Genomic DNA, 72089 nt, shown 5'->3' on the forward strand with positions numbered 1-72089 from the left:
GTTGGAATTCACTGTGGGGGGCGGAGGACGGGGCCCCTTCGCAACCTGTATAATACCAGTTATCATTTAAGTACCTAATGTGCAGTGTAAATAAAGTAAAGGATTAACAGGGTTTAAAACTTTGTTATTCCTTTAAGTTAATTTAATTGATGCTTTGCTTTTTTTTACGCTGAGTATGACTCATTTGTAGCGGTTCGCGAGGACCAAAATTTTTCTGCACTCTTGCGCTTACGCTTTAAAAGTCGTACGACAAAGTTAGTACATGATCTTTTTTGGAATTTGTTGAAAGTAAAGTTTAGGCCACCATCGACTTAAATTGAAAACTACTGAACCGAGCTTGATTATTGATTGAAATCATAAATAATCATCTTGATACGAATTTTAGTTTCCGACTAATTTGCTGATTAAACATATATACACTTACGAATTTGGTTCGTGCTAATCGCCAGGAGAACATTTCAAAGAATGCAAATCCAAAGTCATTTATACAGATCTATAATTTATCAATGGCAGTGATAGGCGTCTCGCGGTCCCTCTTTCATCGGCAGCTCATGTCTGAGCGTCGTGGTCAGCAACGAAGCATCTGGAGTGGACTATCTGTTTTCACCGGTTTCTGTCCAGCGCTTCTCTTATGACACTGTACAGTTATGAGGACGATGAGTTTTCACTTGTTTGGTCCATCTGGTTGGTGAACGGCACGTGATCTTTTGCTTTATGTGTTCCCAACCACGATCAGTTTCTCCAAGTTCTCATCACCTCTGCGCATTGTATGACCGAAATAAGATACGTCTCGCGGTACCTGTAGCCATAAAATCAGAGTGCGATGATTCAAAATGATTCAAACAATTACAATTAATTTATTCGATGAAATGTGTTCTAACTATTGGAGTACCTCTGTACCGTAGATAGTATGTTGGCACATATAAAAATGCTTGTAGATATTTGTAAAATGATTAGCGTAGTATCTAAAAATAAAATAGGATACTTTAAATTACAATTAGCCAATCTCTCAAGCTCTGTGTAGAATTTTTAATTAAAATACAAATTTTAGCCCACTTTCTATGGTCCATTTGGGGTAGCTCTAGGTAGCTATTCTGTATAAATTACAGCAGTATTCTGTTAAATAGCACAATAGGTAACGCGGGTAGCGCCGGGCAGCAGGCCCCGACTCGCCCATAAATATTATGATAATATTTCCGGAGTAGTTGTCGCCCAGGCCCGGCGGGAGACGCCAACCCTTTAAGAAAATAATGTTTTTTAATTCTTTTTAAGAAAGGGGAGATTTCGACACTCCCCTGCCGCTAAGCCACTTGGTCACATATCTGCTTGATTGCGTTTCTGATAGGATAGGATGTAGCCTGTATATATATAAAAAAAAATCTATTCTGTAGTCAAAAAGCGATACTCATTTTTTTTATTTAGTTCCATAGATTCTGTATATTTTATTAGTTAAAAAATTCTTTTTCATTTATATTCTCGTTACCTTTGGCTGCCGTTGGACATCTTATTCATAAAAACTGTATGTCTAATTGCACTAATGTGTTTTTGACTAAAGTACTCATCTCTTTCTATGCATTTATGTTTACGCTGCAATTAAAATGCAAATGAAAAGAGACAGATGCGTTATTAAAGTACAACGTTTCAGTTGATTGATTTATTTTTTATCAATACGGTGGAAATTGTTGGATTGGCTAATTGATTTTTTTTGTCTGCATTTATAACTTATTCTTATCAGTTCTCATAAATCAAATAATAATATAATATGATGTGTATTTTAAAGCATATATAGAAAATAATGTAGATCATAATTAAAAATATTTGAATAATCTTATCCAATAACAAAAATTCTTTAAATGAATTTAATAATACAATTATTTAGTAAAGTTTATGTTATTAAATACCAGTTATATTGATTGTGCTTATCCACTAACACTGTACCATGTAAAAAAATATTCAAGAATAGCATATTCATTTTAATTAACTATTTTTTATTATATATTTTATATTAAAGTTGTTTAACTTGTTACAAACAGCAGTAATAAATAGTTTTTAAAAGATATAATCGCGAATTTTTCACATTACTTCCATAAGCTTCTCGCTCATCACAATTGCTTTAAACCACTCGAAATATTTAGTTTTGTACTAATGTAATAATTTTTGGTTTATATTGGTAAATAAAGTTTTATTACAAATTAAGTATGTTTCTACCACTAAAATATAAAAAATAAAAATGAAGATAAATACTGTAAACGCTGAACTAATAATTTAGCAAACAGAAGATGATGTCAGGATTAACTTACGTAATAAACCTTCTGTGTGGGCACTCGTAGGCTATAGGTTGTGAATGTAGCTGTGATTAGCTATAGTAAAATTATTATGTACCTCGGTACAACTATTCTTTAAGATTAGGCTTTGTATATATGCGTGCCAGTACATTGTAACTTCAAATAGCGACTTTTGATTTCTTGCATTCTATTTGCATAGCTCTTTTGGGAATTATACCGGCGTATTTATACTTATAAATTATACTTAGCAATACTATTTATTTAATTATTTTTGTAGCTCCTCAAGGTTTTTCTGGAACAACTACCGAATTTTGAACACATGTAAAAGGACAAGGTCAAAATAATAAAAACTAACGGATTTTTTTTAATTAGGTCAAATTAAAAGCTAGTACATTATTGATAACCTTTTTTCGATGAATGATGAAACGCACACGCATATACATTATAAGCAAATTAAATTTATATAACTTTTATATTGTTGATTGAACAGGGGAAAAGCTGCTTTGAATATACGCTTTGAGATCTAATAAAAATTTCTATCATGACGAATTCACCCTTATTACGTTACTGTCAGACGTTCCACAGTTGTTCTTTAATTGACCGCCTCGCAACGTTTGATTGTATCCTTGCGAAACGTAACGACTGACCGTGTCGCGTAATTGGGGGATGATTGACAAGTCACAATGCAGTAAAATTCAAAGTTTCCCTTTTTTTAAAAATCCGCGTTAAATCTGCGTTCTTGCAATAACTGTGTGCCAAGAAGTAAAATAATAATAACATACCATATTAATAAAAGAAATGGGTTAAAGTCAAATTTTTAAAATATTATCTGTTGTAATGTTATTTTGAGAATAATAATAGTTAATGTTGTAAATGTAAAAAAAATTTAAAATGGGCAAGCTTTAATTTTGTTTAGGTATCATATAATAATTTGATTTAGATGCTGTAAGTTACAATAGATTTGTAAAAAGAATATAAAACTTAATAGTAGTTAACTGTAACATGATTACCAGATGTGTTCACTACATAAAAAACAAAATAAAAATTACAAAAATATAATTAAAACTAAAAAGAATATAAAATTACAAAAACCACCACCATAAATGTAATAAAAAAATGAGCAAATTTAATAAGAAATTGATATAAAAAAATCTGATTATTCCTTTTAAGTACATATGTTTAAATATTCAGTTATCGGAGCCCCATAAAAATATCAATGCAAAATTAAACTTGAATTGGGAAATTTTATTTTAAGCTTCAATACATATATTGTCTGAAATGATTTAGTTTTATTAATATTAAACAAACAATAGATAAATTTGTGAGTTTACAGAAAAATATAGTCCGTAGAGTTATGAGCTATCCTGTATATATATATTGCAAAAAAACAACAGTACCTCCTAAGAGTGACCAATACTCCCGGGGGGCTTTTTCTATGGTTGAAGCTCATGTTAGGAAGCGGGACGGGAGCTTCCTAAACCTTCTCATGAGCTGTTTCCATTGAGTTCATGAGAAGGTGGTATGTATATATAAGGTCACTTGTAAATATCAATAGAATTTGCTTAGTCTTAAATAATAAGCATTCGAACTAAAATTGTGATTTTAAAATTTAATTAATTAGATATTTAGTGAAGAATTAATATACTAGTTTAAATAAGATTGGTGATTAATTTAGAAGATAAACTCACGAAAAATACAAAATACTAAACCAAAAAAAATAAAATACAAAAACATAAAAAAAAACTTCATAAACTATAGACCAAATATCTTACCTAATTCCAGCTTTGAATACATGGTTTAACAGCTGTAAATATTGCATGAGCTTAACACAGTTGCGACGTGAAAGACAAAAAAACAATAAATGAAACTTAAATTTTATGCGAATTTGCCAGGCATTGGAGGACTCATGATAGTTATTTTGGTTGGAAATCACAGTAAACGAACGATGAAAAGTTTTGCTCATTACTACCGTCCCTCATATATCAATTAATGAAATTTTAACTATAGTAGAAGTTCACGTGTAAATAATCATCATCCATTCAATCATAATATAATAATATGTACATAATAGGATTTAGCATAGCTTAAAAATTCATCTAAAGCTAGAAAAAACTGTGATACGCAATTTTAATTCGTTATAGTACTCGTAAATTGTATTTTTTTTGCCCCTATTGAGTTTGACCTGATTTAAATATAGTTCAATTAATTTATAATATTTTGACGCCCAGTGTACATACGTTTTTATTTTTTTTTGTCTACAAAAGTGTAATATACTTACAGTGCTTTAACAATTGTACATAAAAAGCATTCAAATTTTTCAAAAGCATTTTTAAGGTAGAAGATTAAGTTAGTATTGAGGAGGACTCTTCGTAGTGTTTATGGATGGGGTTCACTGTGGGGGGCGAGGCTGGGGCTCTCTTCCAAGTTTAATGAGAATTAAATCAACAGTTATTTTATTAAAATATATATCATATACTAAATTATTCAACGTTTTCAACATGATATATATCATATATATTTAAAAATAATTTTCGTTTCTTGATACACTTACATTTATAGTAATATATATCTTCATTTTTTTCATCGTGTTTCTAATTCTCATTAAAATTGCTAATAGATAGAAATAGGGAATGAGTAGATAGAATGTACATACACATAACATAGTTGTGGAACCAGCTGCCCACTGAAGTATTTCCGAACCAATTCGACTTAGGGTCCTTCAATAAAAGAGCGTACCAATTCTTAAAAGGCCGGCAACGCACTCACGAGCCCTTCGGCATTGAGAGTGTCTATGGGCGGCGGTATCACTTAACATCAGGTGAGCCTCCTACGTTTGCCCCCCGTTCTATAAAAAAAAAACAGTTTGTAATTATAAAAAGGTTTTATTTAATATGCACAAGTCTATAATATGTGTATGGATTGAATAAGTAGCTAAAAAAAAACTTAGGAATTAAATGATCACTGTGTATATACATAGATTAGAGTAGAGGAGGATTCATGATATGTTGGTTGGAATTCACTGTGGGGGGTGGAGGACGGGGCCCTTGACAACCTGTATAGTACGAGTTATCATTTAAGTAATGTACAGTGAAAATAAAGTAAAGGATTAAAAGGGTTTAAGTATTTTAACTTAAGTACTCGTTCCTTTCTATCTAGCTACAACGTTTCTATTTATATAGATTGGCTATTTGTTTTTTTCTTTTTGCCTTTATAACTTATTCTTGTCAGTTCTCATGCATCAAATAATAACATGATACTATTTTAAAGCAATTATAGAAAATAATGTAAATTTCTTAGATCATAATTAAAAATATTTGAATAATTTTATACAAAAACAAATAATCTTTAAATAAATTTAATAATACAATTATTTAGAAAAGTTTATGTCATTAAATACCAGTTGTATTGATTGTGCTTATCCACTGTACCATGTAAAAAAATAGTTATGCTGTTCTTGACTATTTTTAATTAATTAACAGGCAGATATTCTAATTTAAGGTCAATAAAAATCAAGGTTGGCAGAAAAAAAAATTGTCTATATATTCTTAAGTATTCGTCATAATCGGTATTCTTCAGAATGATGAAATTAGGTAAATTGTTAAACTATTTAAAAAAATATATTTCTTTGTTTAAACAGGCTCTGATTGGTATTTATAATAAAAGTTGTTGTAATTAATGTGTAGTGTTCTACTCTTATGATATGTTAACGAAATTAATAACTACATTCTCCTTTATTATTGTGTATAATTAATAAACCTATTGTGTTAGTTCTTAGTTATTAAAAAGCAAAAAGGACTTAAAAGTCCGTTAAAATTTTGCGTTACCTACATTTAGAATGTAATTTGAAGTTAGTGTCGTCAATGACATTAAAAGAAGTTGAATCGCTAAACTCCGCGCCACCACTCATTGCCGACGGGAAACTAAATTTATCGTTACAGTGAAATATTATTTTATTCGTTTTAAGGTTAAACATTAGAAGCAAATCTTGGAGACTAGTTCGCGAATTTCATATTAATTTATGTTACGTTGGGGTAAATTAGCATTGCACCTAGCACTAGCAACATATTACTACACCGCGCTACTCGGTAGCGCCGCGTCTACTGGCATTCAGTGGTGGCGCGGACTCTATTTAAAATATCGCAAAGACCGAAGACTATTTCCAATTTTAAATGTTACTTAGATTATTGTCAGAAAATGCACGGACATTGTAGTCTGTGACAGAATTAATTAATGTTGTTGTGCTATCACTTAAATGTATGTTATATATTGCGATTTTCATAATCATGTATGTGTTTCTAGAATAAAAACCTGTAATCCTTTAAAGAAAACACTTTTTTACCGGATTGAATTATGTATTATTATAAATTTACAATTATTTTACATAATTTTAATTTTTTTCGACGTTTCGCGTGCTTTACAGCGTGCTTGGTCATACGATAACTTCAATCCGTTAGTTAATAGTTCAATCCGAAAGTTATGTCAATAAAAGACAATACAATCTGTAATCCTGTCATTTTAACAGCACAGATAAAATACTTTTTACTCTTGTTTTTATTGTTGTAAATAAATAAATGTTGTGTTGTAATAAATAGATGTCACCAAAAATTTGTTTTATTTAATATATTTTATTGCACCCATTATTTTTAACAATTTGCTGTCCCCACAAATTTAGTTTTGCCTTAATATGATATGATCAGCCTTTTTTAAAAAAATCTCCTATTAAAAATCTTCTGCAGAGTCCAAGAATTTTTAAAATGTTAGTTCAGCCTGTTGAGTTTTGTGCTTAGCAATAGATGCCATGCCAATAAAATCTAAGTATTGGAGAAAGAAAGGTATGCTGGATGTTTTAATTAAATATTTTTGCTCTTTGAATCTATACCAACATAAACCTAAATAAAATAAAATAAAATATGTTTATTATGGAACATAAGATACATGTATCACTTATTCCACGTCATTAAATTTAAATTTGTAGGCAACCCTACTCATCGGCAAAGAAGACAGAGGGTGTAGGCCGAGAGAAAAAGTCGGCGTACAAAACTCTCGGTACTCTTTTAAAATAGCAATATTCTATTATAAAGAGATATGAATTTTCGTATGTTGGTGTAAAGAATAAAACAGTACCGATTAAAGAAAAAAGCTAAACCCTACCTTTTCTATTGTTGCATTATTTTACAGACGCTAGAACATTCACAATAATATAACAAAATCTCAGTACTTAAAAATATACAGTAAAAGAAAAGCAATGTTAGCAAAAATATAAATGCTTTTTTGCCCCGTCTCACCTCCCTCGGACAACGGACCTCGGCCGCAGAGCAGGAGGAAAATAATAAACGGCTCAAATATAAGAGTCCTCTAACTTCGATTTTGTTCCCTTTGGAGTAGAGATTCTTGGGCCGTGAGGTTCAAGTGCACAGGCCAATTAAAGATTTAAGTTGGCCCTGGTAGGTAAGTAGTACCGGTGACCCCAGAGCTGGTGCTTTCCTCGCTCAATGAATAAGTATCGCAATACAATGAGAAAATGCTGCCAGCGTTAAAGGTATACTGCCACGAAATTAATTACTTTTATTGTGATTATGTAGGTTAAGAAAAGTTTAGGTTTAAATAAACATTTACTATTACATTTATATAAAAACATTACATACATAAATCTGTGTGAAATGATGTGTATGCAAGTGTGTGTGTGTGGATGATCGTATGATCGGCTTCCGTCTGGACCTCAAACCACCAAAACAACGAGTAGTAATTTATCAGTACCTACTACCTCAGTATAACTCAGTATCTATAAAGGCTGATGGCAAGCAGTTTGTCATTTCCAGTACTTTGTATCTCGATAATTGAACCACCTTGGATACCAATAAGCCCAATTTAAAATTTTGTTAAAAAGAGGACTGGATGAAGTGGATAATGAGTCAAAAAGAGCTACACGGCTGACTAATTAAACACCAATCGTCAAGACTACGCCTTGGTTAGTACGCCGATACGCTATCATTTTGGTACCTAATTATAAGGTTGTACAAATGAAATCAGTGGCGCTACAACCTTTTTAGGTCTGGGCTTGAGGCATTTCTGTACATGTTTCATGATCATTTGTCAATCTAATAGGCAAGTTGGGAATCAGCCTCTTGTGCCTGACACACGCCGTTGACTTTAACACTGCTCTAAGAAAGGAAAAGACGAATAGATAGACACATATCTTATCTATTAATTTACCAAGATTAAAGAAAGGGTTATTCACGATTGATTATTTTTAAAATTGGAAGTCTTTTTAATTACTATTTCTCTAAGCCATAATAACATCTCAAAGTTACTCATTAAGAATTAACGCTTACTTAAACCAAGATCCAATTAGAAGTTAAAAAACTTCTATCACTGTTGTATACGTCTTGAAAGTCCGTCCGTTAATCAAAAAATAAAATAAATAAATCAGTGGCGCTACAACCATTTTAGGTTAGATTTTTGTGTTATTTTGTTAATCTAATAGGCAAGTAGGTGATCAGCCTCCTGTGCCTGACACACGCCGTCTCTTTTTGGTTCTAAGGCAAGCCCGTTTCCTCACGATGTTTTCCTTTACCGTTTGAGCAAATGTTAAATGGGCATATAGAGAGGAAGTCCATCGATGCCGGGATTCCAGCCTTAGGGATGAGGGAGTATCACGCTGAAGACGAAGGCCAACAGGTAAGTCGCACAGTTCTATAAATTAATATTAAGTACAAACTAATACCAACTTATTTAAATTATTTTGAAAAAACACATAACGTATATCTATGAATCAGTAGTTCTCTATTTGGAATTTAACAACGAAATACAAACATAATGCTTACATAAGCTAGTCTAACTTAATAATTATTTTTGTTTTTCAATTGCATTAATATAAATCCTAAGATTTACCAACGGAATGGTGATAAGAGTTCGAATCGCAAACCTTTTGGGACATTTACCATTAGGAATTGGTAGATCTTAGGTTTTACTGAAATATTTTAGGATTTACTGCAGTTCGAGCTTTTACAGTAACATATACATTTATATAAAACGTGGTTTATAGTTAAAAAAAAACTGGTAACTATGGTAACAAATACCGTCATAAATTTGACGTTTTAATAAGTATAAATAGATAACGCTTATGTTATAGAAATTGAAATGTAAACTTTATTAAAAATACACAAAAACTGCCACCCTCAATATATACGAGTACAACCTGCATGATACGAGAATCAGTCTTGAAACCGAACTTCAATAAAGCGATATAAATAATAATAAATAGGCAAAGAAGTCCTTTAACAAAAGAATTATTTTTAAGAAAACAATTATTTTTTAACAAATTAATTATTTTTTAAGACAACAATTATCCATATACATTTTAATCATATAATTTTTAGTAAGTCTATTTTGTGATAAAATAACACGTTTAGGGAACAATAACTGCCTTAAAATATTAATAAACGTTTATATAGATTTAGTGATATAGATACGTTTTACGTGGACCTGAATTCCCGTATTGAACTTTCTTTTTTAGATAATGATAAAAATAGGGACAGAAATTCTAGAACTCTAAATATGCCCAGTTGCTTTGAGCACAGGATGTTTATTATTACAGGATATTCACTTTTGCTGTGCAGCCTCCGGCGGAAGCTTTAAAAAACATTTTACCAGCCGTCAAAACATTTCAAGTAGCCGTACTATACCGACAAGCCACCCGAGGGGTGGAAGGGTGGCGAACTGCACCTGTTGATATAAACTTTGCCAGGAAATTCAGGGCAAGACGTACTTATATTTAAGCTTGGATTTTAGTATTTCTTCTTCACTTGGTTCGTTGAATTTTCTTAGTTAAGTTTAGTAGATTGTAGAAATGTTTATATCTTTTTACGAACTTTTAAACAACTACTATTTCGATTTTATTTGACAACCCGATATAATGATCATGTTAGCATAGTCTTGGAGATATCTTTATAGTTACGTACTGCAAGGAATCATTACAGCATTAGTTATTACTCGTTTATTGATTATTTATACTTTAAGCATCTTGTGCTATTGCTTATGAAATCAAAACTAAATATGGGATGAAAGGGAAGAGAATATCATAGGGAATCCACGAGATAAGTCCGTAAGTCTCTCATACGTGCGTTTTTGTACATTCATTCATTGTTCTCATTTATCCATTTGTACTTGGTCTGTAGAAAAAGTAAATATTTTACAACCATTTTATATAATTTATGCTATATTTCGTTTGCACTTTGTTTTGAAATTGGAGGTAATTTGAAGTTTGGAATTTGCAATTTGAGGTCTTTTGTTTTGTGATCCTATAGTAATGTTTGTCACTATGGACTCATTGATTGTGAACATTGGTATGCTGTGTACGCTGTCCGCATCTGTTATCGAACACATACAATGGTAGCAAAATTTATAATTTCTATGCTGTGTTTTGGAGTGTGGCCTTGTTAGCACGGCTATTTGTAGATAAATTAATGTACAATGGCCTTAATTATTACGCTTTCCTGGACTTGATTTAAATTTATGCATAAAAAAAATATTTTGCGATAAAGTTACAAAGAAGACGTTGCCTGCAGGATGCGGCGGCTTCCTGTAAGGAAAAGAAATAATTAGAAAAAAGATAGCTAATTGAATAAAAAATAAAGACTGCGTTCGAGCCCATTTTTTTCATTGCTCTATCCTTCTACGTACAAGCATCCTTCCGGATATTATTTGAAAACGTATTTTACACTTTTGTTTTGGTTGAACGCGCTGATTTCATGAATAGATTTTATTAATTATTTCGACTATGTGTTTGCGTGTTGTTCCCACGAGAATGTAAGTGGGTGCTCCTATTTTACCATGCCTCCTGCTGATATAGGACAAATCTTTGTTTTTAATTTATGTTATTATTATTAATTACTTAAAATGTCACATGGGACATAGTGTAATGGTTGCAGCTCCTTACAAACATTTTGTAAAACAAAAAAAATGGCGATTAAAAAGAGTGACGGAGAGTTTATTGCCAGTTCTTCTCTCCCGTTCTTCGCCCTTAATTTGACAACTGGCAGTAAATGTGAAATTAGAAGCATTAATATGTATTTCTTTACTGACAAGTCATTAGTGTACATTATGTTACCTATGTGATTAAATGAATTTTTACTTTTTACTTTTACTAGAGAAACCTGCCATAACATACAGAGGGCTACTAAAAAAACCTAAAAAAAAAAACATAAACCTATACATAATAATAATAATAATAATTTATTTTTTGCAAGAATATGGTACAAAATGTTAAGGTGATACAATCATAAATCGTTCGCTGCCACACACGATGGCGCGCAAATTTGTCTTAAAGTATTTCACATTATTATTCAAAGTCAATTCTTATATTATCTAGTCTATTATATTATATACATTACATCATTAGCTTTATATCAATTACGGTGTTTCATGCAAATAATCATTTATTGAATAGTACATTTTTTCTAAAAGTAATTCACTAAGTCGCTTTTTAAAGAATCTAGACGGAAGATCTTTTAATTCTTTTGGTAATTCATATCTATTTATACACATATATATATTACGTGAAATAAATTTATTTAAATTGGTTGTCTTTGTTATTTTCGTAAGTCCCATTCCTATCTATTAACAGATCAAACTGCCTTGGAGCTTTGTGGTGTATATTTTCGTCATTTTGGCAAAATCTATTTTTCTAAGAATAATTTTCTCAGTTTAGAAGTTTGATCCACGGTTTTCGTGAAACAGTAACATCCCTCCCATACGGACTTTGATTTTATTATATATAGAGAGCATTTTTATTGCTACGCACTTAAACACACACTTACACACTTACGCACGGTCTGGGCCTCAAGTTTCTGTATTCGTTTTGTGACTGACACAAGTTAAGTGCCTGATACATGCCGTCTACTTTTTTCTACACATTACTGTCGACACGGTCTAATCATGTCGATTTAATCACGATTTTTCTTACCGTACTAGCGACTGTTGAATGCTCATAGACCTAAGTACCATTGGTGTTCAGCCGGGGTTTGAACCTACGACTTCAGGGATGAGAGAGGCTGAAACCACTAACACAACATCGCTATTAACACATACAGACATTATCTATATAATAAATTCAAACACAGGGTATATTCAGAATACTAAAATATAAAGAACGTATCTAAAAAATGTATAAAGATAAACAAGAAAGGTAAATTACTGTCTGGCTTGTTATACAACTCATTGAGGATGTGTGCGTTTATATCTCAAGATCGCATTACGCTATCAAATTTACAGGAAACTTGTTCGAACAATTTCACGTAGTTTCCAGCATTTGCAATGCCAGCGAGTTAAGGACGTCTTATTTTAATGAGCTCTGTTTATTTTGTACTCCTACGGATAACTGTATAAAACAAAAAACAATTATAGTAAAGATGTAATACATAATACAAAAAGGTTAAAACATTTACAAAACTAAGGAAATCTATAATATAAAAATGAATCGCAAAATATGTTTGTAAGCGCATAACTCAACAACGCCTGGACCAATTTGGCCAATTCTTTTTTTATAATATTCCTTGAAGTACGAGGATGGTTCTTACGGAAAGAAAATTAAAAAAAAATGAGTGAAAAAGTCTAAAAACAAGTTTTTAAAGATTCGTAATAATACTTAAAAGTCAATTTGAACTTTAATACCATATCATAAAGTTTAAGTGTTAGTGGAGGGGTTCCAGGAAGGTACATTTTTATTTTTTGACATAATGTATTTGTTGTCTTATCAACTTTCTTTTTTTTATCTTACTAGCTAGACCGGTGTCCCGAATAGCAGAATAAGTATTTAAAAAAAATAGAGAATCGACTGTTAGGTGGTACGATGTTCGCCAGGCCAGCTAGTAATCAATAAATATTATCAAATACATTCCACTAAGTATCGCTATAGCAAATCTAAATGCGGTTGTTGTGATTGCAATGTAACCACAAAATTTTGATTCAATAACTGACTGAACGTTTAAACTATTTCAAGTGAGGGAGATTATTACAGTACTAATAAAAAGCGGGGTTGGCGGTTGAGGTAAAAGTTTCGGATAAGGCTCTGCTGTTACCGCATCCCGCCCAAGGCGATTGTTGGTGGCACCTTGGGGTTTTAGTGTCCCATCGCGAGTCCCACATAACCCTCCCGCACTAAGCAGTCACTCCGCGGTAGGTTATGCGCAATGCATTTCCCCAAGTAAAAAAAAAAGTTTAGGATATACAGTCAAAACCGTTTACGACGACATTGTTTAGAACAACATACCAAAATCAAAGGTCCCGGCTGAATTCTATTGTATTAGGTACTTAATAACAACGTCATCGGCTGTTACGACTATCGGTTTTAACGACCAAATATGAGTAGTCCCTTCGATGTCGTTATAACAGATTTTGACTGGATTTATTTATGCCAGGCCATAAAGAACATTGTCTAAAAAAATCGAGGTGAGCCTTTCAAAGATCTTCCTACTAGAGATTTTAAAAATCGTCTTAGACATAGACATATCATTTATTACAAACAAAAACACAAACACACAAAATAACGATAATCAAATAAAAGATATAATGAGAGATAATTTTTTTTTCCTTTTCCCATTCGGTTCGTCTCAAGTATGTAATGCGTGTGTGCTGTAATTGACTTAATGGAATAATACTTTTGGAAAAAAATATCAATCTATAAATGATTTGTGTGAAACATTATAATTAATAATAACTTGATAACGTAATCACTACAATTAATATAAGAATTGACTAATTGATATGCCTCATAATGTATGTAACTTCTATGTAAAATTCCTATTAAGACAAATTTGCACGCCATTATGTGGCACGATATACGAACTTTCGATTGTAACACCATAACATGTTTGTGCCATATTCTAGCAAATAAATTATTATTATTTGGAATATAAAAATCACTGTTTCGGATGAGTATAACCATACTATATAGTATACCATACTTTAGTTACTACAAATACTGTGCCACAAGAATGTATGGATACTATAACAGACAAAAGGATCAACAGATATACATTTAAATTTAGCATAAAGGTAAGTACTTAGAAGCAAAGTCGATTTTATGGCTTTGATGCCAGCTTTCCAATTAATTTTTTCTTCGCTAAACGAAGCATATTAATTATCGTTATATACATATAGCAATATATTGTTGCATATCCGGAAATCGATCGCACACCCTTAGGGTAGAGGTTTTTGGTAGATAGACATTCATGATGTGTATAATACAAGTGATGTGATATGTTTTAAGTTTAATTTTTTCTTAAATATGTGTATACTATTTACCTTTTTAAACCTATACCATACAATCCGCATGGCATCTTAAAGAAAAGTACTTCAAGATTGTAGACGAAATTTGATTTGATCCCTTAAATTCATATTTTCTTTTATTAGTTCTCTTGTTCTATCTATATGTGGATATAATATACACACACTGCACACCCTTAGGGTTGAGAACTAGAGGCTTAAGAGAGGCTTAAGATTGTTATATTAATAGCAAGACAGTCCGCAATCCAAAATCAAACATAAATTAATATCGATTTAGCGAGCTGTAAATTAAACGACATTTTTAATCAATCGAATTTGTTTAATTAAAATTTCATGCAATCTGATTCCACAAATAGGCCCACACATCCTTTGTTAGAAAACCCCTCACATTGAGATAAAAACGAATTGCAAAATGATCACTATAATTATGCATTCATTTCGGATGTTTGGGCTTCGTAGCCATTGTAGCGTAGGCATGAGGCGTAGCGTTTCGTAGCTGACGGCACTAGTCATTGAATGCCGATCGATTTTCGAGATATCTAGAAATATAAAACATGTTATGAGAAGGGAGTACCGTATTCGTTAAGTAGCAAATCTATACTAATATTATAAAGAGGAAAGATTTGATTTTTTGTTTGTTTGAAATGAATAGGCTCCGAAACTACTGGACCGATATCAAAAATTCTCACCGTTGGCAAGCTACACCATTCCCGAGTGACATAGGCTATGTTTCATTTTCAAGGATGCTTACTAAAACATGAATAATCTAACCCAAGGTGTAAAAAAATAAACAAAAAACTTCCTTCAATCGCGTGCGCTGCGAAAACTATTAATGATAGAACAAAATGATGTAGTAAAATTTCAGGACACATCACTATCTATAAAAAATGTCGGGACAGCATGTCTCTATCTTTTATAGTTACGTCACAATAAGCGTCCTTTTATTAATTTTTTTTTTATTAAAATACGACCGCTAGAAAAGGCTCTTTATTCGTACCTAGGTATTGATCCTTATCAAAATAAATTCCAACGTTTCATATAAGCTACAATTTAATGGCATAACCACCAAAAAAGCATGGTGGATTGGTGTTCTCCTGCCGTTTCTCTTGAATAGTTTACTAATATGTAATATAACAAAAATCTTAGCCACAGCAACGCTTGGCCGAGTCTACTAGTATGTTATATAATACAGAGACTTAAAGATAATGAAAATGTTACTTACACACCACTATACTCAACTTTACATTCACACTCAAGTAATGGACATATACACACAAGTATACTAAACGGCTTAAATATAAGAGTCTTTCCTTCAACTTCGATTTTGTTCCTTTTGGAATTCTTGGGCCGTGGGCTTCAAGTGCACAGGCGCTAATTAAAGGTTTAAGTTGGCACCTGGTAGATAGTAGCAATGACCCCAGAGCTGGTTATGTATGTATGTTATTTATGTTAAGAAAATTGTAAATTCTGTATATTTGATTATTATGTTTAGGTTTTATTTAAATAAATTATATATTAGTATATTATTTATTTAAATTTACAAAATAACCAGACACAAATAAGCCTATAGTTTTACTTCAATACGTAGCAGCATAACTAATCACATCAATCAAAAATCAGAACGAAAGAGGGTTGCAAAAGCATAACGTATTTAGAACGTATCTACAATAGAGTTCATGTGCGAGAAATAATTGAATAGGGCACGTCCCTACGCCTGCGATAGTTTTTGTTAGTTAGACTTTGATGATGTAATTGTAATGTGTACATTTAAATATGTAATGTGTATTTTAATGCATATAGCAAGTTATTGTTGCATATTCGGAAATCGATCGCACACCCTTAGGCCCTTTCTCCACTGCTCCGGTCCGGCGTCGGAAACCGTAATCAGTCATAAAAAAAATATCGGAAGGCCGGATTGTGCTTCTCCACTTTATCCGACAATAATTTCAAATATAAATTAAAAATACGTTGATGTAGTAAAAAATAGCTGTTGTATTTATGTGAGTACATATTTATATAATATGTTAATCAATGACCGAATAATATTAATGAGATGAAACGATTCTTATTTTTTATTTAACCCTTGAACATCTTGTATCCCCCTAAATTTGAGGGGAAAACACCCAAGTTGGCATCACTGTCGATCACTTCGGACCGATAAAACACCGCGTTCCGATCTAGCAAATTATCGGATCGTCAAAAACCGGATGCCGGAGTAGTGGAGAAGTACGTAAGTACTGTTGTGAGTTTCTAAATCGGATCGGTAATTAACGTTTGCCGGACCGGAGCAGTGGAGAAAGGGCCTTAGGGTAGAGGTTTTTGGTAGATAGACTTTGATGATGTATTAATACGAGTGACATGATATGTTTTAAGTTTCATTTTTTTTCTTATATGTATACTAGTTAACTTTTTTAAACCTATATTACTATACCATACAACCCGAGAGTTGCATTTACCTTTAAGAAAACTTCAAGATTGTAGACGAAATTTGATTTGATCCCTTAAAAATTCATATTTTCTTTTATTAGTTCTCTTGTTCTATATGTGGATATAATGTATATAGTACTTATTGAAATCATGCTTCAATTGAAAGAATTTATATGTAACTTATAAAAAAAAACAGTGGCGCTACAACCTCTTGAGGTCTTGGCCTCAGATTTCTGAATCTGTTTCATGATCATTTTTAAATCTAATAGGCAAGTAGGTGATCAGCCTCCAGTGCCTGAAACACGCCGTCGACTTTTTGGGTCTAAGACATGTCGGTCTCCTCACGATGTTTTCCTTAACCGTTCGATCAAATGTTAAATGCGCACATAGAAAGAAAGTCCATTGGTGCACAGCCGGAGATTGAACTTACGACCTCAGATATGAGAGTCGCACGCTGAAGCCACTAGGCCAACACAGCTCATACGTAAATGATCCGTGAACTTTAATCAAAATACCAATACTTTACCTCATATAAGTTATTTTACAAATGCATTGAAGCGGAAACGTACAATGAAAATATGGAAAATATTTTCCCTTTAATATCGGACAAAATTCATATTCAATAATGGAGTGTACAATTTTATTAATAGACTGAGCTCACCCGCTCACAAGGTCCGGGCAAATACATCCCAGCTGTTACCATGGCAACTCCAGGCTACGAGCGTACCTGCCTCCCTCATTCTAGGAACCCTGGATGTAGTTCAGTACACAACCGTAATCCTTCATCACAACATTGCCTACATGCCAGTCTCGCCTTTATTTCATACGATTTAAGCCTGGTTTCCTATGCGGGTATTCGAGTTACAAATTTCACGTATATCAGTACTGTCCAATATTGTATTTGATGAATACCTTTGTATAGCTTAATATTTGCACTGGAGTTTCGGGGTATGTCAATGACGTTATTAAAGTTTACCGGAACTGATAAATTTATTTTAGAGTGTTGGGGAAATTAAACATTTCATTAATGTCAGCTATCAATTTGATATTTCAAACAAAGGATTGTCTAAACATGAGTCTTTGTGTTTATAATAGTAATCTGAAACTACTCAAGATACACTTTTAGATAGACATTTAATTCCATCTATTATATTGAAGATCTCAAGTCTCTTTTTGTCTCTCGTTTTCATTTTAGCAATTAATTTCTAGTAGTACAATTTAATAATAAAAGAAAAAAAAACGTTTGTATAAAATAATATAAAAGTTGACAAATGGGTCAATTTAGTTACCACATTCATAAATATTCAGAAGTGTGATGCAAAAATGTGTCCAAACGTAGAACGAGCCAGTACCAATTTATTTATACATTTATTAAACAAGACGCAAGCAGTTTATTTGTTAATTAATTACATATGCATTTAATATGACAAAACTTTAATTCTACGAAAGCAAAACATTGTTATTACGGCTTGTTGGTGTGGAGCTTAAATACAAAGTTTGATGTACGCGGCTAAAACTCAACGAATCAAATAAACTAGATATGTGGTAGTTGTGTAAACATATGGAACACGGAATGCGGTGAGCGAATACTAAATCAATATTGCGTACTGTACTATACGATGAAATTTTTTTGTGAATGTTAATGAAAACTCCACTCCTTCTTTTAATTAGAATTGATTTGGTTCCATGTTCACTGCTATAGCTTCTGCCTGCGTGGGTTTTGTGTACTTCAAGGCAATTTGCGACCTCTTTGATAATTTTGAATTCCTAAATCAGCTTTATTAGTGAAACCCGTACGAATATCATTCACTTAAGGGATATCATTTTGTATTGTGTAGGGCTCGCGTAGCTGTGTGTTAATTAGGGTCGGAAATTATTTAGGTACTATAATGTAAACTAAATTGATACATCTATCCAGTATCTTTTACTAATCCTATCTCTTCATACTTGACCTCAAATGTATCCGTGATAATTTCTTTATAGGTTAGTAGATCAATGCCAGACATGCGTCGCCCAATTTTTGATGTACGATCAGCAGGTCTTCTCACGCATATGAGAATTTTCTTTGTCTTGTGAAAATTCTATTGGTGGTGGTGGAATATTTTCGAATTTTACATATAATTCTATAAACTTGTACCCATTAGACATCTGAATAATATACTTTCAACATTTTATCAACATAATTTTAAAGCGAGTTGGAATTTGAATACCGGCCCAATAATTCAATTAAACAACTTAATGTACTTATAATAAAAAAGCGGATGAAATATAGTTTTAGTTCGGAATATTAAGGTTTTATAAAATGTCATTCCCATCACAGGCTTTTGCTAGGATATTGCACAAAGAAATTTAATTATGGCTTGTATTAACAGGAGCTAAGTCATATTGCAAAGGGAAGGTATTTTTGATTAACTACAAGATTGTTCGCGTCAAAACTTAAGAATCTCTTATATTACAGCGAAAAAATTATTTGTTTATGTATTAAATAACATAAATGGTACTGATTATTAAAGAAATTATTGTAAAAATTGAAACGTCAAAGTTTGTGATCGTCTTTTGTCTGTCATTAAAACGCTTGACTAAAAACTAATATATATAATGTATAATAATTACGATTAGTGTGCGACACAGAGCAGTGTTGGCCTAGTGGCTTCAGCGTGCGACTCTCATACCTGAGGTCGTAGGTTCGATCCTCGGCTGTGCACCAATGGACTTTCTTTCTATGTGCGAATTTAGCATTTGCTCGAATGGTGAAGGAAAACATCGTGACATAATTTGTGCTCGGCTTTGGCAAGATCAGCAAACTCGCTCGACAAGTATTGCGTGTAGTGGTGTATTTGATTTTATTAAATGATAAGTTACTATGTAGAGAGTTATTTAATTTTTTTTAATAAGGATACAGGTGCTATAAACATATAGTTGTTTAATCGTCATAATTTGGGTTTCTTGGTAGATTTTATTAGTAGGTGTTAAAAAATTGTATCTAAATAGTGCTTTTATTAATTTATTTTGTAGTGTTTGTATTTTAGAGATTTTGTTTTTGCATGCTGTACCCCATATTTCAATTAGGTATATGAAATGTGGCTTGACTAAACAATTATAAATCAAATGACGTACAGATTGCGGAATGCATTTAGATATTGACCAAAATCTGCCTATAAGTGATTTTAGTTTGGTAACTATGTGTGATATATGAAAGTTCCACTTTAAATTTGTATCCATTCTAAGACCCAGATATTTCTCCCATTTTTTGTTATTGATTTCAACGTCTTGAACTTTAAGCGGTAATATACTGTATATTATCTAAGATTATAATTCTTCCTATTATTACAAGTATATATATAGTTAAAATAGCATACAAATGCAAATTTCCATATGTTCCAATCCATTCCGTCATGATTCAATTCATAGTGTAACAGTCTCTAAGTATCTATATTTTCCCCCATTAATTACACTACTATGTACACTCACATCACTAGCAACCTAAAGCCGACCAGGAAAAACCTAAACTGAAATTCGAATTTCACTTCCAATTAGCCGACATGATAAGTCAATTATTCTTTTCGCTCGCGGGTGTACCGCGCAGAGTCCATTTAGATTAAAACCCCATGGTGGTCTCGTCACCTTCAGCTAAAATTCAGTCAAGTAATTAAGTCATGGCTCATACGCAGTATGGCATATTTGCATCGTGTATATTATTAATGCAAATTCTCAAAAAAAGTGTAATATTTAGATATTTGTGTACGCTCTGATATAAACAAATTGTCAAGTGTAATAAAAACTATATATTCCTTTGTATTCTAAGAAGATATATATATAGAGTATATGTTACTAGCTGACACGGCAAACGTCGTTTTGCCATGTATATTATCATTTACAATAAAAAATAGGGATTGATCGTAGAGGGGTAAAAATTAGGGGTTGTATGTATTTTTTAATGCTGTATCATAAAAAAATAAAAATTTATCTAAAAATTTAAAAAAATATAATAATTTAGGGGTGGACTACCCTTGACATTTAGGGGGATGAAAAATAGATGTCCGATTCTCAGACATATCAATGTGCACGAAAAATTTCATGAGAATCGGTCAAGCCGTTTCGGAGGAGTTTAACTACAAACACCGCGACACGAGAATTTTATATATTAGATAGATTGGCAATAAGGAGGTTATAATACTGTAGAAAATAATAATTTATTTCGGTATAATGTTATGTTTTAAATTAATTTAAGTAAGTAAAAAGTTATCAGTGAATCAAATACGGCACGCACGAGAAAACGGCTGGTATTTGACAAAGGAGACCGGAAAACGAATGATTTTTAATAAAACGGATTTGGAATCCTGCTAAGTTTAATAAGTTCTTTACTGCGTCCCTGCTGTCTATGCGCCTTTTGTTATCACATTTGACGTCTTTCACGTTGGCGTTACATGCTCGGTGTAACCTAATACCAGTAATGAATGACTTACTAATTAGTTAATGGCCGAGTTTCAATCACAGTAACAATGAACATTATAACAATGGCGATATAGTTCTTCTTATATTAGTAGATGTCGCTTGAAAATACGCGGTACAAAAACTTGACAATAAAATCAGAATCGCAACGGAAGTTATGTAGCTGGCTGGTAAATACAAAAAAAAAGAAATATCGGATAAAGGAGAATGTATGTTGTAGAAACTTTTTACAAAAGCACATGTATTCTGTGCAAGCGTTCCTACACGTAACAAACAGTTTTATCCTTATTAGAGTCGCATAATTTGAGTTCAAATATTGCATTCGCGAGAGTGAATTGAAACTCACTTTATAAAGGCACAAAGGGTGGGGTGGAATTACAGGAAAGGGTAGCTGATATCTCAATTATGAAATGAAATATCATAAGCTGGTCCAGTTCAACGCGGCAACACCCCGACAAAGCTATGGAGCGAGCGATTTAGCATTTTTGAAGTTATACTTCTTTAGGCGCGTTATAAAAAATTAATGAGAGTGAAATTTTACGATGCGCGCGCACCGTGACACAAAATTAACAGAATGAAGTTACCCACGGAAGATGCTACGGCATTGGACATAATTTACAAACAACATTCGAATAATGATAGAATTTATGTTACATTTAATGTAAGAGAATAATAATAAATATTTATTTATTTAATTTTTCAAATGTAAACTGAACTTTATTGACTATAATTACTCCTTTTCCAGTCTTTTATTATTTAATTGTAATTAATTATTTGCATGCAATCAAAAACTATTTTTAATAATGCCAAATAAGTATAACCCTTTTTTATGTTTCATCAAGGTTGCCTGAAATTATATAGAATTCGAGAGCTTTTAAATGTATAGAACTCATGATTTAATATGTAGAAAGTAGAATTAGGTATTTAATATTTAGGTAATTAGCAATTATTTCATATTCGCGTGTTTCATGGCCGCCTAGCAAAGGCTACACTTTGTAACAATAATGAGACATGTACGCTTGTGTAAAAAGCATATTAATTTTTGCAAAATGAATTTTACAAAGTTACAATATAGCTTTGAAAAAGTTTTTGTAAATATTGTCAGTCACTCGTAGAATCGAGATAATTGTTTTATGTACTCTGTCTTGTTTGGTTATGTGAATATGTATGATATACTGTGATGGACATAGATAGTCGAAAACTAAATTAGTATGAATGTTTGTCGACACGAACTGTCATTTTCATTGTGTTGCCATATATAGATTATTATTTAACTACTAAGATCGCTATTGAATTATTTGCTATTAACAAATTCGGTCATTAAAATTTCTATAAAACAATAAAAATAAACAAATCAGTGGCGCCACAACCTCTTTAGGTCTTGACCTCAGATTTCTGAATCTGTCTCATGATCATTTTTTAAATCTAATAGGCAAGTAGGTGATCAGCCTCCAGTGCCTGACACACACCGTCGACTTTTTTTGGGTCTAAGACATGTCGGTTTCCTCACGATGTTTTCCTTCACCGTTCGAGCAAATGTTAAATGCGCACATAGAAAGCAAGTCCATTGGTGCACAGCCGGGGGTAGAACCTACGACCTCAGGGATGAGAGTCGTACGCTGAAGCCACTAGGCCAACACTGCTCAGAATTTAATTTAAAACAATACCAAATGTTTAAAAACAATTCAAAGTATTCCGCATCGCATTTGCTCCGTAAATAATTCTTGTTTGGAGGCACAGGCGAGAAGTTGTAAACTAGAGGGAGCTTAAGGTAAGTTCAGTTCCAATACGAACTTCCGCCTGCTTCCTTTGTAATAATTTTTTTTCAGTTTCTTTGAAATAAGTTCCTGGCTATGAATTGTTGGAGAGCTTAGTCATGCATGTCAAGTTTCATAACATATTTTTTGTTTTTAAGTCATTTATTGCAGCTAGGTGAGGGGTAACGGGTTCGATTCCCGGTTCGAGGGCAATTTTTAATTTAATTTAAATTTGTTCTCGGCCTTTGGGAGGGTTGTGCGGTACCGGTTATGAAAATTTACAGATTATTGTACTGTTACTACATTAGCCACAACCCTAAGTATTAGTTGTTTCAAAATTAATTTTTAAAAAAGCATGCGAATCCGCTACAGACCGCTAGTATAACCAAGCTTTCAATATATGGTTGAACCATTAAGAATCAACATTTTAAAATACATTTTATAATGTTAATTGCTTTTAATTAAAATGTTACGATCAATTAACTACATATCATGTGCATTACAGTGTGAAAGTTTCATGCTACATTTGTATTCCATCGATAAATATTATTGATATGTTTTTGTTTGATATCAGTTTTAGATAGAGATTATCATATTTTTTTTGAAGTGAGCGGCTGAGATATTGGAAATCAAGTCTATAATATTGTTAGAAGGTTTCTTTGTTAGGCTTGCGTTGTACTTGTCTACGTACATATAGGCCCTTTACATCTTAAACTTCGATCGCATCGCGTCATACCACAATTAGTATAATTGTCTCACTTCGATTTCATGCTAATTATAATACGATTTTCACGGTACATTGCACAGACTAGTAATATTGTATTAGTTTCACGATCATTTACTACATACTGTGCTATTCTGTATTCTTGAAATATTAAATTATCATAATTAGGTCCTTGTTTACAGTTTTAGTTGTATGTTATGAAAGTAGCTTAAAGATAGTAAAATATATAAACGTTGAAACATTTTTATATTTATACAAATAGGATTTCTTACGTTATTTAAATAACTAAACGTAGTAAGCGAAGGAATGACACATTAAGTTCACAGACTATTTTTGTATGGCAATAGTTGTAAGTTTATGCCAGTTTCAAAATTACACGCGAGAAAAAATAAAAGACATCAAAAGGAAACAAAGGGGTAAGGTAGTTAAATACAAAATTTGTACATAAACATATTAAATCCAATAATTATTAAAGAAGATAATACATTATAATACAATAAAGGATAAAGCAAAAGGCAGGATTTTAGTTGGAACGTTTCTTATAAAATGCGCTATCTTCTGGTGTAATTTTTGTCAAAATACATTGGTTAGTTTTTGAGAAAATTACGTTTATGTACATATGTTGGAACATGTAGTAATTGTTAGATTCAGAAAGGAGGTGCGGTGCGGTCAAATTGGGAACAAGAAAAGAAAATATGATCGATGTCACCAATATCTTCTCTATAATCACACTCAACAAAACAAAGCCTTGCTAAATGATGTGTACATACATGTCCTAAAGTTCACAGACTATTCGACATTATGATTGGATCTTGTTAAAATATAGCCAAATTGTAAAATTGCATATAGCAACCTCGCAGCAATAGATTGCGTTATGCCGACGGACTTGTATCCATTAGTCTAGTCGACAAGTTGAAAATGGTACAAAATAGAGATACTGCTCTTAAAATTATGTGCGATAGCTCATTGGATCCGGGATGACGTCTAGAAAAATGTGCCAAAAGCGTGTTATTAGCACATAAAAAATTGCAAAAGTTATAAACAATTAAAGATGAAAAAAAATGGCATTTCGTTTTTTGCCAATATTTAAGAAATTTCAAAAAAGATTCTGAAAGAGGAGGAAATTTACAATAAAAAACTCCTAACTCCCGGAACCATCTCGGAACAATCTCCATTATGTACCATTTTCAACTTGTCGACTAGACTACATGTAAAAAACGACGATATCACCGTGGCGCAAAGTCGGTATGTTAGTAGTGTAGTTAAATCGCTACTTAATATATTTATTTAGCCAATCCTTCCAGTAAGACTGTGTGTCTGTGAAGGTTATGAAAAATAAGATTTTTCAAGAAAATACCTCTAAAAGGTACCTTCCGCTCTTGACGCTCTGGAAATTGTGGCCGGAGATTGAAACTATTCCTATAACCTACAAATCCATTGACAAATAAGATTTCATATCAGACATACATTTAACTAGATTCCGCCGTAGTTTTCATGTAATCGTTTATTTTAGCATAATATATTATTTATAATATGATTTTCTGCAACCTCTTCAACAAAAGTTTTAACATTCAGTCAATTCACATAAATATATTGCAATTAATTAAAGCAATACATTTTTAGAATATGATTTTGACCCATTCGGTGTCGAGACCCTTGGTCCGTGGGCGCTTTAAGGCTTTTTAAAGAAATATCAAAAAGGTTAGTCGACATCACAGGATACCGAAGATCTGGCAGCTACATCGAACAAAGAATTAGTCTAGCTATTCAAAGGGGGAACGCTGCCATTATCTTCGGAACCTTGCCTAAAGGGACTCCTTTTAATAATATATTTTAGTTATTATATGTTAAGGTTAGTTATTTATTTCAATGTATATGTGAATTATAACTATAATCTTTTGTTTTAATATATTAAATTATATATGTTACCCGTTCTCAGAAATCACACTATCTATTGTGAAACTATACTAAATCCGTTCAGTAGTGTTGGATTATATCGCGTTTATAGCCAGACGCTAATGAGTGACTTATTTTCCAATTTGTAAGGATAATTGATGGTAATAACTCCTATTTTTATCAATTCAAAGAATCTTATACATCGACCGGGCACCTACGCGCCAATTATAAGAGGATTTGAAAATACTTTTATGTCTTCGTCTGTAAAAATGAACTCCCGTCGACGTTAATTAATTAACGATTCTATTTTGTTTTCTAAACAAATATTTTTTTCAGTAATTTGATTACACAAAAATTTTCTTGAAACAAAACCGTCGGCACGAAGGGTTATTAAACCTGGGTCCTGTGGAAGAATTTGTGCGCTTCCTCCGACCTAAAGATATGATTCTCGATCAGTCTACCTGACTCATCAGTAACTAAGGATACTTGGCGGTCGGAGTAACTTTGTAAGCGCGTTTCAGGGTCTAACGTTATACCACTGTAGCTGTAGATTCAGTTCGTGTCGCTTCAGTTTAAACTACACCTATTTTTAGTGTACACCTTAGTGCAGGAAGTGCATACCCACTGAGACCCCAAGGCCACCAAAATTCGCTCTATGCCTAGAGCATCCTGCCGGATGCGCTAGCCATATCCGTTTTTATTAAACGCCCTTCACAGACTACGACAAAATATGTACTTAAACATCTGTTTGTTGTACAGATGAGTGTAAGTTTCACTAATGACGCCTGTATGGACCACACAATGAAAATTTGTTGTCGATAGATCACTATGTAATTTGAGAAATTTCAAAAAGCGAATACGCTTTTATTAAAACCCTAGTTCACAGAATTCCCAACAAATACTAATTCAATATTCCTCTTTGTAAACGGACTTCCAGGAAATCTGTCCTTTGTGTTTTATGCAGTTTCCGCTTCGTGAAAATTCACGTGAAACTCACATCAATTTTGCTTTGTATGATTTTAATAAGTTCGACGAACGCCTAGATTAATTTACCAGTCGCCATCCCCAAACAATTACACTGGATGTCACCCACACTGTCCATTTAATAATTTGATTTTGACGTTACTAAAACAGATCAGACGGAAATTGAAAATTATATAGTAAAAATAGATGAATTTTAAGTAATATAATAAAACAATTTCGTATCAGAAATATATTTATCCCATAAAATTAGGGCGTCCGGAACGAAATTCGCTTATAAATCTGAAGTTTTTCATTTTTAACCGGAATTTTCCTTTCTTCTTCAGTTGACCCATGCGTTGGAGAGTACGTATTGCTGTTAAGAATCTGTATAAGGCATTCATTTCGTCTCCCATACAGAATAGGAAGGAGGATTCGATGTAGGCTGAAAACAATTGCTATTTATAGTCTATACTTATATATATATATATATATATTATTATGTAATAATATTATAAAGAGGAAAGGTTTGATTTTTTGTTTATTTGAAATAGATAGGCTCCGAAACTACTGGACCGATTTCAAAAATTATTGCACCGTTGGCAAGCTACACTATTCCTGAGTGACATAGGCTATGTTTCATTTTCAAAAAAATTAGGGATGCTTACTAAAACTTGAATTATCTAACCCAAGGTGTAAAAAAATAAACAAAAAACTTCCTTTAATCGTGTGCGCTGCGAAAACTATTAATGATAGAACAAAATGATGTATTAAAATTTTTCAGGACACATCACTATGTATAAAAAATGTCTCGACAGCATGTCTCTATCTTTTATAGTTTCGTCACAATAAGCGTCCTTTCATTATTAAAATACCACCGCTAGAAAAGGCTCTTTATTCGTACCTAGGTATTGATCCTTATCAAAATAATTACCGTTTCACGTAAGCTACAATTTAATGGCATAACCGCCAAAAAAGCATGGTGGATTGGTGTTCTCATGCCTTTTCTCTTGAATATTTTACTACTATGTAATATAACAAATATCTTAGCCACAGCAACGCTTGGCCGAGTCTACTAGTCTACAATAATTTGTCTAAACCTTGCCATAGTGTTAATTTAACATTTCATTCATTTTCATACTATCCTTATATTATATTGTTAAATGGACTACCGAGCGTCATAAAAGGCGTGCTATTGCAAGGGATATTTCATTACAGGCCGTCGGGCTTTGCAAAAAAATAGTTTCGGAAATCGTGTAAAATTTTCAGAATGATAGATTTTTCTGCTAGCCGTAATAAAGATCATTTATCAAGTTTAAATGTTTGTGGTTGTAGTAACACTTAGCTACTGAGAGGCTAGGTTAGAGGAGAGCTTACGGAGGTTACGGAGAGACCTCTTGAGACAGCTTAATATAGGCTTAGAACAGATCGCTTAATTTCAATAAAGTAAAAAATCATTTAATAATTTAGGTAACATAATGTATACTTATGACGTCAGTAAAGAAATACATATTAATGCTTCTAATTTTATATTTACTGGCAGTTCTCAAATCAAGGGCGTAGAACGGAAGAGAACTGTGGCAATAAACTCTCCGCCACTCTTTTTAATCGCCATTTTTTTACACAACGTTTGTAAGGAGCTGCAACCATTACACCATGTTCCACGTGACATATCAAGTAATTAATAATAATAACATAAATTTAAAAAAAAACAAAGACTTATCCTCTATCAGCAGGAAGCATGGTGAAATAGGAGCACGCAGTTACATTCTCGTTGAAAACCCGTTGAACCATGTAATTCAACAAGTGCTATGGAAAGTAACAAAAGAAAATTCTCGTTTCACAATGCCTCCGAAACGGCTCGATCGATTCTTATGAAACTTTTTATGCATATTCAGTAAGTCTGAAAATCGGCTACTATCTATCTTTCAAACCCCTAAATGTTAAGGGTGGTCCACCCCTAATTTGAATTTTGATTTTTGAGATACATTTTTTTGTTTTTATTTTTTTATGATATAGCATACAAAAATACATACAACCCTTAATTTTCATCCCTCTACGATCAACCCCTAATTTTTATTTGTTAATTAAAATCTTATGAATTAAACTCTGAGGTTTATAAAGAGACAATTCACAGAAAAACCTAAAAAGTTTTCATTCCAAAAAACCGAACAGTCTAGGGGTAGCATAGCAAAATGTTCCATGTTGGTATGTACTAAAGGTAGGCTAAGTAAAATGACATTAAGAAACGAAGTTCGCGGGGGCAGCTAGTCTGTGTATAGACAATTCTCGACAACAGTATTTCCACCAAACGTCTTACCTCACTCGATTCATTTCCTCTCTACCACTAACCATTTTAACAGTGATAGGTATTAGAACTGTAATGTACTGTATATGCCAAAAATTCAGTAGCGCTACAACCTCTTTAGGTCAAGGCCTCAGATTTCTGAATCTGTTTCATGACCATTTTTAAATCTAATAGGCAAGTAGGTGATCAGCCTCCAGTGGACACGCCGTCGACTGTTTGGGTCTAAGACATGTCGGTTTCCTCCCGATGTTTTCCTTCACCGTTCGAGCAAAAGTTAAATGCGCACATAGAAAGAAAGTCCATTGGTGCACAGCCGGGGATCGAACCTATGACCTCAGGTATGAAAGACGCACTGAAGCCACTAGGCCGACACTGCTAACAACCATTTTTTTTATGGCTCTGGCATGATTTGTGCATTAGCCAGCGTCAAGTATAGGATTTTTTATAATTCGTGCTTGTCTTTAGAAATTCGACCGTGTCCTCCATATACGGTTTAGGCACTTGCCCGGTACCGCACAAACCTCCCAAAGGCCGAGAACAAATTTAAATTAAATTAAAACTTGCCCTCGAACCGGGAATAGAACCCGGTACCCCTCACTTAGCTAAACAACCATTTAATAATGTCGTAACAACAAAATAACCAGTCATAACACGTAGTGGTCAATAGCAGCTTACACATACATACTGTATGTATTTGTTTTCGAAGCGTTTGATGTTACTATAGTTATCGATGTGTCAAATTAATATCCGATATTCTACCTTTGACGTTGACATGTTACAGGGAGCTGGGATTGAACGATGTGTCAACATGGCTTTGCCTTCAGGCACAGTATCGTGTAATAGCATGGGGGATATACAAATGGTATGAGAGGGTATTACGAATTAAATGCAATCAGCGAATAAAATAACGAAAATTTATGTTGAAAGTTTGATGAATTAAACAATACAATTGGTATGAAGCCTATATCACCAAGTTATTTATATTTAACATTTAATTTATTAATTTGACTTGTCTAAAGTTATTAATCATCTAGGTTTGTAAATAGTGTCTTAATAATAACACGTTTTCTTAGTTTTTTTGAAATTTATTATATTATTTTTGCGCTGTCCCTGTACAATTATAATACTAGCATACCATATATATCTCTTGTATCATACGGCTTTGAGATATAACATCATAACTATATGTTTGCACCACTGCATTTAGCCAAAAAAGAGTTGTGATGGAACTTTTCTGTTTGTCTTTTTGTAGCTGCTACCTAATAACCACCTTCATGATTCAGTGGTTTCACATTGCATTTTACCTGAGGTCCTGCGTTACCGTAAAATTAGTTTCGGGTCGGTATAACTGCAAATAGGTCTACACTTGGCCGTTGGGCAAATAAAAATCATCTTATAAATTCACAAAGTGATGCCATTCACCCACAGATTAGACAACAGACTATTGATTTCTTAGAAACTCTTCGAAATATTTTGACGTCTTGTTACTTATTTTTATTTTCAGACTTGAACCGCCTACGCTTTATTTCGACTTAATTACCACGTATTCTATTGTATTAATAATCAGTGGCGCCACAACCTCTTTAGGTCTGGGCCTCAGGTTTCTGAATCTGTTTCATGATCATTTTTCATTCGAATAGGCAAGTAGGTGATCAGCCTTCTGTGCCTGACACACGCCGTCGACTGTTGGGTATAAGGCAGGCCGGTTTCCTCACGATATTTTCATTCACCGTTCGAGCGAATGTTAAATGCGCACATAAACAGAAAGTCCATTGGTGCACAGCCGGGGATAGAACCCACGACCTCCGGGATGAGAGTCGCACGCTGAAGCCACTAGGCCAACACTGCTCATTCTCATTCTATTGTATTATTATTATATAAACGCATGTTAGCAGCAGTATTATCCCAGTGGCTCGCTGCGACCCCTTAAACTACGCGTCCGAACACGGCGTTGCACTAATCTATATGCGCAATTAAAACTTGTCGGCGTATCTCAAAACCAAAAATTTACAACATGTGTCAGGCACGGGAGGCTGACCACCTAATTAGCGAGCTAAATAGGGTTGAAACGCCACAGGGTTGTTTTTATAATGTTTTTAATTCTTTTGTAAGTATTGTTCGTGATACAGGTGCAAAAAGATTAATATTGTTTAAGAACCTTCTAATAACTAACTGTTGAGACTAAAAAGTGACATTTTTAGGTCTCCAACGCTTTAACTGAAGAAGAGAAACATGTGAGCGTACAAATTTTTTATTTACTCACAGAAGCGTCATTTAGGTACATGTGTCTTGCGCACACTGAATATTATTGTATGTGAGACGGATATATTTAGTTGCACACTGGCTGAAGAATTGCATTAATTATAATTACAGAAAAGGTTTTATGTTTTCTTGTTTCCTTTTATGTTCTTGTATTAATAAGTTTTCTATTGTATTAGTGTTAAGTTACTGTAAAAAGAGGAATTCAATAAATGTATTTCGATTTTTACAGCTAATTAAAGAGAGGGTTTCAACATTTTTATCTGAATTTCTTTAAATTTAATTATTTTAATGTTTGTAAACAGAAGGTATAGAAAGAAGCGGTCAAAAATAGGCCTATGTCAGAAGACATCTTACCTACAAAACTGGTGGCAAAAAAATTATTGTCATTTGTTATATACATGTAAATAAAAGCTTCATTCATTTGTTTTTATAAGGGATAAACTCAAAAACTACATTATCCATGAGTTACCTGTTACATGAAAATGTTTAGTCCTAAAGTATAATTTTATCGGCATCGGTTAATCAGTACAGTGCCACGATTTTATAGCACCACGAAGCAAAAACTTCGCTTTGTTGTCGTAAAATATTCCTGCTGATCATAGACATAGGAATATTTTCTAAATCAACGCCTAGGCTTGGTCAAATATAAGGTAAAGTCATAATAATTACATTACTTATTTAGCATGAATTTTGTATATACGAAGGGTTAATTACAAAGAACTCTACTGATGTAAAATCAGCAACTATCAAAATATAATTAAATATTATATTACTAAAGGACTATTCTTGTAAATTTATTACAAAAGAAATCCCCAGTAATGCAGCTTTGCCTTTGAAAAATTTAATCAGCGTTCCTTTGAAAGCGTTATGAACAAGAATTATTTTTATAGAATTTATAATACATTAACGTCAGGTATATTTTGTCTACAGTAATCACTGAATCAAATTAAATTTTCTTTTACAGTTCCAAATCAATTTAATGTTTTTATCGCGAGTAATGCCTTTGTGTCTGCCAACACGATGTGACTCTGACCACGACTGTAATCAAAACTTCGAGGTAAATATTTGCGCTTCAATACATTTGTAATTCACCCTTCATAGCCTAGCGGTGTCATTAAATGTCGGCTAGGTGAGGGTATCGGGTTCGATTCCCGGTCGAAACGCAAGTTATTTTGATAAATTTATTGGTACCGAATTTCTAAGGCAAGCAGTGAGTACTTAAGAAAATAGAAGGTGAGGTTTAGGTTGTATGTTCTAGGCCGAGGATGGAAATTGCAAGTGGTAATTCAATATTCCTTTTTTAGGTGCGGAAGAGCGGGAGCCAAATCTGCTATATCACGTTATATGTGCGAGCGACTACATGCCGGCGGCACTCTGTGCGGAAATGCATTCCCCTCAATAAAAATAAAAGAAACGTACTGTATACGTAGTATAATAGCAGGTGAATTTGTTGGGCGATGATAAGATAGCTAACCTATGGTGTGCATTTAGGCAGTGTTAGAGATGCTTTTAAGACCTAGTATGTAGTCACTCACTTACCTACACTCCCTCATGCGCTCGGGCGTGTTGATAACAGTTGAAAAGTAAATTAAATGAAGGAGTAATTGGATTATATATAAATATATTTTAAGGAATTTATATTTAAGTTGTTATGGAAGAGCTGGGAAACCCTGACACAGGTATTTCTTACTTAAAACGATTCCCAAATCTTACACATTGTAATGCATATCTACTTAAAATGAATAAAGACTTTTTTTATGGTAATTACATGATTCGATATAACTGATACTTACAAGAGCTATGCGAAGTACTACCTTTGTTCTCCCAAAACATCTTGCATTGTGCGACATCCATGAAACAGTGGTTTTTGAACATCAGGGCTGGTTCCCTCGCCATGATGCCGGCTACACCACACACGGGAGCATAGGTGTCTGGACATTTCTGGAACAGAAATCTTATCACTGAATTAATATTTAATATATATTCACAGAAAACCGAAGATCTGGCAGCTACCTCGGACAAAGAATAAGTCTAGCTATTCAAAGGGGGAACGCTGCCGGAATCTTTGGAACCTTGCCTAAAGGGACTTCTTTTAATAATATATTTTAGTTAATATATGTTAAGGTTACTTATTTATTTCAATGTATAATGTATTAATTAGTTATATTTTTTCTATGTTATATCAATTTAATTTCGTGTGATAATAAAGCATTATATTATCAAATCAATGTCTATATATTAACATTTATAATATTCAGATCATTAATCCATATTTTGTTATAAGGTATTTTTATGTAATATCCGGCAAAACCGGCAGGAGGCTCTCACATTGCAAGAATTCTCGCAAGTGCGTTGCCGACCTTTTAAGAATAACAATTAGGTCTGAGTAGCGCATATTAGTAATGGCTACTAAACAAAATTACTTATGTTGGAGCATGTATCATAATAGAGTTGTATGAATTGTCGCGTCTAAAAGGTTTTTACGTAGGAGAATATCGGTATCTGTTGATGCCAACCCCCACGACACCTCAGAGACTCAGGCCTGCACAGGATTATACGTTTAGATGTTCGTTTGAGAACACCCGTGCATTAACCAAAGTACCTCGGTGCGGCTTTGAATACCGGTGGGGTTTGACTTCGTACGTACTACTGTTCTAGCCAATCCCGACGTCGCCTCAGAGACTCGGCAGTAACCAAAGTAACCTCGGCGCGGCTTTGAATACCGGTGGGGTTTGACTTCGTACGTACTACTATTGTAGCCAATCCCGACGTCGCCTCAGAGACTCGGGCCTGCACGGGATTAGACGTTTAGATGTTCGTTTGAGAACACCCGTGCAGTAACCAAAGTAACCTCGGCGCGGCTTTGAATACCGGTGGGGTTTGACTACGTACGTTTTGTCAAGACGGTTCGACGTATCGCTGGCACCGCCTCAACCCACGCACCCCTGCTAGTGCGTAATTGTAGGATGTTGTCTTGAAATGAAACTGCGCCTTGTTCTTGTTTCTTGCTTCGCCGATTATTCTTGGGTCCCAGTTCGTTGCGGAGGAAAAAGAGGATTTTGCGTAGATCTCGCCGAGCTTAAGTACATCGACAGTATACCGCGACGAGAGCTGCGCTTACAGCCATCTGTGTGCGTATACCGCGACGAGAGCTACGCGACCCTTTTATTCGGCGAAGCATTTAATTAATTTATTTAACTATCTTTCTTTACATATTTTTACCTTACTTATATATACTTAATTTCTACTTATGAGCTACCAACAATATTCTTATTTACTTATAGCTCATACCTATTTTTTTTTTTTTTTTTTTTTTTAAGAAAGGGATCTCGCTGTTGGCTTTTAGGGCCTTGACAGCTCAGCTCGGGCTGTTTTGGCGAGCATAGCTCGACCAGAATGAGCGTTTTTCCCGCGACTAGCGCAAGGGCGTCTCCTGTGAGACTCGAACCTCGGCTTGGGCCGTCACGGGGTGGTCAATCGCCTGAAGGGCAGGACGGAAACTCACTGGAGTGAGCGAAGTGCGAAATAAAGGTCCTCGCCTTCCCCGGTGAAGGCGGTTTTTAACCCTAATCTGTGTCTGAATACTTTGATTGTTATTATTTGCCGCGCGGGCGGCTTTTAATTTATTGTTTGCTACAGTAATTGGATCATCCGGATCCGTTAGTGTGTGTCGGGGCCTCCTATGACATTTTTTAGCCGGCGGGAAAGGATAATAGTTGATGCTTTTACGCACCAAAGGGTTGGGATGGTGTTTAGCCTTGTCGAAGTGGCGTGCGGACGCCAACTTCATCCATTGGGCTATGGTAGGGAGCTCCAGGTCGTGGTGGAGATCGACGTTTCTCACATAGAGGGGCGCCCCGGTCGCAACTCTCATGAATCGCATCTGAAGCGCCTGTAGCCGGTGGATGTAGGAGGGGGCACAATGCGCAAATACTACGCTAGCGTATGTCATGCACGGTCGGATGCAGGCCTTGTACAAAGTCACCTTGTGTCTAAGGGACATGTTACTCCTTTTGTTTAGGAGGAAATAGAGGCGAGAGAGGACGAAAGAGGCCTTCTTGCGAACGGCGGCTACATGTTTACGGAAAGACATGTCGCTATCGAGCGTTACTCCTAGATATTTGACGGATTTTTGCCACGGGATGGCTTGCCCGTATAGGGTTACCTCTTTTTTGAGGCGGAATTTTTCCCGAGAACGAGCGCTCGCACCGGGGTTACCCCTGGCAAAGAGAACTGCGACGCTTTTCTCGGGATTTATTTGGAAGCCCCATTTCCGAAACCATTCGCCTAGCGACGTGGTAGCGGTCTGGAGTCTGTCCACGATGACACCTCTGTCTTTGTGAGTGGTATAGAGAGCGGTGTCATCGGCATAGAGGGCTAGTTCCACGTTAGAAGCCCTAGGAATGTCGCCTGTAAACAGCGTGAAAAGAAGGGGCGAGAGGACCGAGCCTTGAGGGACTCCGGCCATGATGGGTCTAGGAGACGATAACGTCCCTTCGACACGATAGCGCATAGAGCGGTCGGACAAGAAGTCGTGTACTATACGCACGAGCCTTAATGGCACTTGAAGGTGGTAGAGCTTGTAAACCAAGCCGTTGTGCCAGACCTTGTCGAAAGCCTTCGCTATGTCTAAGAAGAGCGCACCCGTGGCTCTTGGTCTCGTGGTGCTGTTGTTCAGCCCGGAAAGGATGTGCTCCGTGATTCGATGGACTTGGTGGACGCACGAGTGGCCTGGTCTAAAGCCAAACTGCTCATCGGGAATGAGCCCCTTTTCTAGGGCAAAGTCTAGGAGGCGCTTTTTAACTACCTTCTCGAATAGCTTGCTTAGCGTGTTGAGAAGGCTGATAGGGCGGTAACTGGTGGGATTGTTACGGGGCTTGCCTGGTTTGTGAATACCAATTACAATAGCCTCTTTCCACTGCGCCGGGAAGGTGCAGTTTTCGAGAAGGCAATTGAATATGGCCACTAGTAAGCATATCAGATGGGGCGGGAGGCATCGTAAGACCTTGTTTGAGATGGCGTCGAGACCTGGTGATTTACGAGGCAGTGAACCCTTGATTAGAGTTTTGACCTCGGCGATCGACGTAGGAGGGAGCGGCTCGGGAGGGAGGGGCAGTGCGACTATGCGTTGGACTTCGCGGTTCACGTGCTCAACGTGCGCCGGGTCGCTATGGTCGAGATAAGGCGTGCACTGCTCTACTAGGTTTACGGCTAAGCACTCGGCTTTTTCGTCGTCATCGAATGCGTCAGGTTGATTTGGACGTTTTAGCGGGGGCATGGAGGCCACCGTGTCGGTTTTTAGGGAACGCGCGAGAGACCAATAGGCCGTGTGCGAAGGTGACAATTCGCTGGTAAGACGGTCCCAGCGTTCGTTTCTAATTTCCCGTATGCGCTCTTTAACTCGGCGCTGCGCGGCGCGGAGTGCTCTACGGTTATCATCGGTCGGTGCCCTAGCGAAGGCGCGAGTCGCCGCGTTCTTCTCGGTCAGTAAGCGCCTTGCGTCCGGGGGAAGCTCCCAGCGTTGAGCGAACTCATCTGGGACCTTCCGGGACGATTCGGCGACCTTTGTCTGAATGTGATATGTGACCGAGGAGAGCGCGTCTAACGCGTGAGCGGACGAGACTAAATTGTCGGGGATGTTATTAAGGTCAGAGACTTCGACGGGCTTGAGGGCCTCGTCTAGTTTCTGCCAGTCGACAATGGACTTGTACCTCTTCTCTTGGGTGTTAGGAGGGCCGAATTCAAAATGAACCGGGAAGTGGTCAGAGTCTAATTCGTGTAGCACCTCTATGCTTCGCGGCTGTAGTGCCACGTTGCGTAGAATCGCCACGTCTAAGACGTCCGTTGAGAGAAGACCGTTACAATTTATACCGCGACGAGTCGGATGAATGGGGGCAATGACATTAAAATCGAGTACGTCAATAAGCCTACTGAGGGCTCGCCCATTAGGGTTTTGTTTTGAGCTATTCCAGTCCCCGTGCTTGCTATTGAGGTCCCCGGCCAGTAAGACCGAGGGGCCCAGTGCAAACAGGGTCCTAAGATCGCTTTCTAATATGTCCTTAGTGGGAGGGAGGTACACCGATGCGATGATAATCGGCTGATGACCGGTCATAGCCACGCGTAACACAGAGCACTCTATGTTAGTTAGGGAGGGCGGGTCTAACGGTGAGCAGTGAAGCGCACGTCTATAATAAATGAGCGTACCGCCTTTCGCCGTAGGTCGGTCGTTTCGCACCGCGACGTAGTTCGCGAATCTAGGTGCGCGAACGCTGGGCTTTAGGAACGTTTCCTGTACTAGGAAAATATCAATTGGGTGGCGAACGAGGAAATCCCGAATTAAATCTGACTGTGGCTTGAAACCGTTCGCGTTGAAAGTCACTACGGACAGTGATCGAGCCTTGACCCTAGACGTAGTCGTAGCTATTGCGGTGCGTTAGAATTTACGAATTGCCGCACGGATTTAAGGAGCAGGGCGTGCTCGGTTATTACCTCCACCTTGGTGGACGCAGTTTTAGCGGATTTAAAGGCTTCCGCGAATGCGACGAGTGCGTCTAGGTCTATAGCGTCTATTACGCTAATCGCGAGATTAAAAGCGTCGCGGACGTTGCCTGATTCCTCAGATGCCTTCACGGGAGGGCAGAGGGCTTTGTTTGGAGGGCTCGCATTTGATGTGGGCCTCTCTTTTACGATAGGGGTAGACGCAGGGACCTGGGAAGGCGCTGCGGTTGCGGGTTTAGATGGCAGAGGCGGGAAAGCTTCTGTCGTGAGTTGGGGAGGGCCCTCCGTAGCGGGGGGCTTGGCCCAGGGACTGAATTCGGGAGGCGGGGCCGGTATGTAAGTAGGCTTTGCTCCCATGCCACGACGGGCCGCATCGCGTCCCGCCATGCGCCTAGCCGACGGCTTTTGCGCCTTGGGGGCTCTAGGGCAACCGCGATAATTCGCAGGGTGCCCATGTTGCCCGCAAAGCACACATGCCGGCGGCTCAGCGCACGGGAGTGTCCGCTTACAGTCCGAGGTGCCATGGTCGCCTAAACACTTTACGCACCGCGCCCTCGCAAAACAGTTTCGGGCTGCGTGCCCGTAGAGTTGGCAGCGATGACACTGCCGTGTAAAAGAGTGTTTGAGGGGAGTTTCAACCCTCAACCCCGAGAGCTTACAGCACTCCCGAAGGTTAAAAATCTTTTTCCCACTCGGAGTTGGGTCTAGGACTACAAGTACCATGTCGTACTCTTCTTTGGTGGTGCGGTTTAGCATACGGAAAACATCCCTTACGGGGTATCCCTGCTCGGTCAAATCTATTTGGACGACCCCGGAGTCTATTTCCTTCGGGATGCCCTTGATAACTACCCTAAGGACGCGCTCCTCGGGCAGGGGGAAAGTGTGACCTCCGATACCTTCGGAGCGAAGGTAGGAGGTAAGGAACCGGTGGTGCTCAGGTGAGGACACCTGTATACAAATGTTATCCCTTAACGTACGGGCTTTATAACTAATCGACTTAGTGTCGAGAAGCTTTGAGAGGGTGGGCCATACGCCCTTGTCCCTAACATAGACGGGCGGGGGGGTTTTGATGCGATCCGCCGCGGGGGCGGAGGGCGCAGGTTTGTCCGATAATAACGAACTTAAGTCCCTCTTCGGAGGGTTTGTCGGCTGTGAAGGCCTTTTCGCGGGTGGACCACCGTTGGCCGAACGCTTTTTCTTACGTCCGACGGTTTGGAATCCGTCGGATTCCGAGGATGATGAAAGAACGGCTTCGTCAACCGTTTCCGCCGGAGCGGATTGGGCCGACATTGCCGACAAAGGACGCGCTAGATCCGTCTCCCCATCGCTTGCGCTTCCCACTTCAGGGAGTGGTGAGCGCGAGCGCGAGCGAGCGCGGGATTGGTCGGTTGAGATTAAACTATTTTTACGCGATGCCTTCGCGGAGGCATTTTTCCTCGTCTTACGCGGCGACGGAGACGGCGAACGGGGTGAGTCAGTGCACTCTGACTCGTAAAATGCTTTAATAGCGTCAGGAAAACGCTGTTTTAAAAAAGACAGTATTTTATTTAGATCGGGCGGTTGAACCTCGGACGCCATCCTGTATGCGGGAAGCAATACAGTTTGGCGGCGAGTGTGTACCTACGTCTAACGTGTGAGTACCTAAGCTGTGGTTTGCCCTAATATGTATGTGTCTCCGCTGGTGATAGCGGAGGTGAGGTTTGTCACAGACCTAACCAGCCCGCAGGGGTTTGGGTAAGTAGAGCCCCCGCGGAAGTGACAGGACCCGTCCAACAGTGGACCTGATTGAAGCCGGTTTCAAGAGAGTAGTTGGAGTTCCTACTCCCTAATAAGTGCCTACTAGGAGGCCCGGCTGCGCACAGGACTTGGAGGAAGCGGAGGGGCTGATTCGCGCCTTGAAAAAGGCACGGTGTATGCACCCCGGACAAAACACCCGCACAAGGCGTTAACCGTTCGATAACCGTTTGGCACCGTTAGGTGGCTATCGGACGGCCGCAGGTAAACCCGCGCTCATAAATTGCAGCCTTCAACACGATGTCCAATCACCGAAGACGCGAAGCGACCAATGAGAGGGCAGCGGGCAGCAAGGGCAGCGGTCGGACAGCGCGTGCGCACTGTACAGCGGCAAGCGGCGATGACTCACAGCGAGTGAGCGAGATGGCAGCAGGATGGCGCGTTGGCAGGAGCAGACGTCCGCACAGGTCGGCAGTCGGGCGCAGAGTGAATGAATGAGCTCATACCTACTTAATTTATATTGTATATATAGTCACTAACACCAAGTTATAATAATCTATTCCTATTTATATAAATGAGTCGCCAACAGTATCATTTCTATATTTAGAATTTAATACGTTAACTTCGGAATCTTTTGATAAATAATATACTTTATGAAGCCGTTGTAATTAAGAAACGGACGATTCAATCGTGATTTCTAAGAAGATTGAAGTTTATTTTTAGCATAGAAATTATTAACGTGAGTTATTGATTCGCTAATTCGTGATTCTGAGACAGGAAACACTCAATGTACGTGTTTTTGTTCAATAAATAATATCCAAAATAATAATCTGCAGCTGAGTTTTATCATCGGACATCGAGGCAGAAAACCAAATTCCACCCGTATCACCTCGACGTCCGCCGTTCCACAACTGACCGTTCTTTAAGGCAGTTTCTGAACTAACTGCCCACTGAACCAATTCGACTTAGGGTCCTTCAAGAAAATAATGTACCAATTCTTAAAAGGCCGGCAACGCACTCGCGAGCCCGCTGACATTGATGTTGTCCATGGGCGGCGTTATCACTTAACATCTGGTGAGCCTTCTACCCGTTTGCCCCCTGTTCTATAGAAAACCAGCTTCGAGGTTAAGATCGTTTTAATACATCAATATATAAATTTTAATCATCCCTATTAAGTTTTTATTTACCAAATGATGTGATTGTGTGTTTTTTTGGTGTGGGTTTATAGTTATGTCTTATTGAGTTACTTACAGTAGGACAAGTATGATAGCACGTTGAAAGTGTTGGGCGATGGTATGTATCATTTTTCTTCTCCTTCGGTATCATGATCAGTGGCACGGAGATTTTTACTGGGCCTGCGTTCTTTATTAAACGTCTCCTTGTGTTAAACGGATCCATTTCTTTCACAGGCAAATCAAATGCATGGGTAGCAGCGAAGAAGCTATCTATACTTTCATTGACATTATCTGTACCTAAAATACCACCATTGATTATAACTAAGTTCTTTATATCATTTATTTGGCTTTCTCTATTATCAATATCATTAATTTGGTTTCCTCTATTATCAATATCATTAATTTGTTTATCTATATGTGCGGATTCACAAATGAATAGTTCTGTCTCTGTATATTTTATATTCGTTTTGCAGTTGTGTTTATGCAGCTCGCATCTATTTGGAAATCTTTTTACTCTGTACCCTTCTCCTTCTTCCCGTATAGCGCAAATTTCTGTATTATCACATATTAAATTTACATCGCATTGATGATTGTCGACAGTCAATTGTTTTATATGCAATTCGTTCAGCGAGTTATTTGGTAAGGCATTAGAACAATATTCCATATTTATAACTCCATATGCTGTAAAATATTAATATTATAATGTAATAATCTATATTTAAAGTTTATTGTTAATGTCCAATCCAACCAATTATTCTTATAATACAACATAATAAGATGCATTATCGGGTGTGTAAATATCGTAGATCGGAGATCTGTAGCCGTTGTTCTAAATAATCATCAATAATGTTGTACATCTAAATAATCGAAGACTGGAAAAGGAGTCATTATAGTCAATAAAGTTGAGTTTACATTTGAAATTAAATGAAATAAATAAATATTTATTATTATTCTCTTACATTAAGTGTAACATAAATTCTATTATTATACGAATGTTATTTTTAAATTACGTCCAATGCCGTAGCATCTTCCGTGGGCTAATTCATTCTGTTAATTTTTGCGCGCGCATCGTAAAATTTCACTCTCATAAATTTTTCATAACGCGCCTAAAGGCCGATTTACATTATCTTAGTGTTTAGGAGAGTGCTTCAGGATAGTACTTTAGTTGAAACATGTAAACGCTACTTGCTTTAGTACGGTTCTACTTGACTTTCAAGTTGAATCAAAATAGAATCGCTTTTTATTTTTGTTTCAAGTGATACCCCTCCCGCGCCCGCGCACCCCCCGAGATCTTCCCTCGTTGTGTGTAAACATGTAATTTAGTAAAATCTTTAGGAGAGTGCATAAGTGCCGTGAAATATGTGCGTGTTTTTTGATTTTTAAAGATGGCTAAATGGTCGGAAGATACAACTATCAAATTTGTGTCTGAATATGTTGTTCACGAATGTTTGTGGAACATTAAAAACAATTTATACAAAAACAAACCGGCTAGGCATTCGGCATACACTGCCTTAAAAGAAGCTATTTTGTTTATTATTTATATTTAGTTTATTTATTTCGAATAAAATCTCGTCTTCTATTTGTTCCATAACTACAGTTGGTATTTTGCGTAGAATAGAGCATATTTGCCGACGTCGTTGCGCGTTCATTGTGGCGCTGTAATAATACTCTACTGGAAGAAATGTAAACGTTCACTCGCAACGCACTAAAGCACTACAGAACTTGCCTTTCAACTTGTACTAAAATACTCTCCTAAACGCTAAGATAATGTAAATCGGCCTTAAAGAAGTATAACTTCAAAAATAATTGTTAAGTGCCTATCTGATACCTAATCCGCTGTTGGTTGTGTTAGCAATGTAGCTAGTATAAGCAAAAAATTACTAGTAAAATCTAAAACTAGATGTTTAATGTTTTTATTGTATTTTTATTATTTTAAATTTTTGTAACATTAAGTTTACCACAAATAATAAACTCTCCGTCACTAAGTCACGTCGCCAAGTTTTTCGTTTTACACAGCCTTTGTTAGGAGCTGCAACCATTACACCATGTTCCACATGATCTGATGTGGAACATGATGAATTGATTTATCATGTTCCACATGATAAATCAATTAAAACAAAGATAGATTAGGTTTCCTTACAACGCTTACCGTTACAGCACGTCTCAAAAGCGCACATAAAATTATATTTATTGGTTAAAAGCTAGGGTTTAAACGCACGAACTTATGGGACCTCAGACCTCCTTACAATAATAAAAGGCCTTTATTTACAGACAGATATTACATTACAATTATGTGTTTTTGTCCTTTTTACACTTGACAATACAATACAATGTAAATAGGTTGTTACCGTCGCGCGTCCGTCGCTTTCAAAAGGATTCCGACCAGATTGTATAAACGCCAAATCAATAATGATACTGATAGATGGACAAAAGCAATAAAAATGCTATTCCTTTTTTATTTACGAATATTTGAAGTTGGGTTAATAAAACTATGTTCAAAAAAATTAAGTATTTGAATCTACATACGATTTATATTAATTTTAATCAACAAAATAACATTCGTGCATCCCAAATAATATTTTTTCCTTTCGAAATGAAACCATAAACAGTAAAGATAAATTAAACAATAAACTAACCGGATTTTAACTTTCAACTCTTTGTTTGAAGCTGAGTGTCAACTGGCTTTAGTCGTTTATACATGGACTTATAACTAACATAAAATTAGGGGTATTGGGGTTGCGACGCTGGATTAACAAAAAACTAACTTGACTTATTTAAGGGTTCGTAAATCTAAGTGACACTTATATTATTGGACATTATCGGGAACAAGTGTACAATATTACAATTTATGAATGTTGGAAAAACTTAAGGGCACATTTAATAGCTACTAAACTAACGTATTACAATGTATTGGCAACAAGTGTAAGATGATTGCTAACATTTGGTTTGCGCTTCTAATTATTAAAATAAATAAATTAGTGACGCTACAACCTTTCTTTTTAGGTCTGGCCCTCAGATTTCTTTATTCCCCACGTTTTCCTTCACCGTTCGAGTGAATGTTAAATGCGCATAGAAAGAAGTTCCATTGGTGTATAACCCGCGGACCGAACCCAGGGAACCCAGGGATCTCAGGGAAAAGAGTCGCACGCTGAAGCCACTAGGCCAACATTGCTCTTCTAATTATTAACTAAAATATATATGTGTAACTTAATATTGGGTTACATAATTTCTGACACATTTGTTTATATAGAACAGGGGGCGGTAGGAGGCTCACCTGATGTTAAATGATATATGTATATATATACAAGAGGATTCGCGAGTGCGTTGCCGACCTTCTAAGCCGACATTTCTTCTTAAGGATGTTAAGTTACATCTATAAATAAAATAAAATATACGAACTGTGCCCGCAGTTACCCATGTTTTTTTCCGTAGTGTTATAATGATTGTTCGATGAATGGACAACACAAAAATAATTTAAACATTCAACTCAAAAGTTCTTGAAATCTGAAGAAACAAATGCAGATCATTTTTGCTTATTGATAGCGCTAAAGACGATTTTCGTGTGTCCAAAATCCGGATTTGTCAAATCACTTAGCGGTAAGTCTAGACTCTCGAGATGTTTATTCAAATAAAATCTAATATTTCACTGCATAACGGTTCAGTAATTTTCCTTGAGTATTTATTAGATTACCTGGAACTTCGACAAGGGATCACAATTAATAATTGAAGTGCTTGAAGCGTTATAATGTACTAGTATACTCGGCCAAGCGTTGCTGTGGATAAGATTTTTGTTATAATACATAGTAGTAAACTATTCCAGAGAAACGGCAGGAGAACACCAATCCACCATGCTTTTTTGGTGGTTATGCCATTAAATTGTAGCTTATGTGAAACGTTGGTAATTATTTTGATAAGGATCAATACCTAGGTACGAATAAAGAGCCTTTTCTAGCGGTGGTATTTTAATTTAAAAAAATAATAAAAGGACGCTTATTGTGACGTAACTATAAAAGATAGAGACATGATGTCGCGACAATTTTTATAGATAGTGGTGTGTCCTAAAAAATTTTAATACACCATTTTGTTCTATCATTAATAGTTTTCGCAGCGCACGCGATTGAAGGAAGTTTTTTTTGTTTATTTTTTTACACCTTGGGTTAGATTATTCAAGTTTTAGTAAGCATCCCTAATTTTTTTGAAAATGAATGTATGTCACTCGGAAATAGTGTAGCTTGCCAACGGTGAAAGAATTTTTGAAATCGGTCCAGTAGTTTCCGAGCCTATTCATTTCAAACAAACAAAAAATCAAATCTTTCCTCTTTATAATATTAGTATAGATAATATTATGGCGTAATGTGTCTATCATTTTCTGAAATAGATTTAAAAACTCCTACACACGTGTACGTCCTTTGATAACAAATAATATTTCTATAATAAAAGTCTAGAACCTGTGGGCAGATTTAATACGGCGTAAGTAAGTATTTTATTAGATATTCAGGTTGCTTGTGGCACATTTCTATTTCTGTTACATTCATTTTTAGGCAAGTGAACAGCGTTCCGATAAATCCGAAACTATTTTATTTATAAACGGACCAAGCTTACGCCACGTTTAGCTAAATGCTAAAAGGTTTTTAAGTAAACAATAAACAATAGTAACAGAATAAGTTAGTAAAATTATTAATTTATTTTAATATTAATTTATTATGGTATAGACGCAGCAGTGTTGGAATAGGCGCTTCAGCGTGCGACTCTCATCCCTGAGGTCGTAGGTTCGATCCCCAGCTGTGCGCCAATGGACTTTATTTCTATGTGAGCATTGAACATCAGTGAACGGTGAAGGAAAACATCGTGAGGAAACCGGCTTGCCTTAGACCCAAAAAAATCGACGGCGTGCGTCAGGCCGTCGGCCTATTCAATAATTATGGCAAATTAGTAATATTATGTTGACTTAATTTTCTACAATACCAATAAATAGCTTAAACTAAGGGAATGATCAATAACAGTCTTAGTGTTCTATAATGATTAGACACTATGTTTGTGTGTCCGAGATACCGCACTTCCATTTTTATTCTCTACACTAGGTTTTTTAACACAAAAGTTTCAGTTCTCTTAACGCGTTCTATTCCTGTTGTATCAAGAAGTTTATTGCAGCATTCACGTGGCTAGAGTCTGGCTAATGAAAGAAGATAACGAAAAAGCGCGGCAACTTAAAAAAAATAGTATGGTATCCCTAAAAGTTTGATATATTTTGTGGATTAAACTTACTGGATTTTATTTTATTATTTTTTACATTGATAGTAACTGTATAGCCTGTTTAAGTGAGCTAAATATTTAAGATATTTAATTAGGCCGTTTTGTATACATATATTAATATAAATCAAAATACAAATTATTCTGATGACTTGTTGCTCCAAAGCTTCTTATCTCGATAACATTAGCCGATAAAAGCTTTTGTTATTCTATGAAATCTTCAATATTGTCTGCGATTATTTTACAACATTTATATACTATTATTATGTTTTATTGTATAAAAGATTTTATATATATATATATATATATATATAAACTCAAATGTGTTGCAAAAATACTTACTTTAAGAAACAACATTTAGAGTTTGCTATTTCAGTTGAAAATCACTTCCATCCTATTTCTCTTATAATCAATTAAAAATTTACTCACAACAAACACTTCGTATTCAAATTAAAAATGACACATACATAGACAAACAAAACTAATGTCTTTTCCACGGACTAACAAACAAAACTAAATGAACATTTATAAAAACAAAATAGAAAATGAATAATCTAATTTAAGAAATATAATTATTTCTTTACATATATATCTAATAATTAGTGCGCAAAAGTTTACTGTCTACTTAAAAATAAAAATTTTGTTGTTAAAGTAGAGTAGTAGTGCTACAACCTCTTTTAGGTCTGGGCCTCAGATTTCTGACTCTGTTTCAAGATCATTTTTCAATCGAATAGGCAAGTAGGTGAGTCCAGTGCCTGACACACGCCGTCGACTTTTTGGGTCTAAGACATGTCGGTTTCCTCACGATGTTTTCCTTCACCGTTCGAGCGAATGTTAAATGCGCACATAGAATGAAAGTCCATTGGTGCACAGCCGGGGACCGACCTTACGACCTCAGGGATGAGGGTCGCACGCTGAAGCCACTAGGCCAACACTGCTCTACTACTTTAACACTATAAAAAAACACGTGCAGATTTTTTGGTAAAATCATTACTTTTTCACCATATTTGTAATATGCCAAATATTTAAAAGTAATTCGCAAGATATGCTTTGACTGAAGTTTCTAAAGTATTTCCACGGAGACAAAGTTCTATGCTAAAGCTCCAGCTTTAAGTTTACAAAAGTTGGTAAGTCACCGAGCTAAATAATTCAGTCAATTGAGTTCGGTGTATAGGGAAGTATTCAAACCCTTTTATATATGCGAACCCTTTAAAGATGAAAGATCCATAATCTTGTACGCTTATATCGAATATACTCAAAAAGTACAGGACTGGTTTGAAAATTCTATACCTGACTAACATAGGTTATATTTATATCCTGATTTTAAAAAAAAAAACAAACGCCGTTACAGGTGCTTGTTGTATAAACAAAATATTTTTGAAGTGAAACTTCTATAGGCGCAGGAGGGTAAATTTTTGCGAAATCGTCACGAAGATGCGCAGCGTTTTTGTCGAAGAAAAGAAAGAGAAAGATTTACACTGATGGAGAGAGAGTGAGAAGGGTAAATTTATAGAAATTCTATTTTTTTAAATTAAAATTTCGTAAAGAGAATTTATGATATATTAGTATTTTATATTTTATCCAAAATAATTTATTGAAATCTCAAATGACAAATTGTAAATTAAAATGGCACGTGTTTTTATTATCAAAGAAATTTTTTTTTTATAAATTGTATTAATTTTCGACACTTAATGACAATTTAATTCATTAAATTCCTAACATATCTACCTTTTCCCTCTAAGTCTCGGATAATCCTTAGAGGAATAATTACCGTGCCTGATATACGTATGTCAAACCTGGTCACTCACAAATAAACAAGAAAACAAACTAAGAGTATGTCAGAATAGTATCGAAAGGAGTGTTCTAGGTCTTAAATTGAAAGATAGAGTTAAACTAGAAGAAATAAAGGACATGACAAAGTTTAGAAATGCTGTTACTTCTAGTAAAATATTGAAATGGAACAGGACACATTATGAGAGAAGATAGAGATAAATGGACGAAGAAAGTGACGGAATGGCTTCCTCTCTATGACAGAAGAAAACGAGGAAGACAAATAAAAAGATGGGAAGATGATGTGGGAAGAGTAGCTGGCCCTATGTGGCTACGTAAAGCTAGAAACAGAGAAGAGTGGAAGCCCTTAGAGGCCTATGTCCAAGGACAAGCTGTAGAACAGAAACAAACCAACCGGCTTGCCGATTAATTATTAGTATTTTTATTTTTAGTGTTAATTTTTTGTATTTCACATATGTATGTACTAGTAGGTATAAGTAGTTACAGCAGTCCTAGTGGGAGTGCCATGCTGTCGCCTTCGGGCTTCAGCCAAATGGGCAGGCACGACCGGGGCAGTACCACTGTCTCTCAGAAAACCGGCGTGAAGTGATGCAATAAGTTTGCCTTATTGTACTCGCGTTTCGTGCGGTGAGAGAGACTCCCGGAGCCCATTCCCCCCCCCCCCACAAGAAATATGAAGGTGCAGAAAAAAAAAACAGAATCTACCCCAGGGGGGTACCACACGCGCTCGCGGTGGAGAATCCCCCTCTGGGCGTCCAACACCGGGACACTCTGCGCCCGGTGGTGGACGCACAGGCTGCCCTTCGTATTCTGGGGGGGGCAATTCTGCGCTCAAAAAAAATTACATTAATCGTTCTCGGGGCAAACGGAGCAATCCTACAAAGGCACCCCCGTCCACACTCGCCGTGGACTTCACAAATGTTAGGGGGCTCAATACCAATATCAACGCAGTCCACTACCATTTAGAGACTGCGAAGCCGGCCTTGCTCTTTCTTACCGAGACTCAGATTTCCTCCCCGGCTGATACTTCCAACCTCTCCTACCCGGGGTACAAATTGGAACATTCGTTTGTGCCGCGGGCGGGAGTTTGCGTGTACGTCAGAGAGGATATCTGTTCTCGTCGCCTCGGGACGCTTGAAGGAAGGGACCTATCTAACCTCTGGCTGCGCGTAGACTGCGATGACCATCCGCGATTCTACGCATGCCTGTATAGGTCCCATAGCGGAAATACCGAAACTGACCGACTCATTGAGCACATTCAAATGGCTACAGATTCCCTGCTCAAAAGGGTTCCTACCGCTGAAATCGTGATACTTGGCGATTTTAACGCCCACCATGCCGATTGGCTCGGCTCTGAAACTACCGATCACGCGGGAAGATCCTTTCACGACTTTGCTTTAGCCTACGACCTGACACAAATGGTCCCTGCGATTACGCGAATACCAGATGTGGATGTTCATAAACCCTCTTTGTTGGACCTTCTGCTGACTTCACATCCGGAGAACTATCAAGTCTCTGTTGACCCGCCATTGGGTTCATCAGATCATTGTGTGGTCCGGAGTACTGTGCCATCTACGCGCCCTTCACGGCCCCGCTTTATGGGTTGTCGCCGTATTTGGCACTATAAGTCAGCAGATTGGGACGGGATGCGGTCTTTCTTTGCGTCCTACCCTTGGGGGCCTATGTGCTTTTCGCCGGAAGCTCCAGATTCCGTCGCCGCCTCTGTCGCCGAAGTGGTTCTGCAGGGCATGGAACTCTTTATTCCATTTTCTGCGGTGCCGATCGGTGGCAAGTCTCAGCCCTGGTTTAAACGTTCTTGCAAGGCGGCCTCGCGTCGAAAGCGTGAATGCTTTAAGGCATGGGCGGAAGCGGCGAAATCTCGTGATGCCAATACCAGCGAACTTAAAACAGCATATAACTCAGCCTCCAGGTCCTTCAAACGGGAAATCACTAAGGCAAAGTCAGAGCACATTGCCAGATTTGGCGAGAGATTGGCCCAACTCCCTTCAGGGACTCGAGCCTTCTGGTCTCTCGCCAAAGCTGTCCAGGGGAATTTTTGTCAGCCCTCCATTCCGCCACTGCACAGGGAGGATGACTCTCTGGCCCACACTGCGAAGGAGAAGGCCGACCTTTTGGGCTGTCTCTTCGCGTCCAACTCGACTTTGGATGACCGAGGGAGATCACCACCGACCATTTCGCGGTGTGATTCCTCGATGCCGGAAATCACATTCCGGCAACGTGCTGTCCGCAAAGCACTATCTTCCTTGGACATTCATAAGTCGAGCGGGCCGGATGGTATCCCCCCAATTGTGCTGCGTATTTGTGCTCCTGAGTTGGCTCCGGTCTTAACGCGCCTTTTCCGGTACCTGTATTCGCTCGGCACTGTCCCGAAGTGCTGGAAGACCGCTTCGATACATCCGATCCCAAAAAAAGGCGATCGCTCTGATCCGTCCAACTATCGCCCAATAGCTATAACCTCCTTGTTCTCCAAAATAATGGAAACCATTATTAATTGCCAGCTCTTGAGTTATCTAGAAGGCCACCAGTTGATTAGCGATTCTCAGTACGGCTTTCGTCGTGGTCGCTCAGCTGGTGACCTCCTTGTATACCTTCCCCATAGGTGGGCAGAGGCAATTGAGTCCAAGGGGGAGGCGCTGGCGGTAAGTTTGGACATTGCGAAAGCCTTCGATCGGGTGTGGCACAGAGCACTGCTCTCGAAGCTTCCAGCCTATGGGCTTCCCGAGAAATTATGCGATTGGATCTCCAGCTTTCTGGCCGATCGGAGCATCAAGGTCGTCATCGACGGAGCATGTTCCGACCTTAAACCCGTGAACGCTGGGGTCCCACAAGGCTGTGTTCTATCCCGGACCCTATTTCTTCTGCATATCAATGATATGTTGCAACTTAGCAACATTCACTGCTATGCGGATGACAGCACTGGGGATATTCTTTACACTGGCCGGGCAGGTATTTCTCGGGCAGTTGTTGATGAGTACCGGAACAAACTTGTGTCTGAAGTCGAAACTCTACTACGTGGAGTCTCAGACTGGGGCAGACAAAACCTAGTCCAATTTAACCCCAAGAAGACACAAGTTTGCGCGTTTTCCGCTAAAAAAACACCCTTTGTCGCTACTCCTCTTTTCGAAAACACTCTTCTTAAAGCCACAGCCAGCATTGGAATACTTGGCGTTGACATATCGAACGACGTTCAGTTTCGCGGTCACTTAGAGGGAAAGGCTAAATTAGCCTCCAAAAAGCTTGGTGTGCTCAGCAAGGCGAGGCGGTACTTCACTCCGGGCCACCGCATGCAACTATATAAAGCGCAAATTCGGCCCCACATGGAATACTGCTCTCACCTCTGGGCGGGGGCTCCCCAGTACCAGCTCCTTCCACTTGACCGTATACAACGCAGAGCGGTTCGAATCGTCGACGACCAATCCCTCTCCGAGCGGCTTGATCCTTTGGCGTTGCGTAGAGATGTGGGGTCACTCTGCATCTTCTACCGCATTTACCATGGAGAGTGTTCAGAGGAGTTGTTCGGATTAATACCTGCAGCTGAATTTCATCATCGGACGTCGAGACAGAATACGAAATTCCACCCGTATCACCTCGACGTCCGCCGTTCCACAACTGAGCGTTTTTCAAGGCAGTTTTTGCCGCGCACAACCACTATGTGGAACCAGCTGCCCACTGAAGTATTTCCGAACCAATTCGACTTAGGGTCCTTCAAGAAAAGAGCGTACCTATTCTTAAAAGGCCGGCAACGCACTCGCGAGCCCTCTGGCACTGAGAGTGTCCATGGGCGGCGGTATCACTTAACATCAGGTGAGCCTCCTGCCCGTTTGCCGCCCGTTCTATAAAAAAAAAAAATAAAAAAAAATAAAGGCTTTTATTATTATTATTAAGTCTCGGAAATCTAAAGTTTTAGATTTGTATAAATATGAACAAGACTTAACAATTAGTTTGCCAAAGAAGTTTCCCTTCTGCCATGTGTACTATTTTTTAAATTAATTACAGATTAAAATTTGTACAAGTAAGTATGAGTAACGTATTTGCGGTATAGCATTTTAATCTTCAAAGGGGTTCTAGTTAGCTAAGAGACATGAGTACGCCGTATGTTACAACCGGAAACAGGAAGTTGTAGAGTTAAAGTTAATTTACCTAGTGCTACTAATTAGTCGTAGCTGGTTCTATGTATTTGTGATCCACCTCAATGGAATTAATATTTCCATTATATTAAAATATGTCTGGAATACTGTTTTAATTAGATACGTATCTAATCTTAAATATATAAAACAAAGTCGTGTTACTTACACCACTTATAACTCAAGATCGGCTGGACCGATGTTAGTTATCTCTTTTTTGGTGGATTATTCTCCGCTCCGAATAGCAGAATACGTAAAATATCGGATATGTTATCGAAAAACAACAAATAAATTAATTAATTTTACGAATGCAAACAACATGTGGTGCCATCTATTGACAAAATAAGAAAGTCAAATTCCACCAAATATATCTGCAAATATGTCACGAAAGGGAGCGATATGGCGGTTTTTGGCATCCAAACCTCTAACGCAAAAAATTTTTTATTGATGTTATTACCTACCATATTGAAATCCTAAATTAAGTTTAATTAAAGTTAACACGATATTATTAAACTGTTCGGCGGAACGAAGTTCGCCGGGTCAGCTAGTTTATAATAATGGTAAGTTAATAAAAACATTATTAAATATTTTTTTTATATATGGGGGGGGGGTAATGAGCCGACGCGACGCCGAAAAAGGGCAGCCATCGCAGCCCATGTACACCAATTTTTAGTGGGTGCGTTGCCGGCCTTTCATTGAGAAGTACACTCTAACTTTGAAAAGTTGGAGGTCAAATCTCTTAGGAAAGGTTTTTGTTATATTACATAGTAGTAAACTATTCAAGGGAAACGGTAGGAGAACGTATGTGAAAGGTAGATAGCTTATGTGAAACGTTGATACTTTTAACACAGCGCCATCTGTTAGCGGTAGGAGAACTTATGTTAAAGGTAGATGACAGCTTATGTGAAACGTTGATACTTATAACACAGCGCCATCTGTTAGAATTGTATCAAATAATAAACAAATATTTTGCAATAAAATAATATTGCGACTATAATTTGAGATTTAAACTACCCTATCTTTTAAGTTGGATCAAACTACACACGGTGTGCAAATTTGATTGATATCGGTTCGGTAGTTTAGGAGTCCATTGAGGACAAACATTGTGACACGAGATTTATATATATTAAGATTTCTTTAATTATCATACATCAAAATAAACTTGATTATTTGTACCTTACGGTTATGATAATGTTATATAGTTTTAAATGATAAATTGAGTTTAATTTCAACTTTAAAATATTTTTGTCAAGGGCAAAATGGCTTCTTAGAAAGAAGTTGTTGGCTGATTTTGATGATTTGTTTACGTCTGTTTAGTGAATTAATAGTTAAAAATGAATGTAGAGTCCTTCATAAGCATATTCATGCCTTTTCCAAATAGAAATACATTAAGATGATTTAAGATTCCCAAATATTATTGAGGTGTTCCACAGGTTTGTCGTTATGGACAGTGCGGTATCCACGGACGTTAGAGCAAACGTCATAAATAAGGGTTTGTACAAACGAAAAAATATGTTTGCAATTTTTTGTTACGCATGGTGTAATGTGTTTATTTATGTCTCCTGAGATATTGGAAAATAATTGCACTTTTGATGCACTTCAATTTCCTTAGTGAAGTGCATTATAATGCTATTTTGCATTAATTTAATTGACATACGAACATTTATTTGCTAATAACTTATGCTAATTCTAATCAATCCTATACTGGTAGATGTTGGTTTAGGTGCTGCAGTAGTCGTGGTGGTCGTGGAGGTCGTGGAAACAGTGGAGAAACGGTGGATTATCATTTACAACTCGAAATCTTATCAAAAATGTCTCATTAAAATTTACGACACTGTTATTCTGTTTTTCATTTAAAAAGATACGATTGAAACAAATCGAACATACCCTATTTTTTAGTTAGTTAAAAAAAATCGGTTGTCTGTAAAGTCGGTTTACTGACAATAGTTGAACGTGACAACGTCATAAAAAAATATTGATGGGATGGTTGCATTTTTCAAAAAAAAAAAAAAAAATTATTTGTTTGATAGGTATTTTGTATGGATATAGAGAAGGAGGTAAATGAAAATCACAATTGAATTGATCAAGTTACATTTATTTGTACGCATTAATACAATTATGTCAATTTTAAATGGAACGCCTCAGAGCGAGGTAACGCCTCAGAACGAGGTAACGCCGCATAAGTCATGTTTTTTCTTGTGTGCAGCCGGCTCCATCGAATTATAAGACGTTGTCACGTCAAAAACTACATGGTGTGTGGGAGACCTTAGATAGGCGGCCATCTTGGCACAAAAAGTCATAGCGCGCGACTCAAGAGGCTATTGTAAAATTACGAGAAGTGGTTGTTTTGTTTTGATTTATTAGCTTACTCAATGTTGATTAAATATAAACATCTTGGCATCTTTTGAAAGGATAATTAGACTAGTTTTTTGTAAAATTATTCTTATTTCGAAATCGTTTATATTTTTTGCGTAAGGCCTATATCTATAAAAAATTTAAGCATTTTTGCTCAGACTCAAATATTTTATCCCGTACTAATTTATTAACATTATCCAATTATTAAAAAAATGTGTTTTAATCTATATACTTCAACCTATTCTGTAGTATTTTTTTCATAGTTGTAGTTATTATGTGCGTTTTCCAATTACAGCACTAGAGCGCATTATGCGGCATAATGCTCAACGTTGAATGTTCCAACTACAGCAACGCTTCGCACAATTGAGCACTCTCAAAACTAATGCTCTCGCGTGCTTCTCGCAATAAATACCAACACAGTGACAGAAAATTTACCAGTGCTTTTCTTTAAGTTGGCATTTATCGAAATTTTCTTTAGTAAATATTATTTATTGTTGAAAAATTTGTAAGGCTTTCGTTTCGTCGTAGATTTTGAAAATAATTAAAGTTATTTCAAACTGCTAAAAAAAAAATATAAGTATGGATGAAGGTATAAATAGTTACTTTTTTTATATTCCACATTTAAAATATGAATACAATTTTATTTTAAAATTCGGATCTGTAAACAAATTTATTTTACAGGATTATACTTTTGTAAACATTGCAATGGTTTTGAAAAAGTATATAATTTTTTTAGAAATCATTTAAAAAAAATTACTCAAAACGTAAATGAAACTTCTTACATGAAACTATATATTTTACTGTTAATTTAGCTTGTTAAAACCTTATATTCTTTAAAGATTTTCTCTTATTTCAGTAAAAAAATGTTAATGAAATAATTTGATTATTAAAATAAGCGTAAAAAGTTTTCAACCAATTATTATTGTTAACCACATTATTTATACATTAATGAGGTTGCTAACTCTATTCAGAACATTTTAATGTTAAAAGAACTTTATTTCTCATTACAAAAATTATTTTTTATTTACATGAGAAATTTAATATTAAGTATATTATACGAACGAGATACACGTCGCCATCAGCTAGCCCATTTTTTTTTTCAACACTGACTTAGCGCACTCTGCTGATGCATTTGAAAACTAATTCACGTTCCAATTAAGCTTCAGCATTATGCGGCATTGTGCGGCACTGAGTCGCATTATGCTCTGTAATTGGAAAACGCACTATATTTCAACAGATATAATGGTTTTTGTTGCGATGTAGCGGGTGTGGTGCGCGCGGGTCTAAGCCGCGCGAGTAGCTGTACGGTTGACGTGAAAACAGTCGCGCGGCCCGTACGTGAGAGTGGATAAACACAAATTAACGTTTAAAAATAATCAAAATCGAAATTAACTTAATCTCGTTTTGATAGATTTTAGGTGAAATTTGATAAATGCTGAGTGTATGTCTTTTCAGTAGAACATTGCAGTATTTTTGTTGTCTTTTTAATTGTATGTAGTCTTGTGCTGCTGGATACATTTATTTTACTTTTAAATTATAGTGTTCCATTCAAACTTGAGTTTTTGTAAAATTAACTGGTTTTATCCTCCTTTCGATGTTTTACAAAAAAAACATCAATGCATCGAGTATATCAATACATCTTCAAAGAATCGGATTAAATGTATCGCATTATAAACATCGTTGTAAAGGGTTTTTCAACAAGAACTTTGTTTTCTAAAACAAAATAAAACAAAGAATTTAGAGGAAAATGAATAAAATTTTTATTGTATTACAAAGAGAAAAGTTTGGCAATTATGAATGAAAAATGATATCTGGCAAATGTCCACCACGACCACGCTGACAGATGTTGATTCTTTCATCAAAATTTTTAATCACTTTTTGGCAAAATGGAGGGTCTATTTCGTTAATGACATCACGGATTTTGAGTTTTAAGGCTGCAATCGATTCGATTGGCTCCGTATAGACTCTGTCTTTAACATAGCCCCACAAAAAATAATCCAGTGGTGTTAAATCACACGATCTGGCTGGCCACTTAACAGCTGAATTTCGCGAAATTATGCGCTCGGGAAATTTGGTTTGCAATAAATTAATCGTTTCATTGGCTGTGTGACATGTGGCACCGTCCTGTTGAAACCACATTTCAGTGATATCCATGTCATCAATAATAGGCCAAAATTTAGTGGTTAACATCTCGCGATACCGTGATCCATTGACTGTTACCGCATTTCCAGCCTCATCTTCGAAAAAAAACGGCCCAATCACGCCTCCAGACCACATAGTGCACCACACAGTAACACGTTGAGTATGCAAAGCCTTCTCAATAATTGCTTTAGGATTTTCAGAAGCCCAAATGCGACAATTTTGCTTGTTGACGTACCCTGACAAATGAAAATGGGCTTCGTCTGAAAAAATGATTTTTTCAGAAAAACCAGCAGGTTGTTCCTGAATGAACTGAGCGAATCTGCGGCGATTTGAATGGTCGATCAGCTTTAATTCCTGCACCAGTTGAATCTTGTAAGGCTTCAAAGCCAAATCCTTTCGCAAAATTCGCCATGTTGTGCTTTTGGATAACCCCAATTGTTGAGAACGTCGTGAAATTGACAAATTTTGATCTTCTTCAACACTGTGGCTCACGGCGGCGATGTTTTCTGTTGAACGACCCGGTCGAACACGTGTTGGTGTTGGCACATTTTGTACCGAGCCTGTCGACTCAAATTTCGCGACCAAATTCTTAACAGCGGTCTCAGAAGGACGATTATGCTGGCCGAAAATATCACGAATTTTACGAAATGTAACTTTAACAGAACCACCATTTTTATAGTGGATTTGAATTATTTTAATGCGATTTTCGAGCGAAATTGAATTCATTGTAATAATTGCCAAAGCACCTGCTACGAATACCGCCAAAAACTAAATGTCAAAACTATCACGTTCTCGGTGTTGCCACAATTGAAAAACAAACTTCTTGTTGAAATACCCTTTATATCGAATATCCCTAATAGTTCGAGGTCCGGGTTATAAAAGACCAGACATAATGTCGGGAGGTGGCAAATAAAAATCGACTATGATTAATTTTCAATTATAAAAATAATCGATTATTTTAAATATAAAAATCGCGTAAAAAAATCGATTTTAATCGATTTTTTTAATAATCGATTATTTTTTCACATCCCTAGATGGAAGTGATTTTCGACTGAAATAGCAAACTCTAAATGTTGTTTCTTAAAATAAATATTTTTCCAACACATTTGAGTTTATATATGTTTACATATATATTTAAAAAATCTTTTATACAATAAAACATTATAATAGTATATAAATCTTGTAAAATAATCGCAGACACTCAGACTGATTGGGGCGGCTTCTTAGAAATCATAAACGAGAAAAACAATATTGAAGATTTCATAGAATAACAAAAGCTTTTATCGGCTAATGTTATCGAGATAAGAAGCTTTGGAGCATCAAGTCTTCAGAATAATTTGTATTTTGATTTATATAAATATTATGTATATATAATGGCCTAATTAAATATCTTTAATATTTAGCTCACTTAAACAGGCTACATAGAGTCTGGCTAATGATAGAAGATAATTGAATTATTTGAAAACTTTCGGATGGCAACACAGAATGTCATTGAATTTCTTAGGTTAGTATGATTTATTGTCTCGATACTTCATGCAATTACTCATTTTTATTTCTATTATATATTTTTTACGAATAGTTAACAGGTATAATAGCCTAAACTTTGTTTTATTTGATAGAATATTTCGTTTCTTTCGCAGGATTTGATTATTCCGAATAAAGTTGTGTTTTATAATAAATATAGTTTTAGTTTTCCATTGATAGTCATTTTAAGTGTCAATAGTAAATGACTAAATACGTATAGTATTTAATTTCATAGAAATACAGTTACTATCAATATAAAAAGTAACAAAATAAAATCAAGTAAGTTTAAGCCACAAAATATATAAATAAATCCTTTAGGTGTACCATACTATTCTTTTTTTAATTTGCCGCACTTTTTCGTTATCTTCTTTCATTAGCCAGACTCTAGCCATGTGAATGCTGAGGCATTAAACTTCTTGATACAACAGGAATAAAACGCCTAAAGAGAACTAAACCTTTTGTGTTAAAAAACCTAGTGTAGAGAATAAAAGGGCAAGTGCGGTATCTCGGACACACGAACATAGTGTCTAATCATTATAGAACACTAAGACTGTTAACGTCATCATTACCTTACCTTTTTAGACCTAGGTATAAAAAAAATTTAGGCCTTGGCCTCAGATTTCTGTATCTGTTTCATGATCATTTGTTAATTAAATATGCAAGTAGGTGATCAGCCTCCTGTGCCTGACGCACGCCGTCGGCTTTTTGGGTCTAAGGCAAGCAGGTTTCCTCACGATGTTTTCTTTCACCGTTCACTAATGTTCAATGCGCACATAGAAATAAAGTTCATTGGTGCACAGCCGGGGCTCGAACCTACGACCTTAGGGATGAGAGTCGCACGCTGAAGCCCCTATTCCAACACTGCTCGAAGCTAGGTCTATACCATAATTAATATTAAAATAAATTAATAATTTTACTAGCTTATTCTGTTACTATTGTTTACTTAAAAACCTTTCAGCTAAATGCTAAACGTGGTAAGCTTGGTCCGTTTATAAATAAAATAGTTTCGGATTTATCGGAACGCTGTTCACTTGCCTCAAAATAATGAATGTAACAGAAATAGAAATGTGCCACAAGCAACCTGAATATCTAATAAAATATTTACTTACGCCGTATTAAATCTGCCCACGGCTTCTAGACTTTTATTATAGAAATATTTATTTGTTATCAAAGAATGTACACGTGTGTAGGAGTTTTCATGTCTTTTTCAGAAAATGATACACACATTACGCCATAATGATCAATATAACGCTTCATGCACTTCAATTATGAATCTAGACTTACCGCTAAGTGATTTGACAAATCCGATAAATTTTTGACACACGAAAATCGTCTTTAGTGCTATTAATAAGCAAAAACAATCTGCAATTGTTTGTTCAGATTTCAAGAACTTTTGAGTTGAATATTTAAATTATTTTTGTGTCGTCAATTTATCGAACAATCATTATAATTTATAACACTACGGAAATAACATGGGTAACTGCGGGCACAGATCGTAGTGGAGCATATATATATATATAATATATATTATTTATGTATGTGTCAGAAATTATGTAACCTAATATTAGTTAAGTTATATATATATATATTTTAGTTAATAATTAGAAGAGCAGTGTTGGCCTAGAGGCTTCAGCGTGCGACTCTTTTCCCTGAGGTCGTGGGTTCGGTCCGCGGCTATACTCCAATGGACTTTCATTCTATGTGCGCATTTAACATTTGCTCGAACGGTGAAGGAAAACATCGAGGGGAACACAGAAATCTGAGGGCCAGACCTAAAAAGAAAGGTTGTAGCGCCACTGATTTATTTATTTTAATAATTACAAGCGCAAACTAAATGTTAGCAATCATCTTACACTTGTTTCCAAAAATTGTAATACGTTAGTTTAGTAGGTATTAAATGTGCCCTTAAGTTTTTCCAACATTCATAAATCATACTTGTTTCCGATAATGTCCAATAACATAAGTGTTACTTAGATTTACGAACCCTTAAATAAGTCAAGTTAGTTTTTTGTTAATCCAGCGTCGCAACCCCAGTACCCCTAATTTTATATGGCTTATGTTTAACTTACCACCAGGTATAGTAACATATAACAGACAAAAATAGTAAATGATTACCAAAATTAAACCCGCATTTTAATGTAAAATTACAACCTAAGTTTTAACATCTCGCTATCCTATTTAAGCAAAATGACTCCAAATAAATCATTGTTAACCCAAAAGTAGTAAATGATCGCCAAAATTAAAACAGCATTTTAATGTAAAATTATAACCAAAGTTTTTACATCTTGCTATCCTATTTAAGCAAACTGGCTCCAAAAAACTCATTGTTAGCCCAAAAATAGTTAATGAAAACCAAATTATTAACCATATTTTAATTTAAAATGAAATGCAAAAAAATAAAATCTCGTTATCCGATTAAAGTAAATTACCCTCGGCAAAAAAAATATTTTGCCAAACACAGTAAAGTAAATTTACTCCTAACCTTTTTGTCTCCAAATTGATTAACCACTACAAAAAAAAATTATCTTGAGCGTTTCGTTTACAACCAAATGCTATACCTAAAATAAAAAATAAAACTCTTACAATTTCAATAATCCCTTTTTTAATTATTGAAACAATCATTAAAAAGATAGTCCTCTTAAAACTAATAATAAACAGTTCAAAGATCTTAAAACTAAACTAATAATAAGCATTTAAAAAATCTTAAGAAGAATCAGTCTTCTGTATTAATTCACTGCACAATTAATGCTTTCTTAGCTTTGGCTGGTCGTCCTCTTTTGCGCTTCATGCCAATCGGAATAGCTCTGGCCTCTGAAGGTGGCTGGACGTGCTTAAGCCGAATCGCCAATCCAACGAGATGCTTGCAAATGTAATCTTTGAGAAACTTTGGGCAATTGCATGTGCCGTGTAACCAATTTTCCTTTTCTCGGGGCATTATAACTTCCCACTCTCTAAAATGTTGCTCTTTGTATTCGTCAAAGGTCTCCCATGGCTTTTCATAATTTTTGCAATCTAAATCCGACCCAGCTGGAATTCTGTATGAGCAAACTAGCTCAGTACTATTCTTTAATGGCACCTGCTTCGACAGTTTTGCCCATTGGTAACTTTCTGTCCACATCTTTAAAGATACTGTCGGCAGTTGAGCGAACCGTCTCTCAGTATTATTAATCACGTATTCATTAGACCAGTCCTTGACTATATCAGAAGCAATTACTAAGAACCGCGCCAAAGGATGACGCTCACGAAGCGTGCCACCATCTTTTATTGTTTTATTGAAAGATTCCAGAGCATTGTTTGTAGCAGGAGTCCCCAGAGATGCGCCCAAATACCAGAAACGATTTAGTATTAGCCATTCATTTTCAAAGTATGTAACAAAATCTTTTTCGGCTTTCCACTTGTCCAAAAATTTTTCGCTGGCTCGATCAAATATTTCCTGAGTTGAGGCACACTGTAAAGCATCAATATCTTGTAAGATCTCTTTTTGGGATTTCTTTTGCACACTTTGCTCTACTCTTGTTTGCATCTTCTTTTTCGCATGCGCCCAGCACATTCTTATGACTGTATCTGTTCCAAATGTGCACGCAAAGGCAGTTTGTATAGCCTTCGCTGCATCACAGACCAAAACTTTACAACTTAAAGTGTATGAAAATATTGAGAAAACTGCTTTTTTTAATGCGGAAAATAAAAATATGAAGTCTTCCGTTCGTTCAGCTGTTGTCACAGCTAATCCAAATGGGTGAAAATGTTTATCTCTGTCTGTAGTTCCAATCACAAGTACTGGAAACCCTTGCCAAATGAGCTTATATGTGGCATCCGCGTGAAGAACAGAACATTGGCGTGATAGACCAATTAAATATTTCGTCGTTAACATGAACCGGAAGTTCTGATCTAAATCATCTTCAGAAATTTCATACGCCAAAACAAAAACTTCGTGACCGTCATCAGGTATTTCAGAGTTTTCTTTTAACCATAATTCAAGCTGTCCCAAGCTTATTACCGATGGCCCGTATTTTTTCTTACGTATGATTTTAAGATAATTGTTTAACTGTAACTTAGTCGGCAGAACTAGTCCATTAATTTTACTTAAGTTCTTCATAATAGATTTAGGTTTCAAACGCAGTTCGAATAGTTTTTCTATTTCCTTTTTCGTTGCCTCATTTATTCCCCTAGTCGACTGACAGTCAGAATTTTCATGGTCGTGACATGTTTCAGTACGAAATAATAATATATCATCACACGATGCGTCAAATAAAAGATAAATCGCGGCAGAACACTGAATTTCAGCCCGAAGCTTCACTTTGTTACAACGATAGTAACGTTTTACTCCTTCTTCAGTCGTATGAATTTTTTGTATTGACCAGGTCTTCTCATTTTTGATAAATTCCTCAGCGCTCCGCACAGTTATAAATTTTCTTTCAAAAACCCAAACTTTATTTTGCCTTCGACGTTTTTTCGTATGCTCTGTGATTTTATATTCGTCTTCATCTGATTCCGATGAAGTACTCAACAGCGGAGCACACGAACTCGGTCCCGCTAAGTTTTCATTCGCCATTGCAAAGAAGATAGATACCAAAACACACCCAATAAAAGCAAGTGCTCGCACGCGACTAAATTGGCGATCGTGTCCGGGCGTGCGCGGCGCTTGCGGTGTGGTGGGAGAGGATCGTAAGCCGCAGACATAACTTAATATGGCATCATAATGCTTCATTTGGTAATAAGCCTACATTTTATGTCAATCATAGTGGTTTATTTAGGCAGAAATAGCGCATTAATTTGCTCGCTAAGATTTGGTGATCATTTACTACATTTGGTGTTCGAATACAATTTGAAGTGCAGTCGTGACTAAAATAGCTAGTACTATTGTAATTTTAGACGTTATTTATCTGGTGTTAAGTATATATTTTTGGTAAAAGAACTAAGGGTATCAAAGCATTTTATGGTGATCATTATATTTAACCCCATTTTATATTAGTTGAGAGCTCATGATTTAAACGATTAAAGCCAGTTGGCATCCAGCTTCAAACAAAGAGTTGAAAGTGTAAAGCCCCCAGTACACAATGGCCTGTGATGGGCCACGCTTTGCAATGCCCAATTGTAGGCCACGATCACTTGTTGTTCACACAACGGCGCATGGCTCATTGCTGCCTGGCAAACCACTTGCGATGGACGTCGAAGTAATTATGGCTGCGGCTATTTATTTGTATACTGTTTACAAGTATTACAGAAGTGTGTACCGTCACAAAGTTATAAAAAAGAAATGGCGAAAAAGGCGATGGTGGATGCTGACCATTCATCGAAACAGGACAAGGTACGTAGATTTTTTAATGTGGTACTTCTTCATTGCTCCACGATATTGACATTTTGGACGATCGAAAATTCTAGTTCTAGCACGAAACACAAAAGTGTACTATCCCGGTCAGCGGCCGGTGACGAACTAAACAATGGCCGATTGTGTAAACACCACAGGCCACGCTACGCCACGATTCCTTTGAAGTGTGCCCAAAGAACCGACAACTCGCCGATTGCGCGCCACGATTGACAATTGTCCGCCATCATATACCATTACCCCCTGTACACAATGGCGATGGCCTGTAGTGGGCCCGCATGGGCCATTGTGTACTGACGCCTTTAGATATTTGGTAGACTATGTTAGCAACACTGAGCGTCAGTCTTCAATAAACGTTTTGTGAACTGTGAAGTACACGTATCTTTAATTTATCAGTGGCGAACGTGGAAAAAATTCACATAAATGTAAATATTAATAAAACAGTGTTGAGAAAAATTATAATGATTGAACAAATTAGTGCATTCGGCGTTAAAAACGGCAATTGGCCGGCGTATATTGAACGGGTTGAGATGTATTTTATGGCGAATAAAATAGAAGATGGCGTCAAATTACCCACGCTTATAGCGGTAATGGGGGAAGAAAGCTACGACTTGCTATCTACGTTGGCCAGTCCGAAGAAACCTTCGAGTCTAACTTTCAAAGAAGTTGTGAGTTTAATGTAAACGCATTTGCAGCCGAAACCTTCAATATTAGCGGAGCGTTACAGATTTCGCCAAAGAAGGCAGCAAGAACACGAATCGATTGCCGACTACGTGGCAGACTTAAAAAAATTTATCACGGTTTTGTGACTTCTCAACAACACTAGAAGATAATATTAGAGACCAATTCGTGTGCGGGCTAAAACGTGAATCTATAAGACAGAGGCTGTTTGCCGAGGAGAATCTTTGCTATAAAAAAGCCGTGTCGCTCGCGATAAACCTTGAGGCGGCGGAACGTGACGCGGGCGTTGTGGATCGTTCACTTATTGTTGGGCAAGTAAATATAATGCAAATACGTGACTGTAAAGCATGTGGGGACACAAATCATCGCTGGGAACAAAAATTTTGTGTGCAGCCTCTGCAAAACGACAGGCCAGCTCCGTCGTATGTGTACGGGACGATAGAAGACTGGAACACGCGGTGAGGGCGAGATGAACAGCTACGGGTACAGTGGCAGGTCGCGCGGGTGGCGCGAGCGATGGCGCGGGAAGCGTGGCGGGTGATCACGTGGCGCCGGGTGCGGGGCCGGACAAGGAGCCCCCGCCGACACCTACTGGCTGCAGGGAGCCGCCGGATGGGAGGGCGGCCAAAGCGGCGCCGGCGAGCGAGGCGCGCCAGCAAGAGGAAGATGAAGACTACACGGATGCGGGGCCAATTCAAGTCGAGCTTTCTACCGCGCAATCACCCTAGGGTGGCGCTAGGTACCCCGTTACGCCCATGGGCTTGCGGGGGGTATCATTTCCGCGCCCCGCTCAACGGCGGGGCGGTCGTTGTGGCGGGCCTGGAGCGGCCCTAAGCTTCACTTGCGCTGCGGAGCGTCTTCGCTCTCGCAGCGCTTTGTATGTTGTTACGGTGGGTCTGGTGGCGCCCCCCCGTGGCGACAACGGGCGCGCGTGGGCGCGGTCATACCACACCGGGTGAGACCCTCGGTTACCCGAGGGAGGCCCAGCGAGGCAGACCTGCGGATGAATCCTCAGCGCGCTCCGAGGCGCCAACGGGCGGGGTCCAGTCCTTTTGTCTTTAAATTCGTTATTGTGAGTGAGGCTCGTCTCGTTCCGCGCGAACGAGTTCGCGCGGGAAGGCTCGGCGGTGTTCTGGCGGTCTGGTGTGGAGCGGGGCGAGGCGCTGGAGGTGCTGGTGGCTTGAGGCGTCCGCACGCTCGAACATGCGCCTCGCCAGCTCGCCGATGAAATCGTCTAAGCTTATTATTTTTAAATCTCGCTGGATCGTGGAGTTTCTCACGTAGCGCGGCGCGCCGGCGATGCGCCGCAGGGTGGTGCTCTGCACGGCGCGCAACCGACGCCGATGCGTCTCGGCCGCGAGAGCGTACCACGCGGGCGCCGCGTACGTGAGATGAGGTCTAATGTATAGTTTGTACAGCGCTAATTTGCGCCTTAGCGGAAGTGCGGACTGTAGTACAGGACGCAATTTGGAGGCGACCGCCTTTGCGCGGCCTGCGGCTGCAGCGATGTGCGGGCGCATCGTTAGGCCTCTGTCCAGGGTAATGCCCAAGTAGGTCGCTTGGGAGCGCCACTGGACCTCGACCCCTTGGAATTGCAGCGGCGGCGGGAGACGCCCCCAGCCGAAGACGATGGCTTGAGTCTTGGCGGCGTTTGCGGTGAGGCGCCGCTCTGCCAGCCAGGCTGGAAGGGCGTCCAGCGACCTCTGCAGTTTAGTGGCTGCGTGGCGCGCGTTGAGAGAGGAGGCGATGAAGGCGGTGTCGTCCGCAAACAGCGACACCGCGCACCCCGCAGCAACTGGAACATCATTCGAATAAATAGAATACAGTATGGGAGATAGGCAGCTGCCTTGAGGGACCCCCGCGGCGATCGGCCGGCAGCTCGACTTCACCCCCCCCGACGGAGACGTGGAAGCGCCGGTCGGAGAGGAAGGAGCTGATGATCGCCACCACGCGCCGCGGGATGTCGGAATCGAGGAGCCTATGCAGCAGACCCGCGTGCCAGACTCGGTCGAACGCTTTTTCCATGTCGAGGAATACTGCAGCGACCGCCTCCTTCTTGTTTTGGGCGACGGCGATGTCGTGCAGTACTCTCGACAGCTGGAGGGTGGTTGAGTGTTCGGTGCGGAACCCAAACTGTTCGGGCCTAGGTGTGAAGTGTCGCCTAATAGTCGGCAACAGCATGGCCTCGAACAGCTTGGATTGCGTCGCCAGCAATGAAATAGGGCGATAGCTCGCCGGGTCCGTGATATTTTTGCCCTTCTTGGGCAACATTATGATTTTGGCTTCTTTCCATGGCTCGGGGAAGTGCCCGGTCCGGAGGATTGCGTTAAATAGACGCATGAGCGTCACCACCGCACGATGGGGCAGGTGACGCAGAGCTGCGTTGGTAATGCCATCCGGGCCGGGGGCCTTCCTGGGCTTGAGCCGCGCTGCATGTCGCTTGACTGCGCTCGGCGAAAAGAACAGCACCTCTTCTTCAGCCGGCGGAGGGGCGCTCAGCTGTTCGACGACGGCGTTCTCGACCGCTAACGCGCGTGTTGGGTCTGCCGCGGGGTTAGGGGAGAACTGCCGCCGTAGATGGTCTGCGAACAGCTCGGCGCGTCCCTCGGCGTCGTAGAGCAGCGTGCCGTCAGGGTGTCTCAGCGGGCGGATCGGGTCGGCTGCGCCATTAAGGCGCCTGCACAGTCGGTGCAGCCGTACCCAATCTGTGGAGGCCTCGTCGAGACAGCGCTCCCACGACTCGTTATTATGTTCGTCGAGCGCGGTCTTTACTCGCTCGGCAAGGGCGCGCAGTTCTGCGCGCATGCGCGGACAGCGGGTTTGCTGCCAGTGTCTTCGCAGGGCGCGTTTGCGGCGAATGAGCGCCAGTAAACGCGGCGGCAACTGCTGATACGACGCCGGCAGAGGGCGCTCCGTGGTGGCCGCTTGTAGTGCGTTCTGGAACGTTAGAGTAAGGGATGTAGCAAGTTCGTCAATTGACGCGGGGGTCTCGGGCGGACGCGGCTGAGGTGCGTCGTCGAGGGCTCGCTCGAAAACCCCCCAGTCAATGCACCTACGGCGAAGCGGTGTCATGGGCGATAAACTAGGATCGGTGTCCAGCAGGGTGACGACCACAGGGAGGTGATCGGACAGGAACTCGTCGACGATCACGTCCTGGGTCATCTGGCACGTCACTCCCTGGTGGACAACGATGTCCAGCGTATCGGCTCGGTGGTGAGTAATGTCCGGGTAATGGGTCGGCACGTCCGGGCCGGACACTGAAAAGTCCAGTGTCTCAGCGTCGTGGAGCAGTCGTCTGCCCCGCGAGTTCGCAGTCCGCGAATTCCACGCCGGGTGCTTCGCATTCCAGTCACCGGCTATGACGCACGGGTGGGCGGCGGCGAGGAGCGCGCGGACATCGGCGGAGGCGTATCGATCGTTGGGCGGGGCGTAGACTGCAAAAAAGCCTGAGGGGCGACCCGCAAGCTGCAGTTCCACACCCAGGGCAGAGCACTCGGTGACCGCCACGTCGGGCAGCAGTCGGTGTGGTATGCGGCGCCTGACCATGACTGCTAGGCCACGGTAGGCGCGACCGATGGCGTCGACGTGGTGCTGGCGGTAGATTTCATACCCCGGGATGCGCAGCCTGGCTGACTCGGAGAGGTGTGTCTCGTTTATTAGGGCGACGTCTATGTCCTGTGAATTCATAAGATGTTTTAGGTAGGTGGCCTTATTCGCGAGGCCGCGCGCGTTCCAATGTAGGAGCCGAAGGCCCCCCATCATCTGCGGCTGCGACCTCGGGTGGGGGCCTTGAAGGCCGATGCCGCTCTCCTAAAGAGCGGGGCTGGATCGTCTCCGGCTTGCACGGCCTGAAGTATGTTGGCGATGGCCGCCAGTGCCTCCTCCAATTGGGGTCGGCGCGCGCGGGACCTGGTGCGCGCGCGCGGAGCTGGTGCTGGTGCTGGTGCTGGCGCTGGTGCTGGCGTTGGGGCTGCGGCTGCGGCAGCGGCGCGGTTGGCAACGCTCGCAGAAACCGCATGAAGTGCGGCAGCGCGGCTCGCCTCCTGCGCGGCAAGCGGCGTCGCACCGTGACGAAGCCCTCATCGTCGAGCGTGGGAGCGGCGGCAGACGTCGGAGGGGCGACCGAAGGCGGCGCGCCCATGGGCGGATGTTGGTCTCGGCTAGGCTCGTTGCGGCGTTGGCGAGGCGGCGCCGTTCGGGCGAACGTGCCCGCGCGTCGGTTCCGCTCCTCCTCCTTGCGCACCGGGCAAGTTGAATGGCATGCGGGGTGAGGCCCCCCGCAGTTGGCGCAGGTCGCCGGCACCTCCCTCGGTCTGGTGCAGTCAGCCGCGCGATGCTCCCCCGCGCAGCGAACGCACGCCATACGCCTATGGCAATTGACCGACGAGTGCCTAAACGATTGGCATCGATGGCATTGCGCGGGCCCCTGTTTCCCGCGCCAGGCTTCGATGGTGACCCCCGTCATATATAACAGCTCGGTTATGCTATATATGGCAGGGGTGATGTCCGGGGTGCGCCGCAAGACCGCTAGGAAAATGCAGCCGGGACGGCCCTTCCTAGCCCGAATTGGGCGTATATATTCGGGCTCATACCCGCGGTCGCGCAGCGCCTGGGCCAGCTCCTCGGGGTCGGTGGTGACTGGGATACCCCGAATCGCCACCTTAAGATCCTGCTCTGCGGGCAATGAATAAGAGAACCAGGAGACCCGGCGGTCCTCCTTCTCCAGGTCCGAAAGGTAGCGTTGTACCACCCGGTACTCATCGCCGGATTCGGGGGTAATACGGTACCCCTTCCCGTATGCCCTGGCATTAGCCGACCGCCCCAACAGCTGACTGATCCTCCCCAAATGATGTACATAATTGGGGAGGCACTCAATGACTATCGGCGGATAGTCGGATCTCTTGGGGGCCGCGGGAGCTCTAGGGGGCTGCGCCTGGACCGTCGGCGCAGTCACCATCCTTGAGTAAGTGGGTGCGACCGGTGCTGAAGCGTCGCCGTCGTCAGCGGAGGCGACGGGAGCGGCAGCGGGTCCCGGAAGTGAGGCGTCAATGATGGTAGTGTCAGTTGGTGCGGCGGGCGGAGGGGCGGCGCCAGGTGGCTGTGCCGACGGCCCTCCCATATCGAGGCGGCGACCTGGCGCCAGCCGAGGGTCGCCAGGGAAGCCTGACGCACTTTTGGTATTAATGGCAGCGCATGGGCGCTTTGCCGCGGACTCACCTTCCGAGCCGGGGTCCACGGCTGAAAAAGGGCGGCGCACAGGGGTGGCAGGGGTGCGCGCCGGCAGACGACACTCGTCTCGTACCTGCGCCAACTCCCGCTGCTCGGCGTCCGTCAGTGGAGACTCCAAAACTCCGCTGTTACGCAGCGCCTCTTCGCGTGACTTGGCGTAACGGGCCATAGCGCGCAGCATCCCCCGCGACGCGAACGAACATGCGGCCGACTGAGCCAAAAAGATCAAGTCGGACTCGAATGCCGTCCGCGGCGAAGACGCGGCACTAGGACCCGGGTCGCTGTCCAACATGTTCAGGAGTTCATCAACACTGTTACACTCGCGTACGTAAGGCTTCGGGCCTGTAAACACAGCTCTCGCATTTTCATTGTCAATATTAAAACGCGTCGAACTTGCACTGGGTAATGAGGTCACGTTCACTGGGTCAACAGGTGCGCATTCCAATGACGTAATATTGAACGCGCGACCGGCTAATGAGGCTTCATTCATCGATACTACGGGCGCGTTATGAATGAAAGGAGGCGGGGCGGACGGATGAATGGCGACGTCGCATTCCGATGACGTAATATTGAACGCGCGACCGGCTAATGAGGCTTCATTCATCGATACTACGGGCGCGTTATGAATGAAAGGAGGCGGGGCGGACGGATGAATGGCGACGTCGCATTCCGATGACGTCACGCTAGACGGATCTCGCACGGCATTGGTTGGCTCGATGTTCATTGATAAGATGTCGGCATCGGGGGCGTGGCCTGCTGACGTCACGCACACGGCTTGCGACTCGGTGCCATGGCGCGATGTCTCCGACGCGGAGGGGGCGTGGCCTGCTGACGTCACACGCTCGGTGCCAGGACGCGATGTCTCGATGGCAAGCGGGCGAGTTACGTCATCGGTGGCGTGATGTTTTGCGAGTGACTCACCGGCCTGAAATGCAGTTTTGTTTGATGAAGGCGATTTCTTTGGTATTAATTTTTGGATTGGAAGTAGGCTTCGCCTCTGATGAGGCGTGTCCTGGTCTCGACTCGGCTGAAGCGGAGCTGGCTCCGCAAAGCTGGAGCAGCTTGGCGCAGCCTGGTGCTTGGCCGTGGCCGAGCTCGGCGCTGTTTCGCGCACCATGGGTGACGGTCCGGGGTTGGCGGCGGCCTCGGCACCCGCAGGGGGCCTCGCTCGACCTGAACGGGAGCGTGGGCGCTGCGGGCGGGGCGGCTGCTTCTCCTCCTGACCGGCCTGGGGAATGCGCTTCATTTTAATAACACAAAAATAAAATAAAATGAAGCTAGGAGGCTGTCACGCACGACCCGAAACTATCGGTTCATAGCGCACTCCACCGCTTCTCCCGAATCCCGAAGGCTTAGGGATAGGCGGCGAGTGTACGTCTCCGAGAGTGGACTCAGTTGATTGTGACAGCACCTCCTGGCAACTATGACAAACTTTTATATATAAAAGTAGTGATAGTTAAAATAAAAATACACGGATCCGAATGCGCTCAACGGGTGACACGTTCGACAGCCGGAGCATCACCGCGGGGCCAATCTATCAGATGTTCTTAGCTAAGTACAAACCAGTGTGTATTTCCTTACTAGTGAGCGATACATTGTTGAATATGGAAATAGATACTGGGTCCGCTTTATCCTGTATCAGTAAAAGTACATTTTAAAAATACTTTAACAAATTGAAGTTAAAGTCATGCAGGTTAAAATTAAAGTTTTATGACGGGTCTACCATTGAACCATTAGGATATTTAGAAATCAGTGTAAAATATGGCAATGTATGCAAAGTTTTCGACCTTTATGTTATTGACAACGGTTGTACCAATTTATTAGGACGACAATGGCTCTCAGAACTGAATATAGATATCCCTAAATTTAAAATCTACGATGTAAATAATGTGCAAGCAAGCCAATCGAATGATCAAATCAATAATATACTTTCCAGATATAAGTCGGTGCTTGACGGGACCCTGGGCAGGTACACTAGTGGTACGGTGGCGCTGAAGGTGCGTGAGGATGCAGAGCCTATATTTTGTAGAGCGAGGCCATTGCCTTTCTCTATGAAAGTACGTGTGGATGCAGAACTAGATGCCATGCTTCAGGCCGGCGTCGTGGAACCCACTGATAAATTAAAGATCACGTATCTTGAATGCGCTAATTTGTCCAATCATTTTAATTTTTCTCAACACTGTTTTATTAATATTTACATTTATGTCAATTTTTTCCACGTTCGCCACTGATAAATAACTGTAAAGATACGTGTACTTCACAGTTCACAAAACGTTTATTGAAGACTGACGCTCAGTGTTGCCAACTTAGTCTACCAAATATCTAACACCTTCTTCCTTAAATGCTAAGCTCTCTTACATAGCTAATTAATTAGTTAATAAACTCTGTGTTCTAAAGATTTTTAAGATATATCGAATACCTAGGTAGGTTGCTGTCTTAATAACAATAGTAATTTAATAACTCAATGATGGAAATACATAATAAGGAAAACAGTTAATACCAATCTTAACAAAAAAACAATAAGTATATTTCTATGTAAGCTACCTCAGTACCTACCTAAAATCCGGTTAGTTTATTGTTTAATTTATCTTTACTGTTTATGGTTTCATTTCGAAAGGAAAAAAGATATTAATAAAAAATATTATTTGGTCTGCACGAATGTTATTTTGTTGATTAAAATTAATATAAATCGTATGTAGATTTAAATACTGAATTTTTTTGAACACAGTTTTATTAACGCAACTTCAAATATTCGTAAATAAAAAAGGAATAGCGTTTTTATTGCTTTTGTCCATCTATCAGTATCATTATTATTGATTTGGCGCTTATACAATCCCGTGGGAATCCTTTTGAAAGTGACGGACACGCGACGGTAACAACCTA

General features: G+C 38.6%; 1 protein-coding gene and 1 long non-coding RNA gene across 2 annotated transcripts; one reads left to right on the forward strand and one right to left on the reverse strand.

Moving 5' to 3' along the window:
• Positions 1–27043: 27043 nt before the first annotated feature.
• LOC125061997 lies at positions 27044–41440 on the reverse strand. The gene is made up of 3 exons (XM_047667616.1): positions 40840–41440; positions 33150–33297; positions 27044–27231 (listed from the first exon to the last, which is right to left on the reverse strand). The coding sequence occupies exons 1-3, from the start codon at positions 41425–41427 to the stop codon at positions 27044–27046; spliced, it is 924 nt and encodes a 307-aa protein (XP_047523572.1). The 5' UTR covers positions 41428–41440.
• Positions 41441–53382: 11942 nt separating this feature from the next.
• LOC125062102 lies at positions 53383–53789 on the forward strand. The gene is made up of 2 exons (XR_007119183.1): positions 53383–53441; positions 53673–53789. It is a non-coding gene; the product is annotated as an uncharacterized LOC125062102 (long non-coding RNA).
• Positions 53790–72089: the final 18300 nt, after the last annotated feature.

Source organism: Pieris napi, chromosome W (genome assembly GCF_905475465.1).
Source record: "Pieris napi chromosome W, ilPieNapi1.2, whole genome shotgun sequence".
Taxonomy (NCBI): Eukaryota; Metazoa; Arthropoda; class Insecta; order Lepidoptera; family Pieridae; genus Pieris; species Pieris napi.

Bases quoted from the DNA above. Each gene is read 5' to 3' on its own strand.
- LOC125061997 (XM_047667616.1), bottom strand. From the start codon at position 41,427: ATGGAATATTGTTCTAATGCCTTACCAAATAACTCGCTGAACGAATTG. The intron at 33,298-40,839 runs GTAAGTAACTCA...TTTCTGTTCCAG, and splicing joins GCTATCATACTTGTCCTACT to AAATGTCCAGACACCTATGC. The intron at 27,232-33,149 runs GTAAGTATCAGT...AATTGTTTTCAG, and splicing joins TAGTACTTCGCATAGCTCTT to CCTACATCGAATCCTCCTTC.